This window comes from Magnolia sinica, chromosome 18 (genome assembly GCF_029962835.1).
Source record: "Magnolia sinica isolate HGM2019 chromosome 18, MsV1, whole genome shotgun sequence".
NCBI lineage: Eukaryota > Viridiplantae > Streptophyta > Magnoliopsida > Magnoliales > Magnoliaceae > Magnolia > Magnolia sinica.
In genome coordinates this window covers 64,176,440-64,248,528 of record NC_080590.1, presented here as the reverse complement: position 1 = coordinate 64,248,528, position 72,089 = coordinate 64,176,440, and the positions used below count along the sequence as shown (strand labels likewise).

General features: G+C 42.1%; 1 protein-coding gene across 2 annotated transcripts; it reads left to right on the top strand.

Moving 5' to 3' along the window:
• Positions 1–29,424: 29,424 nt before the first annotated feature.
• LOC131234038 (co-chaperone protein p23-2) lies at positions 29,425–65,750 on the top strand. Of its 2 annotated transcripts, none has more exons than XM_058231001.1 (6): positions 29,425–29,633; positions 34,512–34,695; positions 55,052–55,166; positions 64,137–64,174; positions 64,288–64,333; positions 65,462–65,750. In XM_058231001.1, the coding sequence occupies exons 1-6, from the start codon at positions 29,629–29,631 to the stop codon at positions 65,494–65,496; spliced, it is 423 nt and encodes a 140-aa protein (XP_058086984.1). In that variant the 5' UTR covers positions 29,425–29,628; the 3' UTR covers positions 65,497–65,750. The 2 variants fall into 2 exon arrangements, with proteins under 2 accessions (XP_058086984.1, XP_058086983.1); XM_058231000.1 differs by having other exon boundaries at positions 29,430–29,633; positions 55,004–55,166.
• Positions 65,751–72,089: the final 6,339 nt, after the last annotated feature.

Genomic DNA, 72,089 nt, shown 5'->3' with positions numbered 1-72,089 from the left:
CAGTGTGGTACTATCCGACTGCATCTACAATTTCATGTTAAGTGGGGTATTAAAAAGAAAATCTCTTCAATTACTTTAGATAATGTCTCTTCCAACGATACTTTGGTTTCTATCTTACGTACTCAATTCAAGGCTGCCAAAAATTTATTCTTCAAGGATAAAATATTCCAAGTCAGATGTTGTGCTCACACACTCAACTTGACTGTGTAAGAAGGGAAAAAAGTAATTGATTTAACAATTGCTAACATACGAGATAACGTTAAATATATAAGGGGGTCACCTTCAAGATTAAGTACGTGGAATGACATAATCCAACATTTGGATTTGAAATCTAAACAACAGTTGAAGTTGGATACGACTTTAGAATTTAAAGTTGCATTCCCTGAACTTACGGCATGTAATAAAATGTACACATACATGCTTAATGATGAAGACTGAAAGAAAACTGAAGATGTTCATCAGTTTCTCAAAGTTTTTTACGACTACACGAAGATTTTTTCAGAAAATAAGTATCCTACGGCAAATCAATTTCTTCCAGAAATTATTTTCGTTATGGATACGCTATAAAAGTGTGCTGCTGAGGGTCCGAATTTTTTACAAGCGATGGCTATAAGAATGTAGATGAAATTCAATAAGTATTGGGTTGAATGCCACTTGTTAATGGCCATTACAGTCGTTATAGATCCACGATACAAGATAACAATGGTTAGATTTATTTTCAAATCACTTTATTCCAGTTCCGAAAGAGTTTCAGCGGAGACCGCCATTATTAATGCTGTAGTTGAAGAGTTGTTCACTTCATATGTTGGTAATTCGACCGAAACATCAAGTACAATAGATACTTCTTGTTGACGCAGTTTTCCGGTAGACTCTCCTTGGTTAACCCTTTAGGACCTGCACAAATGAAAGCAATAGACAAAGGAGTCCCTGCCTTGTACAGGGGACCCTCCAATGCCTAAGTCAGGATCTTGAGTTTTTTGTAGGATAGGATCTTAAGGAAAAGAATCACCAGTCGAGTATTAGAATGTGTATGCGTACCTTACATAGGCTGGGGGTACCTCTATTTATAGGAGAATGAAGACTATACTGTAAGGAGTCTTTCCTGATATATTGGAGACTATTTTGCACAGATATTCAGATTCATCTAGGATCCTCTCGAGATTATCATTAGCTGAGGTTCTCGGGATCTGATTTGATCCCCCAAAGTTCTTAGGAGAGATCTTTGGGCCGTTGGACAGATTCCCAGGCTGTTGGTCTGGGAAAAGGTCTGGAGGTAAAGACCCAAGCGATATTGAACTTTTCGTCATATCAGTATTTACCTTGTTTAGAACTATGATCGAGCTATAGCCGAGCTATAGCCGACCTATAGCGGAGTTATGGTCGACCTATAGCCGGCCTATAGTTTACGTCGGCAATCGACCATTCGAGTGGACTTACAGTTGCATCTTCTTTGAGTGGCCTTATAGTTGCATCGACCTCCTTGAAGGTCGACCTATCCTCGACAATAGATGCCCCTTAAAGCTCAAATCCCAATAGGCCCGTGTTGGTTTGTAAAGTTGGTCCATTCCATAAGTCAACCTAATTTTCATCTATTTTTCTCCCAACAATAAGCCTCCCTTACTTTTCGAGCCGATCTTCGGAGACCCGGAAAGTAAGCTAAACGTATCATAGGTCAGGTTATGTTGTCATGAATGTCAGGTATAGTGGCTAGCACGGTAATTGAGTCATTTCAGTAATCAAACACGGCGTGGCATTTCATGGTTCGAGGTCACGTGGTCTGTCAGGCCACCATTTCGGTGACAGACCAGTGAGAATGTGACACATGACCAATACTCGATATTAGGGTCGAGCGACGCATGGGGTCACACCACGTGTCGGGCGGGGGTAGTCGTACGAACCCAGCATTGATGGGCATATTCAAGCATCGTCATGTGGCTTCCCTATATAAGGAAAGTCCTAACCCTTAGTCGTTTCCATCTGCATTTCCTCTTTTCCCTTCCAATCATCTTCCCTAGTGCATATAGGCAATTTCTGGTGACTGTCTTCACCAACGGCCAGGCAGTTGTTCCTTCCCCGGTGAGCTTCAAACTTCACTTGCTCCCTCCTTTCTTTTTCCTTTTAACAATGACTCTTAACATCGATAAAAGGCCGCCATGTTGGACTCTATGAGTTCATTGAAGGGGGCTTCCAGCAGCGACAGTGGGGCGAGTAGCCTCCGGGTAATGTCGAATCCACCATCGCCGTTGGTGATGATGGTCGACTCCAATTTTTAAGCATCATGGGTAGTGGAAAGGTCCCCACCAGAGAGGCCAGTTAGGGTAGAGCGTGGCCAATCCGATGAAGAAGATCCTGAAGAGTCCCCTGGTGAGGAGGGTCCGAGAGGTCCTGTGCCCTCGACCCTTACTGAGGAGGAGTCAGCTCAGATTAGACTAGGGTATCATGTCACTGAGTCTGTAATACTCTGACTTCCCTCGCCAGATGAGCTTCTTGATAGGCCTCCAGAGGGGGTAGTCGCCATGTTTCAGCTTGCCCTTCAATGCGGCCTGAGGCTCCCTCTGCAAGGTCTGGTAAGGTGGGTACTTGCTCGCCTGAACTTGGCTCCGGGGTAGATGATCCCCAATAGATAGAGTGCTTTGATCGGCTGCACGGTCTTATGGTTCGAGCTAGAGCAGTCGAGCTTACCGTCGAGGAGTTCCTCCATCTATACCAGTTAAAGCCGAACAACTTCCACCCTAGCTGGTATTAGCTCTCTTCTTAGCGGGGGACTGGAGTGAGCCTCATTACCAACCCTCCATCGTCCAATAAGAATTGGAGAGATAAGTGGTTTTAGGTCTCTGGATGTTGGGAGGTGGTCGACCTACTCTTGGATCAGCACATGGTCCCCACAGCATTTTTCGACCCAGGTCAGTATTCTTCGGATGCGGTTATTCTTTAGCTCATTCTTGGTTGGTTGGTTTTTGAGTTTTCTTGACTTGTTCACACGCGTCGTCTATTGCAGTTATCCCTAAGTATGCTCCCCTGCTGGACAGTGGATCTCTTGCTCGGATCAAAGGGGCAAAAGCACTAGGGGAGGAGAAAAGGTCTTGGGGAGTACTTCTTCAACATGAGCTACTTCTTAAGTTGGGCTTAGACCTCGCGCTCACCGGTAAGAACGTTGGTAAGAACTTTGTCCGAGCTTTAGGACTTAGAAATTTTATGGACTTCCATGATTGAGTTTCTTCATGTTTTGATGCAAAAATGCCTGAAGCTCGTCCTCTGCTAAGGCCCGCCTCCAAGCTCCAGGCGCCCTCCTTAGAAGAGATAGCGACGCCAAAAAAGAAGAGGCAAAAGACCTCCTCTAAGAGCAAGGGGAAGGTCGGTCCTTCTTTCCCTGTGGTGATGGAGGTTAAAGGAGAGGAAGTGGAGGTGGAGCCCACCCTTGATGCTGCTGCTGCAACGGTCGGGACGACCGTTCGAGAAGGGGCTTCTTCTGCTGAGGCACAGGGAGCTTCCGAGCTTCCCGTGGAAGCTCGTTCTGTAGGGGAGGAATAGATCGACTGTCCTTCGGCTGGTCCTCTAGGAGTTCAGGGAGAGGAAGGTCGAGGCCTTTACAGAGCTATTGAGGAGATCCTTCCTTAGGCGGATCGACAAGTGCCCAAGGCGGAATTCTTCAACTTCTTCGACTCTTCCACTGACTCGACACTCATATTTGCGACGATGAACCTCCTTGGGGTAAACACATCTCCATAAGTAGTTCATATTTCTCTTCGATTGTTCAGCTCCACTTAATTTTTCTTTGCCTTGGCAGCTCGCCCTGTGTATGCTAAAGGTGCGTAGTGAGATTACGCAGCCACATGGGCAAATAGGCAAGACTACTTAGAAGATGGCTTAGTCCCAAGCTCGTGCTTCGTCTGCAGAGGCCAAGCTAGAGGCTGCGAAGAAGCTTCTGCAAAGTTGGTCCGGCGGGAGGTCGATCTGGGGGCAAAGCTTGAGGAAGTTGGAGTAAGCTCAAGGAATACAGGACAAAGCTTAGGGAGACTTAGATGAAGCTCGAGAAACTTAAGGTAGGAACTTGAGCTGCCATCGCCCAAGCTCAAGAGGATGCTATTAAGGAATACCAATCCTCCCAGACGTCCGTAGATGACAAAAAGGCCCTCTATCGGTAGGGCTACGCGAAGTGCGTCGAGACCATGAAGGAGGCCTTTCCAGAGTTAGATCTCTCTGGCTTCGACGAATCCGAGTTAGGCTTCGATGCATCTGGTGATGAAGCAGCTCCCGAGTAGGCCCTTGAGGCTTGAAGACCAACTTCTCTTTCTTATACCTTTCCCTTTTTCTTTTTCTTTTTAAATGTAAAACGATATAAATGTGCCCTTCGGGACTTTATCAATGAAACTTGATCCTTTTTTAAACAGTGTCTTCTATCGTAGATTTTTCTAAGTTAAGTAGATCACACATAATAGATGAGTCAGATCCAATAGATGGATCAGATTTGGGTTAAATCATGTAGGTCGGATCCTAAAGGTTGGACATATGTCGGACGTAGATCGGACCTTAGTCGGATCTTGGTTGGACTTTGGTTGGATCCGGTAGACATAGTATACCTGAAAGGAGTCATGTTGTAATAGATCTTTATTAGCTTTGTCTTAAGGCTGATCAATATACAATAAACTTATGCATCGATCTATTAAGGGCAATAGATCTTGAGATATTCAGCATTCTGGGGATGTTGTAGGAGTTGACCATCCTGATCTTCCAGTCGATATGAGCCAGGTTGGCTTGTACTCGTTACTACGTATGGTCCTTCCCAGTTTGGGCCTAAAGTTCTCGATCCTGGTTCCTTGGTATTTTGAAAGGTTCTTCGAAGGACTAAGTCGCTAGCTCAGAATCTTCTAACTTTTACTCTAACATTGTAGAAACGAATCACTTGCTGCTGCTGGATAGCGGTTCGCACCCGAGCTTGTTCTCTCATGTAGAGGTACCGTTAGGGACGACCCAATTTGGATAGTCTTAGAGGCGATAGATTCGTCGAGTGGGACGGGAACAAGGTCTTCCATGGGGTGGCCTCTTTCTTCAGGGTCCTCACGAGGATCCAGAGAAGTGACGGTCATTGCTTGATGCAAAGCTCTTAGTGTCATCGCATAGCACTGGCGAGCATCGTGTTGATCACCCTTCACTGATCCAACGCCTTGCTCGGTCAAAACTTCATGGCTAAGTGGTAGGTCGAGACCACAGCTTGCAGGGCATTCAGAGACGGCCGGCCCAGGATAGCATTGTAAACAGATGGATAGTCTACTACCAAGAAATCGACCATTGTAGTGACTTGGTTTTGTCCATCTCCCGGCATAAGTGAGAGTTGTATTGCTCCCTCAGGTATGACCTTCCCGCCTAAGAAACCGAGCAATGGGGTTTTAACAGGTCGAAGTAGAGATCAACCAAATCCCATCTTGTCGAAAGCTTAAGCGAAGAGGACATCAGCCGACGATCCGGTGTCGACAAGGATTCAAAATACTTTCGATTGGCTATGGTCAAGGTGACCACAAGTGCGTCGTCGTGCGGATGGTGTATTCCTCGTGCATCTTCTTCGGTGAAGGTCGGGCTATGACCTTCCACCTTTTGCTCTTTCAGAGGTCTCCCAACGAGTAGAGCTTCCTCTTCGAGGAGACCAATGTTTCTTGTGTGTACCTTCTGATCATTATTTGAGTCTCCTCCACCTCCCTTGCCCCCGAAGATTGTTCGGATCTCCCCGGTTGGTTCGTTATTGACTGGCTGTTCATCTTTCACCGCAACCCGATCCCCTTTGTGATTAATGTACTTCCCAAGATGGCCACTGCGAATGAGTGCCTCGATCTCTTGTTTAAGGTCGAAGCAGTCACTAGTGTTATGCCCATGGTCCCGATGAAAGAGACAATATTTGTTTTTTTCTTCTGTTTTTTGAATCGGACTTCAATTTGTTCGGCCAGTGGAGGATACGCTTGTCCTAGATTTCTATCAGAACTTGCTCGGGAGTTTTGTTGAGAGGAGTGTAAGTTTTAAACTTACTATCGGGCCGCTTGTTCGGGCGATAATTGTCCCGCGATTGATCAGCCTTCCTCTTCCTGTTCGTATTGGCTAAGCTTGGCTCTACCCTTGTGTGTCGTTCTTTGGTTGGAGGAACCTTTTTCTGGACAACCTCTCGTAGGATACAAGATTCTTCAGCATTAGCGTACTTTTACAACTTGTTCAGTAGTTTGGCCATTGTTGTAGGAGGGTTTTTGTCCAATGAAAACAGGAACTGTCGATCTCTCAACCCGCTCATGATAGCATTTAGGGCGAGCTCCTCTAAGTGCTTCCGAACCTACAAAGCTTCCTGTAACATCCTGAACTTTTCAATACCCGAGTATTGAAAGTTTTCGAGTGTTACCATAGAATTTAACCTAGTATATATATGTATTGATACTAATCTAGCTAAACTAACCTTACCTCGACTTTCCAAACGCGAATCAGACCATTGAGAACAGATTTCATCCGTAAATCAAGTCATCTGACCATTGATGATGTGGTTTGATATATTTACCTTCCTTTGACTAAATTGGTGAATAAATCTTTATCCATAATGATTTAGATGTAAGTTCTGTTGTAAGAATTGTTTAGAAATAGGCATATAGCCATGTAAAACCATTGGATTTCACAAAACTCTTAGATCAACAATAATTACGAAAATGCCATCAACCTATACCCCTGAATTCCAAATCACATGGTTCTCATGATCCGTTTCATGTGAAATTTCACCTAATTATCATAAATTAACTATACACGTCGAATTTCAGCCCTTAGATCATTGTAAACTAGCTACTTAACCTCTACATCCATCCGTACACTTATCAGATCAAGATTCTGATTTGTTCATCTTGTTCACCCCGTATGAATATGCTTAATCCACCATTAAAATTACAATCTGAGGAACTTACATGTGTGGAAAAGTCACTTGAATCTAACGATATACATGTCCTACCCCTAATCACTCCAGAAACCTACTTTATGTCCATCTGTTTACGAAACTAATCGTACATCCACCTACATACATGGCCAAAGTGTTAACCATCAAGTTCTCTTATTTTTAGCGAGTCATCTGACCTTCTGTCATGTTTGGATCCGCCAAATGGATCACACGAACATTGTGGTAAACTGATCATCATGAAGATCTCAGAGTATAGGCCCAAACCACTTGGCGACTCGTCAATTAGATGTGTATAAACACTATTTTGAATTACAAAGCATATTAACCATTATAAGAGTATCTTACTCATCCTCGATAGATCACGGCTTAAATTTGGGCGAGGGAAAGAGCGTGAAAAATAAAGACCTTCCATCAAATCTCATAACATTTGGACAGTGGAGTCGTGAGTTACGTACAGTGGAAGTTTATAAAAATAAAAAAAATAAAAAAAGAGGGTAGAATTGTAAATAAGATAGTATATATGCATGGGGGCCAGAATGGCCACTGAGGTTTCAACGGTGATTGTTCTCACCAATCGGTCGGACTATACAGACCACCTAATTAACGAAATTACTTTATTTTCGACCTCGTGATCGAAAATGGTGTGACATGCTGGATGGACGGAACGGATCCTTGAAGTAAACATTTATGTGGGCCCCACTAAATAGCACAGTCAATTACGTATCTAGCTACGTGGTGGTTTCAAAGAGTTTTAAACCTTATGTAGCATCTTCTTGTGAAATGTGTTATGGGCCACTAAAAACTCAGATCAGCTCAATATTTGAACAAATGGGACTACATAATCCGGCCAAGAGGATGATGTTGAGGGTCGAATATTGCATATTAGACCCCAATTATTACCTGCTTTTACGAATATGATACTGTTTAATATCATATTTTAATCGTGTTTGTGCTACAAGGTGAATTTAGGAGCTTGGATGAAAAAGGGTACTAAAAGCATGGAATTAACGCTCCGAGGTCACCAAGGCAAGGGACGAACTCCAGGGGACCGAGATAAAAGAAATTATACGCCAGAGATTTGAGAAAATTAGGCCACTCACGTAAAACAGGCTTGAAATTCATCCAGAATGCAAGACCACAGGGCTCCCACCATCCGTTCGAAACTTTATATATGGCTTGAGGACCATAAATTAACCGTACACGTCGAATTTCAGCCATTGGATCCTTGTACAAGTGGCCCAACGGATAGATCAGCCACTAAATCACTAATCTGGGGCCCACTTAATCTCTGGATATGCCTCAATTTTGGACTCAACCCCTATAATTAGATGAGAAAACGATTGGATGATGTGGGTGTCTTTAGAACACTACCATGGATGCTGCAATATACATGCCCTACCCCTAATCACTTCAGAAAACCACCTTGTATTCGTCCGTTTACAAAACTGATAGTACAACCACCCAAATACATGACTAGAATGCCAACCATCAAGTCTTCCTATTTTTAGCATGTCACTGGCCCTCCATCGTATGTGGATCTCCCAAACAGGCCATCACAATATTAGGATGATCCAGTCATTTTGAAGATCTTATGTTATATGTCCAAACCACTAGGTAATGTTTCAACCAGACATGTGTAACCTCAGTCCTGAAGTACAAAGTTTGTTAGCCATTTAAAAGAATATCTTGGACATCCTTTGGGAATCGGGACCCAAACTAGACCGATGGAAAGAGCATGAAAAATGGTGGATATTCAGCAAATTTCACTTCTTTTGGACGGTGTAATATGGAGGAACGAATGACAGAAGTTTCTAAAAGGGAGAGTGGCAACTTTGTAAATAAATAAAATTCCATATGATGCAGACGTTTGCTTCAACAGTGGGTAGTGCCTCATCATAGGTGGATGGTGTGGCCCACATAGAGTTTGGATTTACTTCATACTTTGACCCATGGGCTTACACGTTACTAAGAAGATGATGAGTGGAGTAGATCTCTGAGAATGTAATCAGAAGCGGGCCCCACCTATTTTTAAAACAAAACATCTAAACAGTGTATTCCGCAATAGGAGATGCAAAATCGGAAGTAACAGTGAATATCATCCCCATGTTGAGCCTTGATATGGCCCACCGTGCATACCTATTCAAGAAATCCAAACCATCTATCTTGTAGAGGGTTCAAAACCAACCAGGACCATGAAGACCCCACACGTTCCTAACCACATGTACGTATATGAGCGAAGAGAGAAGGAGACATGTGCGGTTGAACTTCACAAGACAACTAGCTGCATAATGTGTTGGCTGCGTAAACAAACCTATGCAGAAGGATGCAGTGGGCCACCACGAGGGAGCTGCATGAAGATCCAAACCATTCATGTGGTTAGCCATCCAAAATCAACCCAAGCAATGAAGATCAGATGCCAAACATGTTTCGCATCGGAGGTTTTTCTTGCTGCCAAACTTGTTGATGCGTAACTCCTTTTGCACGCACCGCCTCTCCTCTACCGACCTTCTCATTGTTATAAAAAGGGAGAGAGAGGGCATGAAGAGGGAAATCTTTGAACGTGATCATCCAATCTCGGGGAGCCGTGGAGGCCTTAGATGTGGAGTGCAGCCAGCATCTCTATTTCTTCTTCCTTTTGTGTTTTTTTTTCTTGATGATTATTATTATGAGTTTAGTTTAATCATGCCATGATTAACTAAACCTCTTAGCCAGGGCTAAGATGTGAAGCTTGTAGCGTGATGGATGGTTTTATATGCTTTGATGCGATAGCTTTGAGCATGTTCTTAGCATTATAGGGTTTGTGAATTTGGGAACCCTGTTATTCACCATTGTCTCCTGGGCATGGTTGGATGACAGAATCCTTCCTAACATTCATACATCCCTTAGATTGGATATGAATTAGCTAAATTTTGCTGTTTGCTTTGTCTCATGGGCATGGTTTTGTGATGGAATCAATTCTAATTCTCATACCTATCTTCTCTTGAAAACTGGATCAAAGGAAGTTTAGATTTGGATTTCAATGGAATATCTTCCAACTGGATGAAGATGGGACTCTGAATCTAGTTGCGCTTATGAATCAAGCATAGATTTCCCTGATCTCTACAAGTGGATCCTTGGTACCCTAGTTTCCCACCTTTGAATTTCATAAGTTTTAGATTAAGATTTCACAATTCTTCTCTTACATTCACTTGATTTAGATTACATCTTCTTTTAGTTTTAGCTCTGGTTACTTTCAGATTGCGTACAAGGTTCAGTCCCTATGGATTCGAACTCGGTCTTACCGAGATTATTACGACATCACAACCCTATACTTGGGGTGTGAACAGATGAATGGAGTGGATTGCAAAAACAAACATCATGATTGGACCCACCTATTCTAAAAACAACCACTCCTTCTGCATGCTGTAACAACGGGCGTTAAAAACCTGGTGCAACTGTGGTTTTTACTCATCTCCCTGCTCCACGTGTGGGCCACTTGATCAACGGATTCACTCCATCTTTTGGCCCATGGCCTAACACGACCTCCTCATGCTAATGAAGGGAGTGGATTTTCTTAGGCACGGTGATTATGGACCCCACCGATTACACAATATCAATCCATCCACGACCAAAGCAAGCAACATAAATTTCGGAACAAACCGGAAGATGGACATCCCACCTATGGATCTTGGATTCGATCCAGGTCGTCCAAGTCAAAGCAAAGAAGGTTTTGACCACTTCCAAGAAGTCGGATCAAAAGGGTCGGATTAGATATCAACCTGATATTCGTGAGACGTTCTCCCTATTTCGCTTTGCAGGAGACGGAATGCGTAAGCCAAACTTACATAAACCTTCGCAAGAAGAGCCTGGAAACCTCACTGCACGGTTATAAAAGGCACCCTCACCCAGTAATCTGAGAAGCACTGCAAGAAGATAGAAAGGAGAGAGAGAAAGAGAGAGAGAGAGAGAGAGAGAGAGAGAGAGAGAAGAACAAGAGAAGAAAGATCAGGGGAAACAAGGGTGAGATCGGTCGGCCCTGCTGAAGTCTAGTAGAATTTGGGTTCAGCAATTCCAGCCATCACCGGTAGCAAAGAAGAAGGAAATTCACGTCAGGTTCAAATCCGATTTCCCTTTGAACTTTCAGATTTTTGTTTTCCTTTTCTTTGCAACGGTGGTGGAGATTTCCCATAAAGACCAACAAGGCTGATTCGAGTATAACATAAGTCATACCTCAATCAAGAATTCTACTCAATTTAATTAGGATTAAACTTAGCCTAACCTTGACAACGTTCAAAATATTTGAATTAGGATAAGGTTATGTTGGCATCACACTGGTAATAGATTAACAGGATAACAAAAGGTGAGGGTTTTATCCTTTAAGCTTACATTAATTTAAGTTGTTATATTTATCTTGCCTTTTACATGCCTTCATGTTACTATGAATCCTCCCTGCAATTATATGTTTTACCATCAATTATTTGCCCTTTGGGATTATAGTGCAATGACCTTCATGAATTTATGTGGGGCGATGATACAAGCCTTGCCCTTACCTTTATCAATTTATTGAGTTGGCCATTGCCACTCTCCTCTTTATTGAGTTGGTTATTACCACTCTCTTTATATTTGAGTTGGCCATTGCCACTCGTCTATATGTTGAGTTAGTCATTGTTATTGTTCTTTTATTAAGTTGACCATTGTCACTCTCCTCTTTATTATGTTAGTAGAGTTGGCCATTGCCACTCTTCTCTTTATTTTATTGGCCTTGTGCTATCTATTTTTAAAGGGCTTGGGCATGTGTCTTGATATTCCTAAACTCTCATGATTCGATGGATTTCCCTTTTTGGTGCAAGTACTATGTTAAGTATCCCTCTTCTACCGATCGAATAAATATCATGGACATAATGCATTTTCGGTAGCGGCCCTGGGGCAAAACGTAATTCCATATTTCATGAGTAATGGTGCACAAATTGGTGTATGCAAATCGTTATACGTGTTACATCAATTTTTTTATTTTGGAGGTTGGATGTCACAATTAGTCGCTCCAATCCAGTCTTTTCTTTTTCGGGGTTGGATGTCACAATTAGTCGCTCCAACCCAGGTTGCGTGATTCACGCAATCATGTGTTGTGTTCGTCTTATGGGATGTTGTGTTCGCATAAATCCATGTTAAACGTGGGACACGCCGGTGAATCTCCGTAGTATGGGATGTGGGGCAAGTCAGATAACTCTAATCATATTCCACATTGTGGCAATCGCTAATGTGGCAATCGCTAAGTGTAATGAACCACATATACTTTGCTAGGCATGCATCTCATGTAGATTGCTTGTGTATATTGATACCTCTTGTAGTTGTGGAGTACGTGACGTATCAGAACTTTTACATTGCTTTTATGAATTTCTTGAATTACTGTTAATCTTAAAGGATAACCATCACTATGAGTAGGGCATTGATCCCCTCCCAACCATACAGATGATGCAGATGATGTATAGATTAAAGACCTAGAGGACCATCTCCCTTTAGAAGACTATACTGAAAGAAAAATATGAAGATAGTTTTATTATTTAGTTTTATACTTTCACTACAAACTCTATAAATGTAATAAGCTCCCATTGAGAGGACATTTGATTATTCTTTTACTCTGATGAAATAATCAAAACGGTTGATTTTATTCTTGTGAATATTACCTTCATGAATGTATCTGAATGTGATCCAAATGAAAAAAAATAAGGTGTGATTTTTAAAAGCATCCAATTTATACATTATTAACACTCGGTTTTCTCAAGCACAAGTACAAACTCTAGCCGTGAAAATTTGGGATGTTACACTTCCAGATTGAAGCTTTTGATGTAGTCTTTCAAGATCTCGTCGTCTTTCTGAACGACGTGAAGGAGGTGGGCAGGTGCTTTGAGCCTCTTCTTTTCTCCGATAAAGTTCGTGACGAAGGCTTGACTGAGTTGGGAGAACGAACTAATAGAGTTCGGTTTCAACTGCTTGAACCACAGTTAGGCAACCTCAGCCAAAGTTAGGGAAAAGGCTCGGCACATGACCGTGTCAGAACTGGTGTGGAGGTCCATGTAGACTCTAAAGGACTCCATGTGTTCCGACGGGTCAGTATTCTCTGAGAATGGAGAGATCTAAGGCAACCAAAATCGATTTGGCAGTCGCGCATGCATGATGTCTGTAGTGAATGAAGGATTAGATTCCTCCATTATGCCTTGTGTTAGCGTGTTAATTCGGTATGCCCGCCGCATGTCTCCGATTTGATCTTGCAAGTTTTTAAGCTCGGCCTCCCAGGGTTCGTCGCTTTCAGCAGTAGTTTCGACGGGGGCTTTACCGTGCTTCTTCCGGTCTAGCTCATGATGTAGATCGGAAGCGGGCAAGGCCACGGTCTTGGAAACGTGAGATGGGGCTGGTTTAGATGAGCTATGTTATTGGCTCCTCTGGGAGGGTGGTCGGCTTCGCTGAGAGGCCACGCGTGTACAAGAAGGTTGAGGAGGGTTGTACCCTGTTTGTTCATCCTCCCTGTTAGTTCTTTGCACATGTTGTAGCTGCAGTTGTTCCAACATCTTCTTCATGTAGCCTATGTTCTCTCTCAGCATTCCGACCTCCTTTTCGAGGGAGTTCAATTGACCTCCTTTTACGCGAGACGGTTGACCATGCTTCTGGAACCAGAATTAGCTTGATGTTGTGAGGAAGAGTCTCGATAGCTTTCCAGTTGTTCGGGTTGCTCTGGGGGCGGCTGTGTGCGGTTAGGTGCAACTGGAGTTGCAACTAGGGAGGATTGAGTTCTTTTCTTCCCTTTCGCCATTGCAGTCTATCTGTTAAAGCAGGAACGGCTAAGACGTCCTTCCCACAAATGGCACCAAACTGTTAATGCAGTTTTTTGGTAGACCCTCCTAGGTTAACACTTCGGGACTGCACAAACAAAAACAATAGACAAAGGAGACCCTGGCTTGTACAAGGGACCCTCCGATGCCTAAGTCAGGATCTTGGGTCTTTTGTAGGATAAGATCTTAAGGAAAAGAATCACCAATCAAGTATTATAATGTGTATGCGTACCTTACATAGGTTGGGGGTACCTCTATTTATAAGAGAATGAAGACCATACCGTAAGGAGTCTTTCCTGATATACCGGAGACCGTTTCGTACAGATATTCGGATTCATCCGGGATCCTCTCGAGATTATCATTATCTGAGGTTCTCGGGATTTGATTTAATCTCCGAAGATCTTGGGAGAGATCTTCGGGCCGTTGGAGAGATTCCCGAGCTGGTTTATAGATGCCCCTTAAGTCTCAAATCCCATTGGGTCTGTGCTGGTTTATAGAGTTGGTCCATTCCATAAGTCGACATAATTTTCATATATTTTTCTCCCAACACTTCTCAAACTATGGGTAATACTTCTACTGTAGGCAAGCGACTTCATGACCTTATGTCTTTTTTAGATGAAGAAGAAACGGAGACGCATAAAACTGCATTCGAAGTGAAGAAGTATCTAAAGGAGTCGGTCATAAGGCTACAAGAAGATGATTTTGATGTTTTGCAGTCATGGAAGTCAAGAGCTCGTGAATACCCTAGACTTTCGGTGATGGCATGAGACATATTATCAATTCCAATTTCGACTGTGGCATCAGAATCAGTTTTTAGCACCCAGAGTAAGGTAGTTAGCAAGTATCGAAGCTCACTCGCCTCAAATACAGTTAAAACACTGATATGTATGCAAGATTGGTTGCATTCATTTTGGGCGGTAGCAGTTTCGATGTTGAAGAGTATGAGGAGGAGAATAGAAGTCAAGACGAGGTCCAAAATGCATCTAAAACTGCTTGAAGGAATGTAAGATTTAAAATTTTTGTTTAACATTTTATATTTTGTAATATAATTTCACTCTTTGGATTTGATGTTGAAGACCAACATGTGGTATGATAGTATCTAGATGTATATGTGACACTCTTTTTTTGTCTTAGTAATGTGGCATATAAGACATTTTAGACTTAATATTGTTGATATTTAATTTGTATTTTTAGCCAAAAATATAATAAATTGACATATGAACAAGCTCGACTCGACTCGAACCACTAGCTCGACTCGAAAGCTTTGGCAAACAAGCTAAACTTTGATGTTTAGCTCGAGGGTGAGCTAGAGCTCGAACTCGAGTATAGCACGGACGAGCCGAGCTTGGTCCACCTTGACTCGACTCAGCTCGATGTACAACCCAACCTGCGTAGTTCACCCTTGCACGGAACACTCTACACATGAGTTACGCAGGAAGGTCCAGAAAACCCTCTAGCTTATAAATCCTCCTCTCCTTGATGCTGGAGGACGTACACAACAAAATGAGAGAGAGAGAGAGAGAGAGAGAGAGAGAGAGAGAGTCCGAACGCTGGACCGAGTTAACTTGTTTGAGATCAGACGGGTTAAGGTTCTGGTCCATCCAGGTTCTCTATCTGATCCTGCAAAAGAAAAATAAGAAGAGGAAGGAGAAAAAGAAGAAAACAAGAGTTTAAGGTTGACTCAACGGTTGAGGGCACATGCGATCCATTGGATTTGGGTCATCGGGTTGAAACTCATAATATGAATAATGTAAGACGCCCACCTGTATAATTAGATAGTTTGTGCTTTCAAATTAAATAATTAAATTACATTAGTTTAGACATAACATTAACATAAACAAAGCCCAACCTAAATCCTAATCGTTCAAATATGTGATTTAGGATAAAATTTGCATATGGACATAAAAATTTGATAGTGGACGACCTGACGATTAAAGGTGAAGGTTTTTCCTTTAAATTTTGCAATTTAATTTATTTGATTATATCTTTCTTACATGCTTCAAGTTTTGATGATATTTATCTTCACTATGCAAATCATTGATACATAATTTTAATTACTGCACTTATATCACACAACGCAAGTATTATGTTGAAAATCTCACTTCTAGTGATCTATATAATATCGTGGACGTAATGCGTTTTGGGTAGCGGTGCTCTTGGTCGGCACATAATCCTGTGGGTAGTAAGTGGCACACAATCGATGTAAGTAAATCACCATGCATGTTACATCACTTTTTGGGATTGAATGCCGCAAATAGTCACTCTATGAATACATTGTGTCATATAAATCTTCCAATCGCATTGTTATGTCACCTTTAGACGTTCATATAAATCCACGTTAACGTTGGACACGCCGACGAATCTCCATAGTATGAGATGCGGGGTGAGCCGGATATCTTTAAACTACTTTCCACATTGTGATCATGATTGCTGAGTGTGATGGACCACATATACTTTGCTGGCATGCATCTCATATAGAATGTTTACGCATACCGATACCACTTGTTTTTGTGGAGTATGAGATGTAACGGGACACTTTTATTATTCTTATGAATCACTTGAATCATTGTAAACTTTAAAGGGCAACCACCACTATGAGTAGCGTGTTGACCGCCTCCAATCATACAGATGTTGCAGGTGAATCAACGGTTAATGTAACGAACGACGACCATTCTGTGGAAGATGGGTTCAAATTGAGTAGAAGAATAGTGCACGATTAGTTTTATCTATCTTCCACTGAAAACTTTGATAATGTAATAAGCTCCCATTGAGAGGACATTTGATAATTTATTAAATTCTTTTACTCTAATGGAATAATAAATACAATCAATTTGATTCTCATGAATAGTTGTTTACCTTCGTTAATGTAACTGGATATGATCTAATTGAAAAAAAAAAACTGGGTACGATTTTGAAGCATCCAATTTTTACACTGTAACATCCCGAATTTTCGCTGCCTATGTTTACATTCATGCCCGAGAATTTCAAATGTTAATAATGTAAAAATTGGATGCTTCAAAATCGCACCCTATTTTTTTCCAATTAGATCACATTCAATTACATTCATGAAGGTAAACCATTCACGAGAATAAAATTAACTGTATTTATTATTCCATTAGAGTAAAAGAATTCAACAAATCATCAAATACCCTCTCAATGGGAGCTTAGTACATTATCAAAGTTTACACTTATGCTCAAATATGAAGCATATCCAAGCCTTAGATAAGCTTATTTTAGAAATTCTCCTAGCGGATGCATAAAACGGACTTGATCTTACTTAACGGTTAATACTTAATTATTAGACCCCAATTTTAGGGGAGATATATAGTTGAGATAGGCAAACGATTGGGCATCAGTGGTATGAAGAGTCTAAATATGAAATTTCACCTGTTGCGCCAAAAAGAAGGAAGTGACTTCAACATTTAACGGTGTAGGATTATAGATCGGGGTCTAAATTTTATATGATCTCATAGTCATATGAGACCAAAGTGTGGCCCAAGTTTGAATTGCTATGGACGATGGAAAGTGGGTAAATCGAAAGGTCTAAATTTATAAAGAGTTGATAAGCCTCAAAAGGATAACTTCTCGACTAAGGAAAAGCCTACCAAAGTGGTGTCTTCATATTTCACGTTTAGTCCATATGAAGGACAATCTAAGTCATTCATATGAAGGAAAATATCCTACTACTACTACTACCCAGGAGCTTTCCTCATTCGATGGACACCAAAATCAATGATTAAGGGTTTGATTTGTCAATTGAGGCACTTTTATAATGATCTAATGTTTGAAATTTGACATGTATGGTTAATTTATGATAGATAGGTATGGTATACAATTTCACATCAATCGGATAATGAGAACCATGTGATCTAGAATTCAAGGGTCTAGGTTAATGGCATTTTCGTAATTATTGCCGATCTGAGAGTTTTGGTAAATCTAATGGTTCTACATGGTTATAGGAATGTTTTTAAGCAATCTTTATAAAAGAGCTTATATCTAAATCATTAGGAGAATTTTGCTTTTGTCGAACATATAGGTTAACTGCAATAACCCCTTCATGAGGAGCCAAGCAGTTTACTTAGGAGGATTATTTTTCCTTGCACTAAGAGATCCTCATTGGAGATCATGCGATCTGAGTGGCGTTACTAATTAGTAGTCCAACCTCTTCTTTAAGGGTCAAACGATTGGTGAGGAATATTTTTCCCCTGCACTAAGGGAAGTCCTCAGTAATTCGTATAGCTCGGATTGTAGAAAAAGAAATTTTCTTTCCGATCTGGGGAAGCTCTTCCATGGTAAAATTCATGGTAGATAAATTTTTTCCCTTGGACTAAGGGAAGTCATCGTAGTCGATTTTACAGCTCAGAAATTTGAAAGAAGTCCTCTTCCTCTGACTTGGGGAAGTTCATTGTAGAAATTGTCGAACAGTAAAAAGTACGGTTGTAGTGTCGCGAACACTTTTTCCCTTTTAGAAAGGGAGGTCACCCTGTCGAGTAGGTCGATCAATCGATACGCTCCTGGTCGAAGGATTTCTTGAGTCCTCAGGAGTAGTAGATCGTCAAATGGTTAGCATTCCATGGGCGAGGTAAGAGTCCCCCTATGTCTTCTAGTCGATACGTCCCTCAATATTAGATGTCGAGGTCAAAGTTGGCTAATGAGTCTTATTACCGAGCTTAGTTAATTGGTTTAGCTCAGTTGTTAGGTTTTCTTTCTCAGCTCGGCTTATTTCAGTACCTACTCCAGCTTGGCGTTCAAGGGAGTGCACCGATAGAAGCGACTTCTAGATGTCGGTTGGTATGTTGGCCTTGGTCTTAGTCGTCCTCTTTCTTTCTTTTGGCGTTAACGTTAGAGGGCTCTCCTTTTTTCCTTCGCTTCTTAACCTTAGTCAAGTTATTTCCTCTTTGAGCAGCTATTCATGAACTAAAGAGCTCATCGACATTAGAATATTTTCGAGCTTGGTTAAGTAGGTTGGCAAGGGTAGTCGAGGGATTCTTACCAATAAAGAGGATGAACTTTCCTTATTTGAGGCTAGCTAGCATGGCGGTCAAAGCTCTCTGGTCAGAATAATCATCGACCTAGACAGCTTCGGCATTGAAACAGATGAGGTAGTCTCTTAACAACTCGTCCTCCCTCTGCTTGATCATGAGAAAATGAGTTGATGACTTTCTTATGTCTCTCCCACCGATGAACTGTGTGAGGAAGGCTTTGCTAAGCTACGAGAAGGAACTGATGGACCTTGACTTCATCTGCCTCAACCACTGTCGAGTAGCTCCTGATAAGGTCAGGGAGAATGCTCAGTATATTACGAAGCCCGAGGTGCCATGAAACTCCATCCAGGTTTTGAAGGACTCGAGGTGCTCGGCTGGATCGGTGGTTCTAGAGTAGGGGGTCATCTGTGACATCCGGAATGTAATACCCGTATCCTAGCCCATACTGTTCCGTAGGCTTCCGCGGTCCTCCCGGTCGAATTTCAGTGACCTGCGACGCGTAGACAGCAGTTGTGCGTGATCCTGAGTCATGTCTCGTATATCAGAGTCGGCTCGACTCGAGACTTGTACCATTGCGACCGCACCGTCGTCGCGGTTCCAACGCCGCGTCTTATGCACCGATCCGATACCCTGGCAGGAAGATGTGGGGCCGGCGTTTATTTCGAAGAAACGCCGCTTGTTTGCAATCCCAAGAAAATCTCTACAACATGTCAAATCAATCACATCAATCACCTCATGACAAGTACAAAGCAACCCATGCTTCCTTTCTCCACAAGTCAAGTAAACACCAAAAGTCAACCAATCTCTCACCTCACCCATCACTCACCTCACATCCATCACTCTCTCTCCTTACATCTCATCTCTCCCTCTCTTTCCCTTTACATTTTTCCAAGCAAAAATCCAAGCAAGAGAGTTGACGTCCATGGTTTTCCAAGAGGGGAAGTGCATGTGTGTGGCCCACCTTCCCATTTCAAAACACATCATCCTAGCCATTCAAACTTCATCTTCCACCATCAAAGTGAAGCACATGGAGATTGGCGTTCCAACGGACCAAGAAGATCGAAGGTGGGTGCTTCTATAGGCTAGTTTTCATGTTTTTATGATGGGTTAAGTGAGGCCTACTGATCGATGGTATGGATCTCACTTTGGACCCTAAGATGCAGCCAATGGCCCACCTTGATTATCATGATCATTCCATGATGGGGCTATTCTCCATGGACCCCATCATGATGTTTACTTTCTAAGTTTGAAAAAGGTCATCTAGGCCTTCCATTTTGGTAGAGACGGAATCTCCACCATTGATCTTTGATTTGATGGGCCCACATTTATTGGGACCCACCTGATGTATGTTTCAAATCATGCAAGGGAGGGCCCATAGTGGCGGGGTCCCTCCATCACTCGATCTCTCTCTTTCTCTCTCTTTCTCTCCTTCCTTATTTTGTGGCCCACTTAATAAGTTGTGAGTTGTCCAAACCGTTCATCGAAGGGACCTCACCTTGATGTGGGTCTCATGCACACCATCCAACCATTGGTGGCCCACCCTGGTAGCATGTATGTGGGTGGGGCCCACCTTAAATATATGTGTTATATGCAACTGTCCAGCGTCCAGGGACACTGGACGTTGCCAACAAGTGAAGTGTGAGTTGACAGTGGGTGTCCTAACAGCAGCAAGACAAAAAAAATAAATTGGGAAGGGCATGTAGGCCCCACCCTGATGTATGTTTTTAATCTAAGCCGCCCACCCCTTTCCTCAGCCCATTTTAGGCGTTGAGCCAAAAAATAAAGTCCATCCGATCTTCTAGCGGGCCATAGTACATAAAACAGTGGTTTTTACCGTTGAAAAACCATCCTGCCGTTTCTATACACCGAAAAATATCAGATATTGGGCTTGTTTCGCTTGTCTCAAGCTATGGGAACCAGTGGGCGGGGTGGATTTGCCTGATGCCGGCCCCACATGTGAAAAACCTAAAAAAAGGATTTTTAAAAAATAATAATAATAATAAGCAATGCAGCAGCGCCTGCTGTTGCCGCTAACACCACTAGAGGACACACAGGCGTCCAGCACCGTGGGCAAACGGGCAGGGACCCATGGCCCTAGCCATGGGCCCCACCATGATGTTTGTTCATCATCCACCCTGTTCATTTGGTGGGACCCTCCCTGAAGTGGGCCCCCTCTAAAGATCAGGTCGATCTAAGTCTTAAATGGCCCACACCAGAGGAATCAGCAGGATTGAACGGCTGCCATTGAAACCCTTTTTCTGGGTCATAAGAGCTTTGGATCAAGATGAAATTTATTTTTCCCCTTTATTCAGGTCCGTGTGACCTTATCAACAGATCGGATGGTAGGTAAATATTATGGTGGACCCCACACGGGACCCACTGACATATGTGTCGTATTCACACAGTCCATTAATGGTGGGAACCCACCTTTGCTGTATGCGTATATCCGCACCGTCCATGCGCATGGGATGGTGGGCCCTGCTCTGGGTGGGGCCACCTTGTAGTATGTGTTGGTGGTCCACGTGTACGTGGACCCCACCTTAATGGATGTATTGTACTCGCACCGTCCAGCAACATGGACGGTAGAGTCCACCTAGGTATGTTTCGTCCATGCTGTCCACACATGGACAGTGTGGCCCTCATGATGCAAGTGTTGTATCCTCACCATCCACGTGAGCGGTGGGGCCTGCCATTGAGGCATGTATTGCATATCTATACTGTTCATTTATGTAGCCTACCATGATGCATGTGTTGCATCCAAACCATTCAACCATTTGGCAAGCTTGTCTTACAGGCTTGAGATTAAAAATGAGGTAGATCTATAGTTCAAGTGGACCCCACCTTGGTATATGTATGGTGCCCATTTTGATTTATTTATGGCCGTCCATTGAGGCCCACCTTGGTATGTGTATAAGGCCCATCTTGATTTATTTGTGGCCATCCATCGAGGCCCATATGATATGCATATGGCCCATGTGATTAGGCCCATTTTGACGTATTCTAAGGCCCATCTTAATGTAGTTATGGCCCATCCATTGGGGCCCACCTCTGATATGTATAAGACCCATCTGTGAGGCTTACCTTTGATATGTTTATGGCTCGTTGTTGAGGCCTACTTGATATATATGAGGCCCATATGATGTGGCCCATTTGATGTATTTGGAGTCCATGGGTTGAGGCCCATCGTGATGTATTAGGGCCCATGGGTTGAGGCCCATCGTGATGTATTAGGGCCCATGGGTTGAGGCCCGTTGTGATGTATTTGGGCCCATGGGTTAAGGCCCATTGTGATGTATTAGGGCCCATGGGCTGAGGCCCATTGTGATGAGTTAGGGCCCATGGGTTGAGACCCATTGTAATGTATTAGGGCCCATGGGTTGAGGCCTATTGTGATGTATTTGGGGCCCATGGGTTGAGGCCCATTGTGATGTATTTAGGGCCCATGGGTTGAGACCCATTGTGATGTATTCAAGGCTCGTTATTAAGGCCCACCGTGATGTGTATGAGGCCCGTTGTTGAGGCCCACTTTGACATATATAAGGACCATATGATGAGGCTCATTTAATATATTTGAGGCCCATGGGTCGAGGCCCATTAGGATGTATACAAGGTCTATTGCATTGTGTGATTCCACCATGGGTTATGTAATGACATTTATGGTGGGCCATGCCTTGGGAGCAATGTTGGTTTGACGTCCACATTGTAAGATTAATGTTGGTTAAATGTCCGCATTATAACTCTCCCTAGCGCCCATTGATAAGCTCATGTTTGTTATGTGTTGGCCATCTAGGCCCACTTGCATTATAAGGATAGTTCATTACCTTACCACATGCTTAGTATAATTCCATGACTCATGCCATACGCACCATATGTATGCTTGATATGAGTAGTGACTGATCATTGTATACGCCATTGGGCAGACTATTTACGGGACTCCTTATGAGACGGAGTGCCCATGTTATCGCCCCGTACGCGCAGGATTGCTGCATGACTGGATAGTGTGACTCATGCATCTCGCATATATGTGACTTGATCATTGTATGCCCTAGCGACATAAGGGTTATGGCCTCCACAGACATATCATGGATGTCAAATGGGACACCGAAAATATTTGGTTCTAGCATTATAGACACTTAGGATGTCCTTGGGTGAAAATCCCAGAACCTCCGAGGCCAGGAGTAGCCCCAACGTGTAGACCGAGTGGAACATGAGCGCTCGAGTACCGAATACCAGTAGACTGCGTCTCCCACTGAATCGTGGTCGGTTGGGAGGGGGGGTGGCCTTATCCGCCGAGTGAGGGGGCTATAAGCTAGGGTGAGTATGACCAGCTTGTAAATGAGTCCACTATCGACGAGTCGGGTAGGTATTGGCAGACTACTGGTCAGGCGGATAGTGAGGTCTATTCCGCTCGCTGGGCTGTGCAGCTAAGGAGGAGGCAATCGGAGTGGAGTGTAATAGACCCCGGTGATTTTTTCAGAGAGCAACCGTACTGATATGTGAACTTATTGAGCAGGAATTGCATATGCATTCATTCATTCATTCACTATCCACTCGGGCTGGTGGTTCGTAACTATTTGTTATGTGTACCATCGCATGGCCAGGATTTCGATTGGGCGCGCGACTAACCTGAGATCAGGAGTTTACCACATTGACTCGGACTATCTAAATTTAGGTATGGGACTGGTTTGGATAGAAGTCCTTGTGGTGGACCCCATAACCTGTGATACTACGTACTATCATCCCGACTTCACATTCCAGCATGGTCATTTCATTCGCACCGCATATTACATTGCTTCTGCAGCACTTAGTATTTTTTGGTTACCATGTTTTTGCACTTATATAGCCTAGATGAGGTTGATAATATTCATGGCTCGTCAGGATTTGCATCTTGCATTGCATCCTCAGCATCTGTTATTGTCTTTTTATGTTTCGCATCGCATGGCCCTAGGTGTGGCCGATAGCATTCATGCCTTACATCAAATAGCCTTGGTACAGCTGATAACATTTATGGACTTACCGCATATTTTAGCATTACTCTGATATTGTACACTTGGCACTCGCCTTACACATACTTTCACCACTCTCTAAGCTTTTTATAAGCTTATGCACGATAGATGCGTGCAGGTGGCGTTAGGTTGCAGCAACGTTGAGCATGGAGCGTGCAGCCGAGCTTCTAGAGTTTTTGTTACTTTCATTATATTGTATTTCCCTTTCATACGCTTTTTACTTAAAGTTTTTGATATGGTGAATATGTGGTGATGTTGTTTTATGACTTGGTTATGCTTGTGGTTATGCTCCATTACAAAAAAAAATCATATTGAAAATCCTCCTTGTAAGATCCCAGGATGTGAATCTGGCGTATGGGCACTAGGAGTCGAGAATGGGGTACTACGGAGGCTGTCGGCACCGGATTCATCGATTGAGAATTTTGTGAGCCTGTTTTTCGAGTTTGGGGCGTGACATGGAACCTAGGCGGAAGCGGAGATGTCATAATGCCGTCGGTGAATATTAGTTCAGTTTCTCCTAACATGGCCTCTACTAAGGTCAGCACTCGGCAACGGTAGGCTTGTCTGATATCGCTGGTCTACCCTCGAATTTTCCTAAGCATTGCCCCCTAAGGGCACTCATTCTCGGCCAATACTTTAGGGGCTTTTCAACAACTCTTCCTCTCTGGTGTGGGGCGTAGGTCAAAGTATGGGAGCGTGCCTACTCCCGAAGTATGGGAAAGAGCCTAGGTTGGCATCTTAGGAGGTTGCTTGTTTCTCTACGAGTTGACCAGTGCTTGAGGTGGTGCAGTGGTAGCACTCTTCTCTGCATTGCGACCGAGGGGTGGATTTTGTCTCTCTAGGAGTTGCATGAGTCGATCCATGTTTTTATTCAGGGCTTCAACTCGGTTATCCAAGGAGACTAATCGATCAACTCGGGTGCGGGATCGAGGAGCGGGCACTGCCGGAGTAGAGTTAGTTTGCTACTGGTAAGATTGGGTACCCTACTCGGTTGATGATTCAAGACGTGCTGGGATGGTTGTAGCAGATGATTTAGGAAGAGTTTGGACGACTGCAACAAATGATTAAGGAAGAGCTGGGATGGCTGCAACAATGGCAGTTAGAGTTTTCTTCTTTCCTTTCACCATTGTGGTTTTCTAGTAAAGCAGGAACGACTTTGATGTCATTTTCTACAGACAACACCAAATTGTTGATGCAAAAATCTGGTCCACCATTTTTAGATCTTCAAGTACCTGCACATGAAGAAGACAAAGGAGACCCTGACTAGATCAGGGGAGCCTCCAATGCCTAAATTTGGTAGGGAATTCGTGTCTAGTCGTAAATGGAGTTTTAGGCTTAAAGATTGTGCGTACCTTTCACTATTAGAGATGCTCCTATTTATAATTGAGGAGAGGTGGTGGCGTAGAGGAGATCTTCATATTGTAGAGGGAATCGAGTCCCGGATATGTCGGGATGATCTCTAGAGATCCTCGGAGAAGATCTGGGGAGATCCGTATTCCAAGCATGTCGACTCGGGCGGATCTCTCTTAATAAGTTCTGATTATTTAGAATCAACAAAGATGTGCAATAGGAGGCTGAGATCGAGGTGGTCTTGGCCGACCTGACCTAGGGATAGTATGCGGACCTGACATGGAGGTAGTATGCCGACTTGGATTCTCTGACGAGTCATGACCCTTCTCTCAGTGCCGTGTAGATTGACGACCTGTCATCATACTTCGTGTTAGGGCAGTGAGGCGGAGCTCCTTCTTAGTGGAATTCAGATGACATATGTTGGGGGGGGGGGGTCGAGCTCAAAAGTCTGAGGTGGTCTTAGCCGACCTGGATACTCGGATGAGCTTTGAGCATTCCCTTATCATTGGGCAAATGACGGACCTGCCAACCTACTTTCATATGTAGTAGGTGACAGACCTCTCTTCCTTGGCCATTGAGGAGCTCATTGGCTATGACCGGCACTAGCCAACCTCATGTTCCGTAAAGATGTTTGAGTTGACATCTTCTTTTTTGCCAGTCCATTTTTACCCATAACAACAAGCATATATAGTGGTTCAGCTTTCTTACTCCACTCCCAACAAACTCACTCTCCCTGAGTGCACCGGTATTCACCATCGGAGGTTTTAAATCAAGTTCACCTCTAACCTATACAAGCGTACACTCCCGCTAGATGTTTACACAAAGACTTACCCATGTACTTACTAATGTCGGTGACCTATGTAAGGACTTACCATGTACACACCTGTGTTGATGGTCTACACACGGACTTGACCATATGTACACCCATGTCAGTGGCCTATACAAGGACTTATATACGTACTCACCTGTGTCTAGAGGTGGGCACGGGATGACCCGATCCGGCTAACTCGACTGCGACTCGGTCTAATCTAACTCGACCTGAATCTAATGGGTGAGTCGGTTCGAACCGAGTGAGCTTCACCAAATCCAAACTCAAACCGAGTCGAGTTTGAGTTACCTAGTAACTCGACCCGAAACTCGATCCGATTAGACTCGACTCGATCCAAACCCTACTCGACCAGACTCTCTAACCCTACCCCGACCCTATCCTAACCTCTCTCTCTCTCCCTCCCTCATCCTCCTCCTCTTCCAAGCTCGACAACCACCCACCACTATCACCCTCCTCCTCTCTCTCCTCTCCACTCCCTCCATCCCTCCCTCATCCTCCTCTTCCTCTTCCAAGCCCGACAACCACCCACCCTCCTCCTCCTCCTCCTCCTCTTCTCTCTCCTCTCTATTCCCTCCCTCCCTCATCCTCCTCCTCCTCTTCCTCTTCCAAGCTCGACAACCATCGACCACCATCACCCTCCTCCTCCTCCTCCTCTCTCTCCTCTCCACTCCCTCCCTCCCTTATCTCTTAATCTGACTAGGTGCTAAATCGACCCAACTCGGTACTTCTGACTGGATCGGACTCGATTCGAATCAGCTAGGCCAAACTGAACTCGGATCGAGTCAGGCATGTTGGATTCAGTATCGAGTTAGATTGAGTTCAGGTCAGGCTTATTTCAAAACCGGATCGAGTCGAGTCAGCCCTAACTCGGTCCGACTCGACTCGATGCCCAACTCTACTCGTGTCGGTGACAATACAGTCCTACGTAAGAACATACGTGAGTTTAGGTTACAAATTCTATATTCAATCCTACACAAGGAAGGAGTGTGTGGACTCTTACAAATTGACGACTTACTTGTCAGATTGAGCCCCCTTTATAATGCCTTTCTCGGGTTGCTCGATCAATACTCTCCTATGCTTCAATCAACTCCCCTTATGATCTATTAATTGTTGATGCCGATGCTTGCCAATGCTTTAGCTCCAAGATCAAACACCTTACAAGTAATGCTCCATTGAGGTGACTAAGGTGATAGAAAGATAGCGAAATCTCCTACAACTAATGAAATATTATAATCTTATGGGATTCACGTAGATGGGTCTTGTAGAGGATTTAGACAAAGGGTATACAATAATGTTGGGTCTAATCTCTAAAAAATGGTGTTTTTCAAGATCATATTTAAGGTGGAGGTTAAAATTCTAATTAAAGTGTTAATATCAAGAAAGATGATTTGGAACTCATTGGTTTAGAGGCTTAGAAAGAAGGATATGATCATGCAATCACACATGCTTCTATTGCACCAAAAGGCCATCAAAATGCCCAAAGATCAGATTTTCTTTATGAACTAATTGAATTCTAATGGTTGAAATGTGCAGAAACAGCTAGTTTTCGATTTAATCGAAATTGGCTTCAGTCGCACTAAATTAACTAGTGGAAAAATCGCGAAAGGTGCGGGACAATTTTTGGCACTTTTGGTCAGACCAAATATGGTCTTCTGTTGCACTGAAGCTAGTAGAAGGATTCTTCGACTGGAGTCGAATTACACGAATTTTAGGGCTTTGCTTATTATATTGTTTTGAGCACTTTTCGTAGGAACGAATGGGGATTCAGTGGGATTGAAGATTGCCTAAAATTGTCTAATTTGTTTTTTAACAACTCGAGACCTTTAAAGCTAATCTAAGCATATTCAATTAAGGCTCTTAAGGATAATAGATGATCAATAAAAATGTTTATCTATTAGGATTAAGATCATTTAGAGGTTTAAGTTATTTTATGTTAAAGGTTAGGGTCACCAATGCACCTCATATACATGTTATTTGTTCTTTGATGCTCCGTGTCCTCTCTTGTCTTTGGTTTTCAGCTTTTAAGTGTTCAACTGACTACATGAAATATAGACTTACATGATTAACAAATAAGGTGCACAAATCAATGCGCTAACATCACCATGATATATTTGCCTTATACCCACTTTGTCCATCTACTTCTTTGGCTCATTTTAGAACTCAAAAAGAAATGTAATAGATACAAACTCAGGTGGACCACATCACATGAAATAGTGGTGAATGATCATTAAAACCTTCATGTAGACCACAACAATTTTCGATCAAGTTAAATATTTATACGGTCCCTTCATTTGAATCTATGTGACCTTATCATCAGGTTAGATGACAAATAAACATTCCAACAGTCCCTAAGAAGTTTTAATGATGGGCGTTCAATCAACACTGGATCTGGTGGTGTGGTCTACTTTGAGAATTGGATCAACCACATTTTCTAGGTTCATGCCCTAAATTGGCCAAGGAAATGGATGAACACTGTGGATGTAAGACAAACATATTAAGTCGGGGCTTGTTGTTAGGAATCCATCGACTTCAGTGGATTCGGGGATCCACCTAAGCTGCGTCCCAAATATTCAAAACCTCATTGAGTGGCTACTTTGTGCTAGATTGACTAGTGCAACTTGGGTGAGACCGTAGAAATAGGAATATGGGTGAGACACTGACCACAAGGCCCACCTTGATGTATGCATCATATACCCGTGTTGTTCATATGCTTTTTTAGCTTATTTTAAAATCTGGTAAAAAAAAATAAAAATGAAGTTGATACAAGTTTAAGGTAGACCACATTATATCTGTGCCATTCATCTGCTTTTCCAGCTTATTTTAGAACATGGTTCAAAAAATGAAGATGATACTAGTTCAAGGTAGACCACGCCACAATAAATAGTAGTCATTGAACTTTCATCATTAAAAGTTTCCTAGTGTCCACTCTAATGCTTATTGGCCATCCAGCCTATTGATAAGGTCATACAGCTCTGGATAAAAGGAGAAAAACAAATATTAGCTTGGTCTAAAACTTTTATGGCCCACAAAATTTTCAATGGTCATTAACCACTGTTTCCTTCCCTATAGTCCACTGGAAACAGTGGTTCTTTCGTGTAGTCCACCGGAAAATTTTAATGCTTCATTTTTGGGACCATGGCCCTGAAAACATATGAACGACGTAGATATACAATTCATACATCCAAGTGGCCCCTACTGTCAGGTTCTCACTTAGATAGCTGATTCCGAGTCTCACACAAGTTGTGCTCTTGATTGACATAGCTAACTGGAAAACCTTATTATATAATAAATTACTAAAATCACAAATAAATTTTGGGCGTTAGCATTTCGGTAATTTCGTGATTGCAATTTTTAATTTTTAAATGCAGAGATTTTGGAAGAATTAACGCGAGAATATCGTCTGTGTATTTTCCGCGAAAATATCGCGATATTTCAAGATCGAGGATATTTGTGAGAGTAGCGAAGTAGCAAAGTATCAAAGTTTATACTCTTCTTCCTTTCCCGGGCACGCTTGCGATTCTCTCTTCCTCTCCCTCTCCCGCTCCCTCTCCTCCGTCTCTCCCCCCTATTTACAAATAGGAGAAAGGCTCCCTCGCATTCCCCCCAAATTCTCTCCCTTCTGAATTCTCCCGTCTTCCTAGCATCTTACACTTCCAGGCTTCAAAACTTCTCTCTCTCTCTCTCTCTCTCTCTCTCTCTCTCTCTTCTCGAGGGCGTTTTCGCGATACGAGGAAAAATGAGGTACGGACAGCAGCTCTTTTCTTTCCCATTTTGTATGATTTCAGTGCCCAAAATGGGAAATGGTTGTATGCAAATCGCTCAACTGTGGGTTGCATATATCAGTTATGTCTGCATATATCAGTTATGTCTGTGCATTTCTTTTATTTGGATTTGAAGTCTTTATCTCCTGCATTTTGCTATTGGAAGCTAGTGCTTCTCTATTGGCTACCCCTGCAGTTCTTTACAGTGCGCGTGGCTCTGTAGTAGCTGAATCAGGACCATCTGACCTGTGGGTCCTACATTGGATGGCCTGTGGTACAAAACCCACTCTGCATGAATGACAGTGGCATCTGATGGATTTATATTTCCCTTTTCAATATGAACTGTTGACAGTTCTTCTTTTATTATTATTATTATTATTATTATTATTATTATTATTATGTTTTTTAATTTTCACCATACATTTGAAGGCCCGAATCAACAACTTGGATTGCTGTCCAGTGTGTTTCCGCTCTGTTTTTCATCAGTGGTGGGGTCCACCATATGGATGGTCTCGAATCACCAACAGTATAATCAGGTGTGTAGTGCAGTGGCAAAGAATCATCAGGGGTCAAAGTCGATGTCTCCATCTCACACATGGAACACATGTAGGCAATCTTGACCGTCCAATGTGTGGATGGAGCATAGCCTGAAATCATACTGACTGAATGATTAACCATCTGATTCATTTTGCCCTGGAATCTGGATTTGGCAAATCTGAAAATCTGCTGTTTGGTAATCAAGGCCACTTTTCTTTAATAAAATATCTATTTCAGATGCTATGATGATAGATAGTATTAAGATGAACCTTTCAAAATCAAAATTTTTTCCTGGTTCATTTTGGAGACTTGCATCGTCATTCTTAACTAAGAGAAATACTTACAAGTAGATTATGAAGCTTATCTAAATACTATAACAAACACACACACACACACACACACACACACACACAAAAACTCAAATTCCTCCTAAAGTTTCCCAAGTCAAGTACCTAGAAAACTTGTGTTTCAACCAATTAGGAACCTGATTCTCCCTGAAAAAAGTGTTTGTGCCAAACTCGTTGCTGGTGTTGGCAGCATAATTTCAATGAATGATGATCCGAGCATGAATTCAGCATTGTACATGTAGTAACCACATCAAATTTTCTTTCTAAGGGCAAGCATTTCTTAGTATCTGTGGAGTTATGTGTTGAAGTGGAAAAATCATGATCAATCACAGAAATGGACATTCGATGGTTACTATGAATAGGAGTCTTCTTTGTGGAGGTTATCACAATCATCTCGTCAATGTTTAGAAAGGAAATTAACTGGAGTTGGTGGCTGATGGTGTTGTTAAGTGTAAAAAAAGAAGATATTATGTGGAAGAATTCAGTTATTGGAGTTTGCCAAATTTTATGGGATTTGGCAAGAAATCTTAGTCCTTTGGCAATGATGGAGTAGGTAGTGATGATAACGGAAATATTGTTGTTTTCTTTGGTCCCCATCATAGCTAAGGATGCTGTTAAAGCCAAGAAAGCTTCTTTGGTTGGGCTAAAGATCCTCATTCCTCTTTTTTCTAGTTGGCTAATTGGAATGATCTCTCATGTGTGTTAAAGGGAATCATGAGAAAAGAGGCATTGTTCTCTCTAATGCGTGCCTTTTGTGTATGAGAGATGCAGTCTATCAACCATATTTTTATTCTTGTAGTTATGCTCAGAAGCTGTGGTCTCAGTTGTTCATATCCTTTTGTTCAGATTGGGTCATGCCCTCTTCAATAGATCTATTGCTTGAGATGTGGCATGCTGTGCAGCTCCCTAAGAACAGCCAGACAGTTTAGCGCTTATCTATGCTAGCTGTTTTATGGAACATATGGTAGAGAATGGGCAGTTTCTTTTTGCAGTTCTGATGATTTGATTGCTCATTCTCTTTTCGATGGTAATTAGTTCATGCTATATTGTTTTGGCTTGCTCTCAAGCCCATTTTAATAAAATTACATCTTTATCCTTTAAAAAAGAAGAAAAAAAGGAGGAAAAAAGTAGGGACTCATGAGAAGTGGGGGTTGGAGGGTATAATTGGGGATATTTGTGATAGCGAATTCAATGCTCATTTCTTTTGTTCAAATTCCCCATGATGCTAAAGATTTACTGGATGCGTTAGCTGTTGAGGGACCAGCTGGATCATCGCTTTCTGTTGCGCAATCGCTGCTCCTTTTATATCTCTCTTTTATTTGTTCTATTGAAGTCATTATGGTAGCCAGTCATACAACTTTTGCCAAGCAATCAATTCTTGTTTCGAATCATCATCATCTAAGCTTTATCCCAACTAATTAGGGTTAGCTTCAAGAATCCTTTTCTGCCATTCCACTCTATTAAGGGCCATAACTTCAGTTAGACCATAGGTCATGAAGTCTTTTCTTACTACCTCCAACCACGTCCTTTTGAATCTTTGTTTACCTTTTTAGAGCCTTCAACTTACACCAACTCAGTTATAAACATCACAGTTGTTGGTCTCCGTTGCACATGACCAAACCATCTAAGTGTACTTTCCCTCATCTTATTACATATTGGTGCTACCAATGCATTCATTTCTAATTCTATCCTTCCTCGTCTCTGCACTCATCTATCTCAACATCCTCACTTCGGCTACACTCATTCTCTTGGACTAGCTTCTTTACCTGCGTGCCTAGTGTTCACAACCTCAAGTGTAGGGTCGCGATGTAGTAATAATCTCGTACGTTTCTAAAAGTAACTAGAAGTAGAATTAGCAGAAGATCTAAAACTAAATCTGAATATTTGGAAAGAGTAATTGTAATTGAAACTTATAAATTTAAAGATGGGAACTAGGGTCCCAAGGATCCACTTGTAGCTCTTGGGATGCTACCTAGCTTGATTCAAGAGATCCAACTAGAATCAGAGTCTTATCTTATCCAGTTGGAGAAAGAGATGATTGAATCTCTGAACTTTTCATTGATTTAGTCTTAAAGGAGGAGAATTGTGAGGATTTGGAAGGGATTTCGTCACCCAACCATGCCCCGGAGACGATGACAAACAACAGGATTCACCAATCCCACAATCTCAATTAAGAAAAGAAGATATCTAAAGCTATCACAGATCTATTATAATTTGAGTCATAACAAACCATTGAACACTAAAAATATTCCTTAAAATCAACTAGAAATCAATGAAGTTCAATATAAACATGAATCAAAACAAGATAAACATCCCAATCACACTACAAGCTTCACCTCTTAGTCATAGCTAAGAGGTTTAGCCAACCATAGACATGATTGAACTAAGAACTCTTAAAGAAAACATAAAAACAAATTAGGGAAGAAGAAGAAAGACTCTTGGCGGTGGCTCTCCACTTTTTTGCTCCACTCCTTAAACCCAGATGATCCCTAGGAATGCCCTACGGACTCCTATTTATAGTTGTGAAGCTCAACCTTATGCACCGACTTGGAATTTCCACAATCCGATCTTGAAACCACCTCAATTTACGCAACTGCAGCTTTTCCGCGTTACGCTTCGGTTGGACCGAATTAGCTCCGAATCTCGTCTTTGGCTGCTGGACTGTTTTGTGAGATTTCGGTCGGACTGAACATAGGTTTGGTCTAACCGAACCTATCTGTTTTCTGCTACAGATTCTGTGATCTTACGAGTCATATCTTCAGCTTTTGTACTTGGTTTCCTTGGAGCTTTGGCATGTGAATTCTTCATTCTTAGTCTCCTAAAATTCATCCGTTGCGTTGGTAATTCTTGAGCATCAAATCCATGCTTTTAGCATTCTTTCCAATTCAAGCTCTCAGATTCACCTTACAACACAAACTTGTATATAATATACCTTTAAGCAGAATCGTGTTCATAAAACCAATATATAAATAGGGGAGAATATGCAATATTTGACACTCAACACCTAGAATGGTGTGTGCACCCTTGCCTATTTTGAACTGCAATTGGGCGTTGGTATGGCGTGTCACTTCTGGGTAATGCCCTAGACAAATCCTTGCCCATTTCTCATTGTACCTGGGTTTCGATGTAGCTCATTGCTTGCAGGGAACTCTCTAGTATAAAAATCTTGTTTCAAATGTTATTGGCAAAACGTGATTCATAAAGCCAACCCATTGATGTTTTTATTATTATACCGCTATCTTTTGATATTTCATTCTTTTTTCAGATTTTAATGTGTCAATGGTGCTTCTCGCACCGGTTATTTTTAATTTATACATTTAATTCATCTTCATTGCTCCCTTTTTGGTGGCATTTTTATGGAACATTGTATTGCATATACAAGGATGTTGCGGAGAAGCTTCTTATAGATGTTATGGCATAAGAAGGTTCTTCATCAATGGGTACATGTTTACAAATCATGCTTCAGGACTTTCTTATTTGTTTGTAGTAATGGATTTTTTGTTCTATTGTTGTCTTGCACACATTACCATTGATTCTTTGTGGGATTTTAATTAGAAGACACCTATTGGGATTGTCCTGTTTCCCAATGTTCAAAATTTGTAAGGTTTAAAAGACACCTATTTGGGATTGTGTTGTTTTTCAATGTTCAAAATTTGTAAGGTTTATTCATTTGAACATATTGTCTAAGATATGAATATTTTGCACTCTGAGTGACAAGTGCCCCCGTCATGAAACGAATTTGGATACGACTTATGAGTACCCTTGAAAAAGATGTTGATTTCCACAATGCTCGTTTATGGAGATGTTATCCCCAAATTGTGACTTAGGTGCAGTTGTTGGCTTTTTCTCTTTCTGATTTATTTTCTTGTCTTTCCTCTTTTGTGTTAGCAAAATTCTTGTTGTCAATTAAATATAGAGCAACTTGTTACTTAAGTTTGATCAGTGATGAAACAGTTTCTATTTTCTGCATGCAGTCGCCATCCGGAAGTTCTTTGGGCACAACGTTCTGATAAGGTTTACCTAACCATTGCTTTGCCGGATGCCAAGAATGTCTCCGTGAAAACTGAGCCTCAGGGGCATTTTAGCTTCTCTGCCACCGGTCCTCAAGGAGAATCCTTTGACTTCAATCTGGAACTTTATGGAACTATAATTCCCGAGGTACGTTTTCTCGTAGCTTTCACTGAAAGCTTTTACAAGACCTTTCATTAGACACATTAAAAAATATTGTGCATATGTTAGGACCTTTGGTAATTAATTTCTTTAGGTTTATATTATATGAAAATTTGAAATTGTTTCTCATTCTTTAATGTCGAGATAATTTTGGCAATAATGATGTTGGAATAGACCCAAGTAGAATGTGAAGGAATCAAAATCCACTCCTATCTTTTAGAAATGGTAACTTGGTTGATCCATATGAATGTACTAGAATTAATAAAATGGCGGAAGGTCTGTGAGCAGCTGAGACAAGGATGCCTGTGTAAACTGAAGTGCGACAATTGAAAACTTAATGTTTTCCATGAATCAGCTTATTAGATAGTTGTTATATTTACCAAAATGTTTGCTTTCCTTGTCACAAGAGACAGAATTTGCATTTATGACATAAAATGTCAATTGCCACCATTGTCATCATCACCATCATCATCGTAGCTATTCTCCCATAAAAATTGGGATTACCTTTCAAATAATAGATTGGCAAGTGTTTTATGATCGGCTACCCTCTAGATGTTAACCTTCCTTGAACCGACATCTTGAAACCAACCAACATATAATGGCAATTATCTCTTGAAAATTTAAGACTGCCATAAGGGTATCTTCTCTCATCCACCGTAAAGTCATGTCTTTCATTTTTTTTTTTTTATCGATAAGATGCAAAATCACCTTCAAATTAGCTGCATTTGTTGTTACCTGGAGGACACCATCAGAAAGTGAAATCCCATCGCCACCATATCCTGTAAAGAAACCTCAACACAGTTAGGGCTTTTTAATACTCCCATAATCATCTAAGAAATTATAAGATGGCCCAAAGAAAAAGCAATTGTTTTTGCGGGTTCAAGGTATCCGTAGTGCAGAGAAAAGGTCAACAAACTAAGATACGGGTGCTACTAACTTCCAGGCCTTCCATAGCTGAATCGTATAATTGGTATAGAAAATGTCTAAATCATTAAATGATAGCTATAAGAGAAAAGGTCCAAGTCACCACGTATAGAACAATGCTTGAAATCAACGTACGCCCCACTTATAAATCAATGGTAAAATGGACCTTCTAGTTAGAAGACAAAGGGTGCCTTTGTTAGATGAGATTCATAGATTACTGTAGAACTCCGCTGTTGTATATTTCTTTAATTTTCTCTGAGCGAAAACACTTGAAATTTGGAAGTGCTCTTTATGTATTCACCCCACCACCACTATCACCATCTAAGCCTTATTCCCACATGAATCTTTTTTTGTCATTTTGCTCTATCAAGGGCCATAACTTTAGTTAGATCATAGGTCATCTTATCTTTTCTTACTACCTTCTTTCACTATGGTTCTGAATGTCGGTATCGGGGGCTTATTAGCCCGGTAACAAAACGATATGATATGGTCGTTGTGTATTGGTATTGGTTTGTATTGGACCATATTGGCCCGTATCGTTCAAACAAAACTTTTGAGCCATAGAATTAAGGAAACTATTAGGAAAAAAAGAGAGTAATCCTTTTTTTTTTTTTTTGTTTTGTATTTTGGACATGTAATGATGCTGTATTGGACCATTCTTTGATGAGAATGTGTTTGTCGGTTTGACTTGTTGAAAATAAATTAAATGGGCCTTAATTGAACACAATTCAAGCATGATTTAGGGTCATACATTGAAATACAATAAAAAAGAAGATAAAGATGGGCCAGATCAATTAAATGGGCCTTAATCGACATTATTCTTTAATGTCGAGATAATTTCAAGAGTTAAGATTTCGACGGTGTTAATTAATCAGAAATGTCATTTTAAGATGGTATAAAGATGGGCCAGATCTTGACCGCAATAAGCTATAACGTCCCATTCACATGCAAGCTTGATTTGATATCAAATGTTCCCACAATTTTTTGCTGTTGGGATGGCCCACTACTGATCATAAAAAATAGAATCATGCAGGAAAAGATAAAAAAATAATAATAGAAAAAAAAAAGAATGTTAAAGATCTTACCTTTCAACGTTGCTTTGCACCTAGCAACTCTCTCTCTCTCTCTCTCTCTCTCTCTCTCTCTTCTCTCTTTCCCTCCTTAATCTCACTCATGTCCAGCACTCCACACAAGGGAGCGTGAGCTCCTCATAATTCTTTAGGGAGGAAATCATGTGAAGAGAGGGCGTGATTGGTGAGGATAGTTGTAGTTTGTTATTTTTAGTGTAAGAAGCTTATTTCCTCCCCCATTAACGTTCATGATTTGATTTTGGATATACATGGTAAGTGTTGGCCTTCTGGGACAATTTCAAAAAAAAAAAAAAAACATAGCTTGCATGTTTGAGGATTCAATCCCACAACCTACTCTTTCCAAGTAAGCTTATTTACCACTCGCCCATACATGCTTGACAAAGAGTGGAAAATTTGTATATTTAAGTAAGAGTATGTTGTATTTTTTTAAAAAATTATATTAAAATTTGATTTTTCAAATTTTCGGTGGTTTCCCTCCACATTTAAATTTTGGTGTTTTTAAGGTGTGAGTTTTGTCCCACATCGGATTTGACAAAAGTAAATATCTTATATATAAGATAGGCTTTTGGGCATGCCATTGACCACACGCGCGCACGCGTCGAGCGAGCCGAGCTGAGCCGAGCCGAGTCCGAGTCTGTGTGCGTGTGCACGATGCGCGACGGGACGGGATGGGCTGGACGTGAGTGTGGGTGCGGGTGCGGTGTGAGTGTACTCGCATGGGTGTGTGTATGGATACTCGCGGGACTTTATTTGCGAGAGTGTACTCGCACTTGCGCCTTTTCGTTTTAAACCAGAGAGGTGTGTCCGTTCCGGTTGGTCGCATCTGTTGGGTTTAAACCTAATGGACCTAACCATTTGTAAAGGGTGCTTATGCACCACTTCGGAGTTTATATAAAGACTTCCAATTTATGTTTGTAAATATGAAAAATCATTCTCTTTTATAAAACTCTCTCTAATATTCTGGTTTAAGAATTTTACTGAGTTCATCGCCGAGTCAACTCAGCACTTTCGGATTAAATTGCAAGTGGTTCGAGCCCGTGTACAGTGAGTGCACTGCTGGGACCAGGTCATAGTCGTTGTATCCTGGAGGTCGATTGCTCTGGAAACCTGTTGCACTTGGGACGCTGTCCAAGGGGAGCAAATTCGATTTCAAGCCAAGTGACTCAGTCACGCTTCGACTCAATTCAATAAATCCTCTTTCTCAAAAATTTGATTTTTTGGTTCTCGATTTTAATAGTGTATTTAATTCAACCAAATATTCCAATAGACTATTATGATGAAATGCGTATTGAAAACTTTGGTCACTCATTCTGCTCTTAAGGTCCCAAGTTATTTGTTCCCATGACAATGCATGTATAGATATGCTATGTAGATGATTAATCATATGCCATGCATTCTCCCACAAATGAAAGAGTTAGCCTAATATAGACAATTGGATCGTCTCTATTTATAGCAGGTTTTTAACTCTAGTAAGCTCAAATCTTGATGTAGCAAGTTAAAATGAATGTTCCATGCATGGTCATCAAATATGTCTAGCACGTGATCCAAAAATAGCTTGTAATCTAAAATGGCAAGTATCTAGAATAGCAAGTACTCTAAAGAAAGAAGGTAAAAAAAAAAAACCAATCTTCACTCACTTCATCTACTTGAAGATCAAGAAGCAAAGAAGCAACTAGCAATCCTCATTCAAGAAGCAAAGATTCAAGTCTTCAAGACTCATTTTAATCTCCTATTCTCTCTCTCTCTCTCTCTCTCTCTCTCTCTCTCTCTCTCTTTCTCTCTCTCTCTCTATAATCTGTATCTCTCATTCCCTCCTCTTGTTTTACTTTCTTTCTCTCAATCTTATTCTAAGCTCTAACATTCGTTTATTTTTATTTTTTTCCATTTCAGTAGTCAAGACTCAAAGACTTGAGACTCAAGTTAAGATATTGCTATTGGTTTGTTTAATCTAGAAAGAGTCAAGAGAATCAAGACATTTCAATAGTGAAGACTTAAGACTCAACACTAGATTTGCTATTGGTTTGTTTTATTGTATTCATTTGTATAATTGTATTGTGTATGGTACACTTCTATTATTGTTATTTATTTTTTTAATCAAGACATTCAACACTACAGTTCAAGACTTCAAGATTTCAAGATTCAAGAATTGAATTCCTAACTCTCAAGAGAGGTTTAACACTAGAGTTCAAGACAAGGTGTCCCAAATTGGTACGTATCGGCTGTAACCATCGATACGTAAAGGTAACGGCTGTGACCATTACGTGATTCGGGCCTGAATTAGTGAGGTCCCAAAGAAAGAAGCGTGACGACCGTTATATGGGTCGTAATGGCCATTACAGGGTATAACAGCTGTTACCCCATTATCTATAAAAAAAAACACCTATCTTCTTAAAAGAAAAAAGAAAAGAAAAAGAGACATACCTCTTCTTGGTGACCATCTTTCTTCTTTCTTCTTCCTTCTACTCTTCTTCTTCTCCTTTGCCAGCAATGTCCCTCTCTCTCTCTCTCTCTCTCTCTCTCTCTCTCTCTCTCTCTCGCTCGCTTAGGGTTTCGAAATCGAAGGGAGAGAGATAGCCACGTGCCTCTCTCTCTCTCTCTTTATCAGGGTTTCGAACCCGAAGGGAGAGACCTATAGAGAATGCCAGTGTATTGTGTTTGTGGTGTATGTGGTTAGTGGCCCTTTTAGTCCCTTTTAGTGTAAGTGCATGTGCACACTTCCCTCCTCCTGCGGTGTACTATATGCTTTATTATAATAAAACATTATGTGTTAGGGCAAGCAAGCCTAACACAACATCTCTCCCAAACTCTCCTCCTCTCTCAATATTCTCCACTTTTCTTCACATTATTATCATCAAATCATTCTCTACTTGGTATCAGAGCATAGATCCAGGCATTCCGCATCCAACAAATTGAGAGGCGACACGTCACCTTGCTGACGTCAGCAGCTGTACGGCTGACGTTAGCATTGTACGGACATGTGGACTCTGTTTGAGCTAAAAGTTTAGGGGTGTGATGAATCTTGATTTTAGAAGATTTGTCATGATTTTTTAAGAATTTTTTGGACCTTTCATGGTATTTTGGGCGAAATAGAGAAATTCGAAAATCGGGCCCATCTTCCGTTTTTCTTTGATCTACTTCAAATCGGTAAGCTTTTCTTTGGTTTTTTTTACTCAAGATGGACCGAAATCTTCCTCCCAAGCTACCCATGGAGGATTTTTTTTACTTAAGTTCAATGTTTGAGAGGTTTTTAACCTCAAACGGACATGCAGCTAGGCCGTTTTTCACTTGGTTGGGCCTTTTTTGACTGAGTTTCATGGTATTTTGGATGATTGATATTTGTTTGAGGTTTATCTCTTATTATCTTGAAGGATTGAGTGAGATAGAGTTGTTTGAATCAATCCTTCTTGGCGTAGGGCCTCTCTTGGCATAGGTTTATCTCTCTTGGACTCTCCTATGGTTGATAAAGGGCCCTCATCTCTTGGCATAAGGTCTCTTGAATCCAACCCATTGCAGATTACCTCTACTAAGTTGAATGGTGACAACTATCTTCAGTGGGCACAATCTGTAAAAGTACTTTTAGGAGCCCGTGAGAAGTTGTCGTATATTTTGGATGATCCCCCAAGCTCTACAGATGTTACCTACAAGTCTTGGACAAAGAAGAATTATCAAGTTATTGCATGGTTGTTGAATAGTATGGATTCCTCGATTAGCCACTCAGTGATGTTTTTACCCTCGGCTAAAGGCATTTGGGATACGTTTCATGATATGTTCTCGGAATCTCAGTATTTTTCACGGGTATTCCAGCTTATTCAAGAAATTGGTTGGTTCTAACAAAACTCCAGATCATTAAAAGATTATTATTCGACGCTTCGGGGTATGTGGGATGAGTTGGATATATATCAGCCGCTTCCTTCCAAATGTAAAGAGGATCATAAACATGCTCATAAGCAGCGGGATGATACTCGTATCATGCAATTCCTAGCTAGGTTGAATTCTGATTATCTTCATGTTCGAGATCAGGTTGTTATGCATGATACTCTTTCCCCATTGACGACAATTTATGCCATGTGTTAGCGTGCTACCGTTTCTACTCTTCCTTCTCATTCATTTGTGCCACCCAAGCGTTTGGCACATCTTGCTGGCGATCAGTCATCTCTTGGTCTTCGGGTACCATCCTTGAGTTCAAGGTGCATTTTTGGTTTTGGTGGTCGTGGTAGAGGCCGCGAGGGAGATCGCAGTCGTGGTGGCTGTAGTTTTTGTGGTCGTGGTGGACGTGGACGAGGACGTGATGGTTTCCGCATTTGTTTACATTGCGGTGGAACTAATCATACCATTGATTATTGCTGGCAGATACACGGTCGTCATACGTATGCCGCTGCTTCTGTTGCATCCACAGTTGCTCCTGAGACAGTCTTCCACCCTGATAGCTGAGCAGTTTACTTCATGGGAGTCTCTTATCATTTTTCGAGCTGCATATGATGCCCTTATGCAGCTTCACATTCATGATATTCCTGAGCCATCTCACGTAGCTTCGGCCCAGTCAGGTACTGCCCTTCTTGTGTCATCCTCTGGGTCAGACTCCGGAGCTTCCTCCCATACGACTAGGTAGTTTCAATTCTTTTATTCTTATTCTCCTCCTCACACTCAGTATGTCATAGTCACAGATGAAACCCAAACTTCCATCTCTGGGATTGGTTCCATCCCTCTTTCTTCTTCCTTGTCTTTGTCCTCAGTCTTGCATTTGCCTCGTTTTTCATTAAACTTATTGTCTGTTAGCTCTCTTACTAAATCATTAAATTGTTCCATTACCTTCTTCCCTTCTAATTGTTTGTTTCAGGACTTACAGACGAAGAGAGTGATTGGTGGGGGGCATTAGTGAGGAGGCGTTTATCTTCTCGATGATACACCCGTTGCCGCTTCTAGTACCATTTCTCTAGATCGAGAGTCCATGACTCGGTGGCATTGCCGCTTAGGCCACCCATCCATAGCTAGATTGAAAATTTTGTTTCCATCATCTGTCACTAAACCATTATGCTGTGATATTTGTGAATTGTCTAAACATCATCGTGCTACGTTTCCTCTTAGCTCTTCTGGGAGGAAATCTCAACATTTTCTTCTGGTTCACTCGGATGTTTGGGGACCAGCTCCGGTTACCTCCACTTTTAGATTTAGATATTTTGTTACCTTTATTTATGATTATTCACGCATGACTTGGATTTATCTTTTGAAATCTAAAAGTGAAGTGTTTGATGCTTTTAAAGTGTTTTATCATGAAGCGTGCACTCAATTTCAATGTTTCATTAAAACCCTCCATTCTGATAATTGTGTTAGGGGGGGGGGGGGGGGGAATACATGTCTACTGCCTTTCTGTCCTTCTTGCAGGAACGCGATATTTTGTCTAGAACGTTGTGTGCTCGCACGCCTCAACAAAATGGTATTGCAGAATGAAAGAATCATCATCTTCTTAAAGTTTCTCGCACCCTTCTGCTTGGTATACATCTACCTAAACATTTTTGGGGTGATGCTCTTCTAACTGCTACTTTTCTTATTAATCGTATACCTTCACGTATCCTGTCTTACAAATCTTCATTTACTATATTGTATCCTCATGATAATCCATTTCCTCTATCACCTGAAGTTTTTGGTTGTACATGCTTTATTCAAATTTTGGATGGAAGTAATAATAAACTTAACCCCGGGGCAATTAAATGTGTCTTTTTAGGGTATGCTTGGAGTCAGAAAGGGTATAAATGTTTTGATCCATTAACTCGCTAGAAATATGTTTCTGCCGATGTAACCTTCTTTGATGATATTTCTTTTTTCTCAACTCCTGGCCGATCCCTCTGTGATCCTCTTGCAAGTCGGGGGGAGTATGACTCTTATCCTCTTTCCACTAATGATCATGGGAAAACTCCTCTCCCCTCCATTCAGTATCCTGTTGGTGATTTGGGTGAGCCTAAGCCTCTGCGGGTGTATCAACGTCAAGATAAATCTTCACACGCTCAACCATCCACCCTTCCGCTCACTTTGGATGTTGGCTCAGGTGACTCTCCTACTTCGAGTTTAGATCTTCCCATTGCCTTGCGCAAAAGGGTCACGATCTTGTACTCAATACCCCATTAGTAATTTTGTTTCATATGATCATCTTTCATCGTCTTTTCAGTCGTTTGCAGCTTCCCTTTCATCACAGACTATTCCTCGATCTCTCTCACATGCTCTTCAAAGTCCTGATTGGACGAAGGTGATGATAGAAGAAATGTCTGCTCTTGAGAAGAATCATACTTAGGACCTTGTGCCACTTCCTTTAGGCCATAAACTTGTTGGTTGTCGATGGGTTTATACGATCAAGTTTCTTCCAGACGGCTCCATTGATCGCTACAAAGCTCGTCTTGATGCTAAGGGTTACATACAGACTCATGGTGTGGATTACTTCGAGCCATTCTCTCTGGTGGCTAAGCTTAATTCGATTTGCGTTGTGATCTCCTTAGCCGTTAATTTATCATGGCCCTTATTTCAGCTTGATGTTAAGAATGCATCTCTCCTTGGGGACCTTGCAGAGGAAGTTTACATGCATCAACCTCCTGGCTTTATTGCTTCTCACAACCCTACACTTGTATGCTGGTTGAAGAAGGCTCTTTATGGACTTAAACAATCCCCACGTGCATGGTTCGAAAAATTTAGTCAGGCTCTCTTGGAGTTCGGCTTTGTTCGTAGTCATGCTGATTATTCTCTCTTTATATGTCTTCGATCGATGGGCATCATGGTTCTCATTGTCTATTGGATGATATTGTTCTGTCCGGTAGTGATTCTGCTGGAATGAGGGAGGTCAAAGATTTTTTTAAAACCAAGTTTGAGATCAAGGATCTTGGTCCTCTTCGCTACTTCTTCGGAATTGAAGTTGGTTGCTCATCATCCAGATTGGTCTTGTCACAACGAAAATATGCTCTTGATCTTCTCATGGAGACCGGCATGTTAGGGTGCAAGCCTGCTGCTACTCCCATAGATACTTCATAGAAGCTTCGACTAGATGATGGTGCTCTCCTTACTGATCCTGGGATGTATCGACGACTTGTAGGCCGGCTTATTTACCTAACTATTACTCGCCCAGATCTCTTATTTGGTGGACGTTGTTAGCCAATTCATGCAAGCTCCCCGACTACCCATCTCATGGCTATCTACCGCATACTTCGGTATCTAAAATCAGCCCTGAGTCTTGGCCTCCGTTTTCAGTCGAATGGTCATCTTCATCTTTTTGGCTATTTCGATGCTGATCATGCAGGTAGTACTTTTGATCGCCGCTCTACATCCGGCTTCTGTACCTTCCTAGGTGGCAATCTTATAACATGGAAGAGCAAAAAGCAGCCAGTTGTTGCCCGGTCCTCGGCTGAAGCAGAATATCGTGCTATGGCTCATGCGACGTGTGAACTCATGTGGCTTCGCAACCTTCTTGAAGAACTTAGCTATCCTCATTCGGATCTTGTTTCTTTTCACCGTGATAACCAAGCGGTCATCCATATTGCTTGTAACTCGGTTTTCCACAAGCGAACCAAGCATATTGAGGTCGACTGTCACTTTATTCTGGAGAAAGTAGCTTTTAAGGAAATCGTCACTCCTTTTGTTCGATCTGGGGATCAACTTGCTGATGTTCTTACAAAGTCCTTGAGTCGAGATGCTCTTTATCGTGTTCGTGCCAAGTTGGGCATGATCAACATCTATGCTCCAACTTGAGGGGAAGTATAGAGAATGCTAGTGTATTGTGTATCTGGTTAGTGGCTCGTGGTTAGTGGCCCTTTTAGTCCCTTTTAGTGTAAGTGCATGTGCACACTTCTCTCTTCTCTTGCGGTGTACTATATGCTTTATTATAATAAAACATTATGTGTTAGGGCAAACAAGCCTAACACAACATCTCTCCCAAACTCTCCTCCTCCTCTCTCAATATTCTCCTCTTTTCTTCACATTATTATCATCAAATCATTCTCTACTAGACTGCCATGTGCGTCTCTCCCTCCCCTGGTCTTTGCCCATTTACGAAGCCCTCTCTCTTTTCATTTTCGAAGCCCGAGGACTCAGGTTAAGTGGTTTAGCACACCATGGTGGTATGTTGACGTGGCAAAGTTTTGTGGCCCCACCGTGATGTATATATTATATCCATACCATCCATCCATTTTTCCAGATCATTTTAGGGCACGAGCCCAAAAATGAGGTAGATCTAATGCTCCAGTGGACCACACCAAAAAAGCAGTGGGGATTGAACGCCTACAATTAAAAACTTCTTGGGGCTGCAAAAGTTTTGGATCAAGCTAATATTTGTGTTTTCCCATCATCTAGGTCTTAGTGACCTTATGAATAGGTTGGATGGCAAATAAACATCATGGTGGGCCCGAGGAAAGTTTCAATGGTGGGTGTCATTATCCCCACTGCTTTCTGCGGTGCAGTCCACTCGAGCTTTCGATCTGTGTCACTTTGTGGATCATGACGTAAAATGAAAATGATTGGGCAAAATGAATGGACGGTGTGGATATAACACATACATCATGGTGGGGCCCACAAAACTTTGCCACGCCACTGCACAATCCGAGTCCCCTTGTCTCATTCTTTTCGTCATCTACAAGCCCCCAATGCCATACAAGCCAACATGGCTTATTTTCAACCAAGCCCTTTTTAGAAAAAAGGAAAGGTCCAGTGGGTTGGACGATAAGTTACAGTCCTCTTCGGTGCTTCCCTGACCATGGGCCCACCTTGATGCATGTGTTGTATATCCACGTTGTCCATCTACTTTGCCAGTGCAATGTATGTTCCAAAAAATGAGATATATCAAAATCTCAGGTGGGCCATATTATAGGAAAATAATGGTAATTGAATGCCACCCTAAAAAACTTCCTATGACCCACTGTAATGTTTATTTGCCGTCTAACCTATTGAAAAGGTCACATGGACCTGATTGAAGGGAAAACACAAATAACAGCTTGATCCAAAACATTGTTTGTCCCAAGAAGTTTTTAATGGTGGGAATTCAATTCCTACTTTGTGGTCCACCTAAGATTTGGATCTGCCTCATTTTTGGGACCATACCCTAAAATGAGTTGGTAAAAAGGATGGACAACATGGATATACAACAAATACAACAAGGTGTTCCCCACATTCAAGGGTCCATCCACTTGTGGTCCACCTAAGATTGGGATCTATCTTATTTTTGGGACCTTGCCTTAGTTGGCAAAATAGATCAACGGCATAGATATACAACACATACATCGATGTGGGCCCCACGTTTAGGGCCTCACCCAACAATGGTCCACATGAGATTTGGATTTGCCTCATTTTTAGACCATGTCCTAAAATGAGTTGGCAAAATGGATGGACAACATGGATATACAATACATACATTGGGGTGGGCCCCATGTATAAGACCATAAAAAAAAAAATTGTACATGAGGCATATATTAACTCAAAATTAAACAATTAAATTATGGGACCGTTGTTGTTATGGGATTGTTTGAACGATTTTAACTGTTAATTTGTAGACATTTTTTTAAAAAAAGGACCATTTGATATTTTTCATTCTTTATTGTCCAAGAAGTGTCCACCAATCCATTAGTGGGATAAGGAGCCAGTAAATTGTATGAATTTGAGGCTGATTTGTGGCATCGAATGGTCTACCAAATTAGCTCCAAATCGGCAACACCATTCACCCGACTCTAATTTCAATTTTCTCTTAAGATCTATTGGGGAAATGATATCAAATTGTTATTTTCTTTAGAGTTAATGATATCAAATTGTTAGGTATATAAATTACATAATACGGCCCAAAAGTCTATAGACTTTGTATGTTGAAATAAAATGTACGCGAGTTGCAAAGTGTGTAATACACCAATACTATAAATAATAGTCAAACTTGTAAATGTGAGATGTTTTGGTATTAAATTCATTCTAATAAATTTATCATTGATATTATATAATTAGAAAATTAAATATAGAATGTTTGCAGTTAATCCCAGTTTAACAGATTAATAAATTCATCAAACAGCCTGATAGCACATTCTCACCAAAGAGTTGACCGTTACACTACCATAAACATGTTAAAAAAAAAATAAAAATGAATGCATATTTGGAATGTTTACATTTTTATGGATATTTTTCCACAATTTTTTGAGCTAAAAGAAATTTTCAATTGATAGGAGGGCGAATCGACTGTTCCACCCCCTGTATTGGCCGTTATGTCGATACTCCATATCGGTAATGGTGGTGACTGCTACCGATACGGAACACCTTGGATTACCCTTGCTTGGCTAATCTCGTGACTTCTAGTAAGCTCAAAGTTGAGGATTGCTTTACACTATCAGGTTCGATGGTTAGCTGGATGCCCCCCTGCAGAAGATTCCTCATGGATAATGAAATGGAGGAGCTCCAAACTCTTCTTGTGCGGCCTTAGATTGTGGCTCCTCCGGGAGGTTATGATTCAATGGTGTGGTCCATGCATCCTTCAGGGGTGTTCACAATCAGCTTTTTCCACAAGTTCCTCCAGTCACACGAGTCCCCCCCTTCCCGAGGCCTTTGCTTTCCACTTCTTGTATTTTTGGGCTCCACCAAAGGTAGCAACATTTCCATGGTTGGTTGGTATGAACAAAGTGTTGACTATCGATAACCTTTAAAAGCGGGTTATACCTATACGGCTATACCCAATATGTGTTGTCTATGTGAGAGAGATGCTGAATCCGTGTACCATCTTTTCCTTAGCTGTCCTTTTACGGTCAAAGTGTGGGCTCTATTTTTGTCAATCTTTGGTGTGTCTTGGTTTATGCCAAAGTCAGCTTCTGACCTTCTTTGGGCCTGGTCTGGGTGTGGGGCTTGTAAAAAGAGGAGGCCGAACTGCAATTTGATTCGTTCGGCTATTTGGTGGACTATTTGAGGGGAGCGGAATAGGCGGTGCTTTTAGGATTCCATGAGGTATATGGTCTCTATTATGCTGAACATCAAATCTTTTATTTCGAATTGGGCGATGGCTTTGAATGTAGATCTAGACCTTGTTAAGATGACCTTAGGGATGTAAATTGTTTTTTCCCCATTCCCCTTTGTATTCTTTTCCCGCTTGCGTTGCTGCAGTCCTTAAATAAAGTTTTCCATTAGCCTTAAAAAAAAATTCAAACCTTCCAATTTCTTTCAAAGTGATTGTGCCGAAGATTTTGTAGACACATGATGAAAGACACTATCATCCAACTATTGTCGAATAAACTTAACGGCTTTCTGGTCTAGTTTCTTCCACCCATCATCGGTTATATCTTTCGGTTTTGCCCTTACACCTTCAACGGGTTCATACAAGTCCTTGCAATACAATAAATCTTTCATCTTGGCTTTCCAAATCATCCAATTGTTTCCGTTCATACTAACCATTCAACTTGTGCTTGCATCCATGATTCACATACGAAATAGTTAGAACCAACCCGGAGCTCTGATACCACTTGTTGGGAAACCACACACCTTTCCCTTCTATGTGCAAATCAATGGGATCAACAATATAAAATATTTAGTGGATGATAATCACTTCCAAGTTCCAACACAAGCAAGGAAATCATCAAACATGTAAAGTGCAAAAGAGATTTTTTACATGGAAAACGCTCCGATGTGAAGGGAAAAACCATAGGACCTAGTCTGGCACAAATCCACAGCAATAGAAATAATGGAAGTACAATCATCAAGAGATTTCTCTTGGATACCCAAACTACATCACGCAAAGGTGGATTACAAACAACAATATAAAGGAATTTCTTACCAACTAGGGATTGTAGAAAACCCCCAACACAACCCTTGGGGATGACTATTGAAGAAACTGGTGTTGTGGATGGATCCTGACGAACCTGGACGCGAAGATTTCGGAGGTAGAAGGCTCTTGTTTTTCCTCTTCTACAAAACCCCCAAATCTTGCTATAAGTCTCTCTAAGCAAAAGAGCCCATTTTCTCTCCTTTTAGTTTGCTTGGGCAAAAGACCAAAATGCCCCCCCCCCCCCCACACACACACACACACTCAAACACACGTGGTCTAAAAACCCCACTTAAGCTCACACATGTGGTTCCCACCTCCACATGAGGAGGGACCCCCACCAATTCTTTCATTTTAAATTCCACCTAGTTTTTAAAAATCTGTTAATTTACTCACTTTTTCCATCTCTCAATGTAAACATCCATAACCTTTAACCTATGTTCCCCAATCAGAATCTCTCGTTGTATAACCTTGCAATCCTTACATGTTGATTGTTCTGTTTTCTTAAGTAGAAAGAAATCTCTTTGGCTTGTTTAGATTCACTTTTGAATATTAAATGTTCATTTGCCTTTTAAAGAATGTGTGATAGAGCTAGATTGCGTGCCATAGCGAAATAAAGGATAGCATACTTATCTCATTTTTTCTTCCAAAAACACATCATGTATGGTTTCATATCCGGTACTTTCTTTTACTAATGACCATTTAAGTCTCCTCTTACCAATATCCTTTATGTTAGGAATTCCTTGCATTAGTCCATCTTTATCCTTCCAAAATTGTCTATTGATTCTATCCTCTAACCCTATGTGTGGAGCATATGCGGTAATAACATTTTTTTTAAAGATTGTAATAGTACTAAAAGCCCAAGGGCAAGAAAAACAAAAACAACAGAGACAAAACAAAAAGGAAAAAGAACAATTGAACTAAGAAACAGAAAAGACCTTAGCAAAACAAGAGAGAGAGAGAGAGAGAGAGAGAGAGAGAGAGAGAGAGAGAGAGAGAGACCTAAAAAAAGATACAACTCGAAACAGGGGCGCAACCTTAAAAAGCAAAACAACTCGAAATAGAACGCGAGGATCGGATTAGGAATGGAAGAGGGTATCACCTATGCCATATTCGAGATGAGGAGGACATGCGACTAGATTTCCGAAGAGAATGGACAATGGATGAAGAGGTGGGAAATGGTTTCGACATATTGCTTGCAAAGTGATGAGGATGTAGACTACCTAACGATGGATCGGGTTTTGGGATGGATTAGAGCGTGTAAAGGGGTCCAAATATCTTCCATAATGGGTCAAATCCACAGACCCATCAATGGATCATGCATTGTGGCAGCCGTAGTATACTTTTGGGCCACAAAAAGGGTCTTTTGGTTGCATTTCCCTTAAGTTGCGAATTTTGATTTATTTTGCTTTGCTTATGTCTCACTTAAGTAGATAGGGGTATTTTAGTCATTTTCCTTTAAAATGACATTGTAGGGCTGAGATTATAACATCTAGACCTTAGTTTATGCTTGATGTAAGTTCTAGATTAGTGCTAGGGCCTTTCTTTTGTTTCCCTTCATATAAAAACTCAATAAGCAGAAAATATCTACCAGCTTTTAGGACATTTTTATCTTTGCTTCAATCCTTGGGCTAGGGTTTGTGCAATTGTAAGTTTTCATACATGGGGTGTATGATCTCAGCCATTAAAACTGGTGAGAGCTTTGATTATTCACTGGTTATTGCATTGTTTTTCATTTCTTTTCAAGTGGAGGAATCTCTATTTTTGGATTGGGTGTGTTTGGGCACAACTTGGTCCTAGGGTTTGATTTAACTGTATGCGGTTAACGATTCTCATTTGTTAGCTATACCACAAAGCAAGCAAATATTGGGTAAAACCATCCCATGTTTTTCTCAAGTTGTTGATAGTGAGAGTTCTTCCTCTCGCTATAAGACAACAAAAGGCTGCAATCTTGGGGAGAGAAGGCCTGATAAACACAAATAGCAGGCGAGCCGTGCACTTCCCAAAAGAATCTTTGGTCCAGATAATGGAGTTTGGGATATCTGAAACAGGACGAATATTTTGAAGCAGTTCCAATAGTCTCAAGAACTCTTCCAATTTTGCTTCCGAGAGAGGTCTTTTGCATGAGGTGCACCGCACCCCCAAAACTATGTTAGAAAAAGCAATATGCGATAGAAATGGAGATAGAAGAAATTCAGCTGAAAGCAGGGAAAGACTGAAGGAGATGAGATTTAGATAGCCAGGGGTCAAGGAAGAATCTCATTTTCGATCCATTGACAGAGGAGAAATAGTTTGACAACTGAAGCCTTAGATGGCATATAGATTTCCAAATATGGGAGGAAGGATTGAGGAACCAAGCCCCCTCATCGATGCCATATTTGATAACTAAAAGATGTCTCCACCAAAGCCCTGCCTCGGTACAGAAATATGCCCTAACCGCTTGTCGAGAAGGGCGGAATTACAAATGAAAGGTCACAAATACCTGCACCCCCTTCGGCGATGGGCTTATGGATTTTGGACCAGTTAAGCATATTAAATTTGTGGTTGGACGAACTTCCTTGCCAAAGGAAATCCCTCTGAATTTTATCAAGCTTAGAAGTGATAGATTTGGGATAGGGATGGAGAGAGAAAATGAGGGAGATTAGAAAGAGCTGCTTTGATAAGGGTTATACGGCCGCCAAGTGATAAGTACCTTTCCTTCTAAGAAGATAATTTTCATTCAAACCTTTGAATGACAACCTCCCATAGATGGTTTGAAGGCTTACCAATGCATAGGGGAAGACAAAGTTAAGAGGAGGGGAAAGATTTGGCTTTACAGCTAAATAATTCAGTGAAATGAGAGAGAGCATTGGTGTCTAGATTAATCCCAGGCATTTCACTTTTAAATAGATTTATCTTTAAACTAGAGATAGCTTCAAAACAATGCACCATTTTTCTAAGATTCACAACAGCCCTATATAAAGCTTCACAAAACAGAAGAGTATCATCAGAAGATAACATTAATCATCTCCTCTCCTAACACAAGTTTTATTAGTAAAATCCTTTGACTTACTCTCCTAACATTTGGAAATTTTTTTTTCCCTTTAAATCTTTATCTACCGCTGCCTCCATTATTGTCCTTGCATATATACCAAAATTTATATCCATACTTGCTCTAAAAGCTGGCCCCACATCTCATGGGTTAGGACCTCGGCCGAACCCCCCTCGTGGGCCCCAAATCACATGGGTACCGCCTTACACGAGCCACCCGTCTCACACGGGTGGGGCCCGCCTCATACGGGCTGCCCAACCTGAGTGTGCCCTGCATCCCACAGGCAACCCACTCGAGCCCGGTGTGAAAATGCCCCTGCATTAATCTCCCTTGGTGAGGAGTCTCGAACATGAGATCTCCCACTCTAATACCACTTTGATGCAGGACAATTAACCACTTGCTCTAAAAGCTTGAATTGTTAGAGCTCGGTGAATCAATCCCTTTATCTCATAGCCCAGGCCCCACATCTCATGGGTTAGGACCTCGGCCGAACCCTCCTCGTGGGCCCCAAATCACATGGGTACTGCCTCACATGAGCCACCCGCCTCACACGAGTGGGGCCCGCCTCACACGAGCCACCCACCCTGAGTGTGCCCCTGCATCCCATAGGCAACCCCACTCGAGCCCGGTGTGAAAATGCCCCTGCATTAATGATGCTTGAACCCTTGCTTATACTTCTCATATCAACCAGGTGTTGTTGCAGCACATGGCTTCCGGGGGATGCTTTAGCCAACCCTTGCCCATTTCTCACTACATTGGGGTTCTGATACAGCACGTCGCCTATAGGGAACATCGTATTAAAAACAGTCATATAACGACTTTAATGTAACAGCAACAGTGGGAGCCATTATGTGATACAAGGCTGTAATGGGCATTCTGAATAGAAGGCCTATAGCAGGCTGTACTGGCTAGGCCAGTAGCCTTCATTGCCCAGTAGCCTATTCAATTTGAAGGGGTTCAAGGTCTTGTAATCCAGAAATGCCTTTCTAGTAGAATTTATTTGCTGTTATGACAGTCCAACGAAATGGGGAGGAGAACTTTGTGGAAATTGGTGCCTTTTGTGATTTGTTGGGAGGTGTGGAAGGAACAATAGGATTTTCAAGGAGATCTTGAGCTTGCCCAAAGCACTGATTGAATAAATTAAAGGGTCGATCATTGAATGGGCTTCACTGTCCTCGAAATTCAGTGGAATGTCAGTGGCAGAGATTTGGAACGAGTGGTCCAGCCTTGTGGGTTATTTTGCTGGTTTTTCGTCAGTTAAATAGTTAATTTAACCTTGGAGTCCTGCGGTATGCCCCGTTTTTTGCTGGTCTGTCCAGCTTGGTGTTGTATCGTGATTCTTCAGTTTTCCTGTTTCGAATAAAATCATTGTTGCTTGGGATCGGCAATGAGAGAACAAAACTCCCACGGGCACAATGTAATAAACTATTACATGGGTTGATTACAATCAAGCACTATCTAATAGTCTATTACATGGGTTGATTACAATCAATGAGTTTGTTCTATAAGTATTCAAGGACATAAAAAATAGTTCCTAGCACTTTACAATGTAAAATGTAATCGTACCCTTGGAATATGGAAACATGTCAATGTTGCATGGGAAATATCACATGTATTAGGAATGTTTTGTGATATGAGGGGAACATTGGGAAAATGATGGAATGTTTCAAAGAAACTTCTGGAGATGTTAAAAAGGGTCATGATTATGAACTTAAAACATTACCAACGAAAAGTATTCATAATATGTTTTCATTGTATAGGAGTCCAAACTTGCACTGTCTGATAACAGGGATCACTTATATAAAAAGAGTTTGTATCAGTCAAATCTCAAACAATACAAGTAATAAAATAGAAACAATACAATCACAAACCAAAAAGAAGCAAAAGCATCTCAGACTCATTACCACATGTTACAACGCAGCTGGAAGTTGTCATCCCCATTGGAGGTGGCCATAATGTTGTTGCTCCACATGACGGCAGTATTATGACCTGATGATACCAAGACATGTACTCTCTTTCTCATATTGCTGGTACTCATTCTCTCCAAACTGGAGTCTGGACTACTATTCCCATTGGTGGATACTGCATAGAGACAGTAACTGCAATCATTAGCTGTGGCTGCAGCTTGGCACCTCCATACTCACATTTGATTACCTTTGGTACATCTTGCCCATACCTGTAGGGGTACTTCTGACCATATCCATAACCAGATGGCTGCGATTGTGTGCCAGTGCCACTGGAGTTGCCAATCACAAACAAATTCCCTCTAAAAATTTGAGAAAAGTTCTCTTTTATTTTATGCTTTATTATTTTTTATTTTTACTCAAAACACATCAGGCAGCTTGAGTATTAATCACACGTATCAAATGTATTGTTGATCTGAGGGATTTATATTCCACAGACTATGATATTTTGCCATATCTCACGATATCACATGATATTGGTGGTACATCGTGCGATCCAGGGGAATTTTTGTATTCCCCTTCTATCTTGTATTAGGTATGTGCAAGACCGATACATGGAACACTGCATAGACATGAATGTCCTACATGTGTTGGTGAATTTCTGTAAGACAAGTCCTACATGTGTTGGTGAATTTCTGTAAGACAAGAACTATCATACTCTGGCAGTGTGATGGATGATATGCAGGCACATAGAAAATACTTGGAAATTGCATACATGTCATGCAAGTAATTCAAATTATGGGTTTCAGTTTGTATGTATAATGAACCAAAAGTGGAGTGGATGGTTAAAAGTGAAAAAAAACCAATTATCATATTTCAACAAAAAATGTCCATAAATTATTAGTTAGGATTTTTCAACCAATCTGATTTTGGGACTGGCTTAGTGACAGTGGGTTTACAATTTAGGTTGTTTAATTTGAGCTAATGTATGACAACTGTACAATCTGAGTGCCTGTATATCAAGTGTAAATACTCTGCTAGATTATCAAATGACTAACCTTTCTATACTTGTGTAAGATCATCACCTGTATATGAAAAGGATTTGTGTTTTTTATTTCTCAGGTCTTATTCCACACTTCTGCCGAAGACTGTTAATTCCTTCGAGTTCTCGAAGTCACACCTTTTTTACTTTCATTTTTTTGGTTAAGTTAATTCTCTCCAAGCCAGTGAAACACCTTATATTTGGAAGTCTGCTTTACAGATTCATGGACAAAAAGAAGCCCTTGCTTCTTTTTTTTTTTTGGTGCGTCAAAAGTAAACTTTGAATATCACCTTTGATGCTGATGAATTTCTGTAATCATATAAGACCATCAACTAGTTGACCCCAGTAAGGCTTAGATGATGATAATATGTGACCCATCAACTGTATTTAAGAAAAAAAAAAAGGATTCCCATTTTCAGTTTTCAGGTTTGATGTCACATGTTCATTGAAGACCATGAATGCTTTTGAGTTCACTCAGTCTCACCTTTCTTCATCATGTATTATCAAGTTTCTTATGCCTGGTACTTTTTTCTTTTCCCTTTTACGCAGGGGAGTAAAATAAATATTGGATTAAGAAACATACTTTGCTCTATCCAGAAAGAGCGGAAGGGCTGGTGGAAGAGACTGGTGAAGTCTGATGAGAAACCTGCTCCGTACATAAAGGTCGACTGGAACAAGTGGTGTGATGAGGATGAAGAAGAGTCTATCAAGTGTAAGTTTATCTAAGTTCTTAACATAAATTAGAGTGTTATATTATAGCCCATGCTGGGATTCTTACTGAGTGGTGGAAATGTGCACATTATGGAATCTTTAATGTCGACACAAGAACAAAGGTTACAAAAGAGTGGATACAATATGATCATTCCACATGCTATTGCATCTGGAAGCAAGCTCAACATGTGCCTGACAATGAAATAGAGTTCTTCATGGAATGTGCAAAACTGGATTAGCGTTCGAACTTGTTTGGACTTGTTGCAAATGTTTAGCATGAGATAGTCCAATGGGTCCACAAAATCCACAATAGCTAAGAGAGTTAGAGTGCGTAGGAAATATAGAAAACTTAAAGCTTCAAATTCTTGTGAGGACAGAAAAAAGGTCGTGGAACTATTGAGATGCCGGTGTCAAGATGCTAACATTCCTAAATGAGAGCCGGCTTTTGGGGTAGAAGAACTCATAGAGTTTCTGAGTGTGGAGCTGATTTGCAAGCTGAAAATTTGAATGTGTAGTAAAATAGAGAAACTCAAAAACTTAAAGAGTCTTTTGAGGATATCTAGCACAGGTCATTGTACATGGAACTATTGACATACCACTATTGAGAAGCCAGCATTCCTAAATAAGAGCCAGCTTTTGGGGTAGAGGAACTCAATAGAGTTTCTGAGCACGAAGCCGTTCATAAGTTGTCAGTGACATGGACATTTTGTGCATTACACCCAGATCTGGTTGGGGTGATTGACTGGACTCGGATGTCTACTCTTTGAGTCGTAACGTTAATGTATGAGCCCCAAATAAAAGGACAAGCAGAAAGGAGGAGAAAGTAGTGATGAGAGATCATCCCATGAACATGGGTTGAATTACCATTGGCAAATGTAAGAAATGGAGTAAAATAGATGTAGTTAACTGAGACAATATACTAATCATATGGTCTGATGCTCAAGAGTCAATAACCCAAGGGACAAATTTGGTGAAAGCAAGACACGTTGTACCTGATTAAGCAAGAGTGGCAGTGTAGGAGGATGCCAGAGCTGAACAGTCCTTTAATAGCTTGACACACTCGTTCTAGACAATGTAACTGTATTACAGTTGTACCTTGCTCGGAATGGGAAGAGATATGCCCAGTAGCATGACCCTCAGAACTGTTATCAGAGATGCGAGCCTAATTAGCTCAAGCCGGTTCTCCAGTGATGTCCTAAGATGTATCAACCCTATGATCGGAGAGCCCACAATGAGTACACTGTTGATTTCAACAATCTTTGCCATGACCTCCAAAGTCTCCGTCACGACATCCCCAAGAGTCTACCACAGCCTCAGGAATCTTCCACCAAATTGACCTCCCCTCGAATCTTTGCCACCAAACTGATTTCGCGTTTTCATTCACCATGTCCTCCATTCTCTCTATTAGAAGAAGAAAGAAACGAGTGCAGATCGATCAAAAGTAATTGAACTCATGGTGTCCATACTAAATGTGCATTGATCGTGACAAATGCCTTAGTAACCAAAGGAACATGAGTCCACACTAAATTGCACACGAAATTGAAAGAACCTCATTACCTCCAAGAAACTGAGCTCCCACTACCTTGAGCTTTGGATGCAGAACGGAGAGAAATTTAGCGACATGGAATTCCTCTCGTTGTTGCTTCATAAATTCATAATCATTCTACAAGGGTTGATATATGCTCAATTCTTCCCACATACACCACAATACGATTTTATTCTCCTATACTCCTATCGTTCTTTTGAAAAGCGAATGTACTTCTGATACAACGCACATGGATGGGTCATGTTTTTCTTGCTCGAGACTTGTGTACGTTAAAGGTGTCTCAAACTTCTTTCATTGTTTTGAAGAACATAATAGTGGCACAAATTGACAATTCGATGTTGTTCCCTAACAAAGATTCATTTATGGGCATCCTTTGCCACCGCATTTTCATAATTGGCAGATTTTTCGTCTTCTTGTGAGAAAAACTTCTATAGATGTGGCCCACTGTAGATAGTTTGCAATGTTCAACTTGATTATTGTGATTTGGAAGTTCATAGACTTGGATGGAATCAAGATGTTACTTTTAATATCACTCTTCCCATCCATTTAAAAGAGCTTGAGGGAACTTGTAAATGTGGGGCAATATGAGAATCTAATACCAATTGATTGCTTCAAAGAGATGCAAAGAGGGAGGGAACTCCAATTCTTGGCAGGGTACTAAATGATGACAATGTTCAGAGAGAGAGAGAGAGAGAGAGAGAGAGAGAGAGAGAGAGAGAGAGAGAGAGAGAGATTTCTGGCATGTGCAGGTGTCGGGGAAGTGTGATGACAAGAAAAAAGGGGAAATTGGGAAAAGGAATGGAGAAGAATGGGTCTGCAAGGAAAAGGGGAGGGCAGTTCGAAAAGGGTTTTGGTTCCGGTGGGTGTTGGGTACTGGAATGGTAGTAAATTGGGGGGGAGGGGATTTCATCCTATGAGAAAGGATGGATTGGAAAGGCTAACATTAGAGAAGCAGGGGATGAGGTCCATGAATCAGTAACAGACAAAGGTGGTGGGACGGAGGTGCAAAAAAAGAAGCTCAAGGTGGAGAAGACAGGGGCTGTGATGCTTCTTCTGGAACTTTCGACTGTGTGTGGTAGGGTCCCCCGATGGTTGGCTTCCAGTGTACTTCTCTCGTGTTTTTGAGAAAAAGAATTGGTGCCCTTCCGAGATATGGTGGCTAGGGAAAAAACTTAGCAAAATCAAGATGAGGAGCTAGTTGATGATAGTCCCAATGAGAGGAAGCAGGGAGAGTCATAATTAGCTGAAGAGAGATGGATCTGCCCCGTGAAGAACACGTTGTTAAAATCTAGCGGATTTTAGCCGAAAAAACTTGGGATTCTCTTCAATGGTCGTTGGTTGTGGAAACATCTAAAGAGGCTACCATCTATTCGGGTAGTGACCAGTTAGAAGAATACTATGGAATGTCTAAGGATGATTTCATGTTAAAACCGACTGGGTTAAACGATGTTTGGATCTCAGTTAATTCGAGAGTTTGCTTGAATAGAGCAATCTCGGCGGGTACTCATTTCAGAGAGGGGCCGGTGAAATAGGTGAGGAAGTGGATGAAAAACTCATTTTTTTGGGCAGGAAGGGTTTGGTTCCTCATTTGGGGGATCCCGTTGGAACTATGGATTAGGGACGTGTTTATCGAAATAGGGGGATGTTTAGGCGAGGTGACAACAATCAATCCCACGATAGAGGATGGCAAGGAGCTTAGGGTGGCCTGGGCGTGTGTGAAGAGAAAGTATCATGTCGGATCCTAAATTAATGACAGTTATTGTTGGGGATGAAATTCTATTCTTAAGAGTGGAAAGAGAGAAATAGTGGTTGTCCCGGATTGTGAGGGTAGATCTAGGATCGAAGTAGTGGTAGGCCAATGGGAAGGAGCAGTTGCATAGAGAGGAAGGAAGATGGAGTACATCTTTAGTGCTCCGACATGACTTTGGCCCTAGGGATCGATAAGTGCTTGCTTCCTATTCATTGTTTGGAGGTTGGTAGGGAGCTAGTGAATGAGAATGAGACATGCCAAGAAGAGTATCTTGCGGGAGCACGTAGTGGGGTTACTCCCATTTCTCTACCTAGTTTGGAGCCCAAACATATTTCGAGAAGGACATGTACCCTCATGGTTGGGAGGCTTGTGAAGCTCGAGAGTCGGATCGAGACGCATGGCAATCAGATAATTTGTTTGAGGATTCTTCAGATGTCCGATCCACCAGCTTAGCCCCTTATTTGATTTCAGCTCTCAAAGTCAGTGAAGCCAACAGAGATGGTGATGCATAGCGGGAGGGATTCGAGAAGAGGGTGAGCTGACACGTGGTGATGTAGGGGTCCATCTTCCTCTTGTCCTTGTGCGATCCCCTTCATGTGTGACCTTTTCTTTGTCCCTAGCACGTGCTCTTAAGTTACACATGTCGGACATCAGTTAGTTGGGTGCTTTTGAAGGCTGTTAAGAGCTTCTTATGTTTAAACCTTCTAAGGCCTCTTAGTAGAATGGTGAAATGTCCAAGGCGAAAGAAAGGTTTAGAAGGCACATGCAGTTGTTCTGACCTGTCTCCACAGGGCCTTCGAAATTGATTGAGGAAGACAATCAGATCACCCAATAGTTTTTGCATAGAGGCACAGGGAATGGAGTCTTTCCAGGGGGAGAACTAGGGAATACTTGAAGGTCTTGTGCTTGAGCTTTTTGCAGAGAGGCAAGGGGGATGGAGTCTTTCTAGGAGGAGAACCAGGGGATGCTTGAAGGTCCTGTGCTTGAGCTAGGTAGCATGATTACTGTGAAGCAGGATCTGGAGGAAGCGTTAATTGTCACCCCTCTCAAGGCAACTCTGGAAGTAGAAGGCCCAATCTGTCAGGCTGAACCATGTATGTTAGCTGAACTAGAACCATGATCTAAAGGGAAGTGGAGTTATCGGAGAAGCAGCTGTGATGGTCTAAAGATGGGCTTGAAAGAGTGGGTAACATTTTGGGAATGTCCTACGGGCTATGGCGCTAAAGATGAGGATGCATATGCTTTTTTCCAATTTGTCCAAGGTAGGGGAGCTCAGAGGTAGCATGATATCCATCCGTTAAGAACCAGGAAATCCTCAAGAGGATGGAGAGAACTTCTTCACTTGGAGTGCACAATTAATTATGATTCAGCAAGAAGAACTAGTGGGGTAAAGAGGGTCAAAGGGGGTAAGTCTATTAATCAATGACTATTATGTCTTGGAATGTTAGGGGGTTGGGTTGTAAGATTAAAAGAGCTCAAGTGAAGAAGATGTGTGAGAAGGCAAGGGTTGATGTTATTGCATTGCAAGAAACCAAGCTCCAAGACAGGAATAAAGGATATGTGGACTCTATATGGGTAGTGAAGAATAATGACTGGCTCTTGGTAGATGCTTGGTGCTGTTGTGGGTAGCATTTTGGTTCCGTGGAACTTTGAGGTTTGGAAAGCTGAAGATAGTTGCATTGGGGCCTTTTCTTTGTCAATGGTGTTGCTAGAAGTGGTCTTTAGATGGCTATGGGTTTTTTCCATCATTTTATGGGCCTTTTTTTTTTGTTCGTGGACAATTTTGAGAACTATATAGTATTAGGAAGAAATGGACAATTTTTGAGAACTATATAGTATTAGGGCCTTTTTTTTTTTCCCGGGTTAACATGGACAATTTTGAGAACTATATAGTATTAGGAAGAAATGGGATTATTTGTGGTGTGTTGGCGGGGATTTCAATGTAGTAAGATTTTCTTATGAAAAAGCAAATGGCGGGTGCATTACGAGTAGTATGAAAGGGATCACAGATTGGGTGGAGAAGCATGAGTTGGTAGATTTACTGTTAGAAGGTGGTAAATTTACTTGGTCAAATGGTTAGGAGAATCCTATCTTGTCTAGATTGGGTAGATTCCTTAGTCTCGGCCCAATGCCTCGAGAAATTTTCCCTTGTAGGCCATAGGGGTTTGTCGAAGCCTATTTCAAACAATCGCCCTATTGTTTTGGAGGTGGTCGAAGAGGATTGGGGCCCAAAGCCTTTCATATTTGAGAGAGCATGGATGGAAATAGATGATTTTAACTAATTAATTGAGGATTGGTGGGAGTCTATTTTGGTTGAAGGCTTTGCCGGCTATCGCCTATCTTAGAAGCTTCATTTGTTGAACGGAAATATTAAGGGCAGGAAAAAAGAGGTTTGGGGTGCTAGGGAGGCAAAATTTAAGATTTCTCTAAAGGCAATGCATGTGTTGGATATTAAGGAGGCTGATCAGCCGTTTGTCGGAGTCCGTGAAGAGAGATCTAGATTTGCTGCTGTTATGCCAATCATATTAAAGAAGAGGAAATTAAATGGAGGTAGCGATCAAGAGCGTTATGGCTTAAAGAAGGGAAGTGCAGGGGCTCATACTAATAAAATAAGTGGCTTGGTTGTCAAGGGGAGCAGAACTTCAAAGAAGAGGAAGATTTGTGACTCCATTATTTTGTTCTACTAAAATCTGTTATCTTGCGAGTAGTGGCCGAGACTAAGATTAGATAATTTGGAATTTCTGTATTTGCCAAGGGAGGTGGTGACATCTCTTGAAAGCCCTATTTCAAAGGAGGTCAAAGTTGCTCTTGACTTTGTGTATGGAGAAGGCCCCTGGCCCAAAAGGCCAGTTTGGATGGGAGTAAATGTAGGTAAGTGGGAGGAATTGAGAGTAAATAGATGTAAATGGTATTTGAAGTGTGTTTGGATGGAAGTAAATACATGAAAATGAAATGAAATGAGAGTAAATGGGCATGTAAATGAAATCCTCTTTTTGAGAGAGGATTTCAAAGTAAATGGTGTGAAATGTCTTTTTGAGCTCCCTTGGAGAGTCACACGAATAAACAAAGGTGCCGCTATGCACATGTTCGCCATACATGTGGCACATTGATTATACTCCGAAACAATTCAATTATTGGCTACATAACTAAAATCACACCAATAGAATGATCCAAACCGTCCAAAGGTTGACCATCTAAATGGACAGTTAAAAAATGTTGGCAATTTGCTTGTTTGTAATCCTTACATTTGTGGCCCACCTGAGGCCTAAAATTTCCTAAAATTTGGTAAAAGTATATATTTTAATGGGCTTATTATAGTTATTCTGTTAGATATCACATATGTACACTAATTTGGGATATTAAAATTGATTTTTGATATCATACATGTTCCTGTGAATATATTGAAAAATTATGATGCATTCCAATTCCTTCCATTTACTCCTATCCAATTCCTTCCATTTGCATCTCTAGCATATGACACTCGACTTCGTAGGCCTTGCATTGCATAGCCTTGGTATGACTAACAACATTCATGGACTTGACAGCTTAGCCCTCCATCATTTCCGCATACTCTGATATCTGTATTCTTGTCCTATGCATTGTGCATGAACACACGCACTCTACTGAGCTTCGTAGGAGGCTTATTTGCATTTGTTTACGTTGTAGGTGATGCTAAAGGCGTATCGGCAGCATTAAGCTCGGAGCATGAGCCTGATCTTTTGAGTTTTTTTTCTTTTTCTTTTTCTTCCTTATATCTTGTATTTCCCATTCCAACACTTTAGTCTAAGATTATATTAGTGGATATGTGATGATGATGATGTTTTCGAGACTTTGGTACACTTATGGTTATGCTCCTTTACAAAAAAAAAAACACCTTGAAAATCTTCCTTGTAGGATCCCAGGATCGGAACCTAGTGCATGCAAGCTAGGAGCCGAGAATGGGGTACTACGGAGGCCGTCGGTTCCGAATTTGGCAGTCAGGAATTTAGTGAGCCCAGTTCCCGAGTTTGGGGCATGACATTCTCTGTATTGGGCTTCCAATTTGTCAAAAGCAGTTGCTTTGGTGGAGCATTTATTTGAGAAATGGATTTCCTTCTCTTTGGGAATTGGCAATGGCATCCGTTCTTGGTGGACATCTAGGCAGGGGACACGACGCTTCAATACAAATTTCTCTACTGTGGCTCGTCTCTCCACGAATCGTTTTATCTCTGTCCAAGATTTCTTCTCAATATGCGATGGTTCAATCATTTGTTCCCCTCCTTGCTGAAGGGATATAACCAATGAGGAAATCTTAGAATTTGTGGATTTGTTGGCTAGGCTGAAGAACGTAGCTCTTTCGCTTCAAGAAGATGCAATGGTTTGGCAAGTCCATAGTTTGGGTGGCTCTCTTTTCCGTTCCTTCTTTCTGCAAGCTGATATGTGGTGAGCCTTGTACTCATCTTTTTCCGCATCATTTTTGGTTGTGTGGTGCTCCTCCAATAGTGCCAGCATTTGCTTGGCTGTTGGGTAGAAAGTCTTTAACTGTCAATAATTTGCAAAGAGTCCTTATACTCCCTAGTATTTGTTTGATGTGTACAGAAGACGTAGAGTCGATTGATCACCGTTTCATTCATTGTATTTTTGCTTGAAAGGTGTGGGACATTTTTCATTATGTGCTCCATTCAGCTTGGTGGATGCCGAGTTTGATTGCAGACATGTTTTGGTCTTGGCATGGAGGTGGGGTGGGCAAAGAAGGGAAAGCTATTTAGCATTTCTTTTTCTATTAGTGCTTCAGTCCATATGGGGGGGGAGTGAAACAGGAGATGTTTTTGGAATAGGAGATGTTTGCTTGAGAAGGTCATTGGGAAAATTAAATGTAATGTTTTAGGTTGAGCTTCTTTTATTAAGGCAATCAATCTTGTCAATCTCTCCTCTGTTATTGAGTTGTGGAGTCGGGTTGTATTTTTTGCGCTCTTCTAATAAAAATTTCAGTCATCTCTCATAGGGAGGAAGGGAGGGAATGTTGAGTGGAAATCCAGTCTTTTGTGTAGAGGTTTGACGTTCTTCTTGAAAAGTAATGAGGAATGTTAGAGACTTTCATGTAAGCAAGATAGTTATTTCAGCTTCTAATGTCAATGTTGCTTGTTATCGGGGAAACAAATGTAATTGCTGACACTCCCACCTAGGAGTATTTGTTGAGATGCTCTATTGATGAATAGCTGCTGCTCTTTCTATTGATTATAATAGAATTTCCTCATGTTTATAGAGTCGGACTTTGCATCATGTGCTTGGAACCTAGCCAAACTTATGTTTATACACTTCCAGGTCTATCAATCAGTTTTATGAGCATTGCTTACAATATTCTCCTCCATATGCATGGATTAGGGTTAGGGAATTGATATCTACACCTGAACCGTTGATAATACATCCTTTTTTTTTTCTTTTTTTTTTTTTCACTTTTAGTAATACAACAGTAGAAATTTTTGTACTATTGTGTTACTGCAAGATGGAAGGAAAGGGTGCATCTATTCAGAGAAGGTTGACTTAAATAGCAGCTTCCATTTGGTTGCTTGTTATTGTATCTTTTTTTCCCCCCTATTGTTTTGTCGATAATGAATCAATGCTAGGTAAATATCAATTTCATTTTTAATTCTCTTTTTTCTTATACCCTCTTTTTGGTTGCTTCTGTATTGCAGCAGATACGCTCGTCTCTGATGACAGTGACAATGCCTTGGTAATTTCTTCTTTCCACCCAATAGTGCTGTTTGTTGTTTCCTTCTTTTCACTAAATTGAAGTAGAAACTGTATATTCTGTTTTATTCATTTTTTCTTTCTTTTTTTTGGCAGGAGAAAGGTGAAGGTGATGAGAGTAGTGACGATGAAGGAATGCTCTGTAAGTGGCTGAATAAAATAGCTATAAATGACTAATTTTCTTAGGAAATGTGTTCTTCTCTCTCTTTCTCTAAAATTTTAAGTAATGTTTTATAGACAGAACAATAAAAAATCTATAAACAGTGAATCTTTTCACACTTGTGTTTTATGATTTTGGAAAAAAAAAAAAAAAACAGCACTTCCTCCCTTTTCTTCTGATAAGACCAAATGTTTAAATCCCATTTTGGATCCTTTTTCAAGTTCACCATCATCGATGGCCTTGTGTTGGCTATTTGGGCTCTCTGCTTTACAGAAACTGTCTCTTCAATAATTCCTAAAGCTCTACTAGTTTGAATAGCCTCTCTAGTTTGAAAACTAATTTTAGTAGTTCATATTTTCAGTCCTTTTTACCCAAGATTTCCAACATGAGAAAATTCTAAAATCATATTCCTGTTTTCACTTCTTTAATTCTTTTTAACTTCATATACACTGGGAGGCAGCATGTCATGTTATGAAACACAGATGCAAAGTGGGTAGGGTGCATGCGACATTGATATGCTGTTTCACTCGAAAGATGGAAGCTACATGAAGTGTCATTCCCAACATACACACATATTGTGATTAGAGTCATGGATCTGGTGAGCCACATGGCAGGTTGGCACGTGTGTAGCTCATCCAACCCATGCATCAGGTGGATCCCACTGACAGATGACCTCACCCAGAAATCAGGTGGATCAACTCACCAAAATCAGGTTGGCACGTGTGTAGCTCATCCAACCCATGCATCAGGTGGATCCCACTGACAGATGACCTGGCCCAGAAATCAGGTGGATCAACTCACCAAGATCAGCCATGTATGTGCACAAACTATGGGCAGATCAAAAAAGGTTTCAACGATCCATGTTGAACAGACATGTGGCTTGCCTGATGAGCAGAATCCTGGTCCAGTCCTGCAAGTGGGGCCCACCAATTGCATGAATCAAATGCCCCTCGGGTACTGGGTTAGAACTGTGGCTTCCTGTTGAGTCAGTTTCCATTCCAAAAAATCATATCCATTTTGGTTGCGTGCATGTTCAAAACCAAACTGCATGCCTGATTGTGGTTTTTTCGGTTCTGTTGTGCTGAACAAATGCAATTTATTTGGTTACAGATCTTCCAGATTTGGAGAAGGCCAGAGGAAACTAACAGAACTGCTTACTGACATCAAAGGAAATAGAAATACCATTTTCAATGGGTGATTTTCATACAGGTAGGCGCATTCAACAGTCAGGCTGATGCTACCCTTACACCGTAGCTTTGTATATACTATTTCTGAATCTCTGATTCAACCATTGAAAGTGTTAGGCATCACTTTCTTGTAAGATGGTCTGCTCATGTCCCTATCCTACCTCCTAACACATCAAGAAAGAATGCATACTGCTTAAGTTTGTTGGGGGACCGGCATTGCTGCGGCCCATACTGTTCATATTGTGGGTTACCATAAATCTCACCCATTGGAAGACCGTTGGCTGAATCATCCATTTGCACCACTGTCCTCGCAGTTTGGATCAGTTGGAGGACCCACCATCGGTCTGGATCACATGATGGTGGGATGGAAAAAAATCGCAATTTGGTGGGCCATGTTTAAATACCACAATTCTGTGCTGCCTGTTCTGGTAAATGTGGCTATTCTCAGCAATCAAAGCAATTAATCAGCTGAGGCCCACTGTGATTGCCATGCCCCACGAATCAGCCACTCAACTTATGATTAAAAAAGAAGAAGAGATGATTGTAGCATTTACTGATATCCTTACCCCAATACAGCTTTATCCCTTTCCTAACTAGTGATCTTTACTAGTGATGAATATTGGAGAATTTTGAAAATCTTGCAGAAATCCATGAACAGGTATAGTCATGAGAATATTGCAAGATTTTCAAGATTTCATCACTTTTTAATCTCATCATTTTATTGCAAGATTATTGTGATTTTTATGAAATAACCTATCTTTTTCTAAAAGGGATTGTATTTGTTGATGGTAAAATCTGGACCACCCTCCACTCGGCATGGTGAACCTCTAAGGAACCTCGGTCCTGCACAAAGGGTTAGCAAAGGAGACCTTGGCTAAGCCGGGGGACCCTCCGATGCCTAAGTCAGGTCAATGAAATCTAGGTCTAAGTTGATTGTATAGAGAGGGTGTGAGATGTTGCGTACCTGTATCAATGGGGTCCTCTGGTATTTATACCTATAGGTTGGATGATCTGCGTCCGTTAATCTCAACATGATTTGCTCAATTAGTGGGATATTGCGATCATGGAGATTTCAACCGTAATCCAGAGATTATATAACGTATCGTGTCGTAGAGGAGCGTATCCACAGGTAGGATATCCGGTTATGTCCGCGTAAGGCAGTTTCTTAGTTAGGCTCCCGGAATGTGCACATACAGCCTCGGCCTCGTATCTAAATCAGGATCCAAAGTATTCCTGACCTCAAGCTTCGGACCTTCACTAGTGAATAGATATGACCCCTTTGTCGAGTTGCTAAACGAGATGGCTAGAGGCTGAGGTAGGCTTCGGCTTGGATCAAGAGTGGACCTGACCCCCTCAATCATACACTTTCGAGGTCTCTTCTCCAGACTCCGAGGTGGGTAGCGGACTTGATTCGTTGAGTCGAATTTTCTCATAACAGAAGCCCCCTACCCTCTTAGTCCGAGCTCGGACTTGGAGAATAAATACCTGGGAAGATGAGACGACACTCGCATCTCTGCTGTCAATTGAGAAGATCGGGGCATAATTAATGCGATTTACCCCCCTGATCTCGCATGCGACACAACAGCTACATCTCTTCAGTTTCCGTCCTCTCAGTAGAGGACACGTGGCGGTGGTTATGCTTTGTAGATGGCGAAGCGCGGGGAACGGCGTCACGTGTATTGGGGAATCGGAAGGACGCCTGTGGCATTGAATGACATTAAATGCTAGGAAGATTCTGACCTTGGAGCGTGGGCTCGGATGTATCGTTTTCCTCCAGATGTCTCACGGCGCTGATGCTGAGTCGCATCGGCCCTCGGTACAACAACTAATAATGATGGCGTCGAACAATGAGGTAGTTATATAAACCCCTCTTCCCCTTGTTCCTATACTCTTCGCATTTCACCTTTCTGCCCTTCTCTTTTCCGAATCTCTGTCGGAAATCGCCTTTGCCAGAAATCGCTTTCGCCGGAAATCGCCTTCATCGGAAATCATCTTTTCGCTGGAAAGAGGATTCCTAACAGTTGGGAAGGGTTTAGTCCAGCAGAAGGTCTCGGACCCATAACGACCCCCACTAGGAGGCATCGGCTGCGTTGTTGTGAGTCTTATTCCAACAATTATCGCACTTTCCTTTTGTTATGTCAAACAACTCTGACGAGATGAGTTTGGTCCGGGGAGCTGGTTCGCAGGATGAATGAGAAACCTCCATTTCGGGATCTGGAGAGTCCAAAGGCCCCTTCAAGGCCGTTCCTCTTCATAACCCAGCTCCGGCTCGAGGATCTGTAAGCTAGAGGGCCAAGAGTCGTGGCAAAGGAGCAAAGAGAGCTCTTCGCGACCCAGCAGGACGATCGACAACAGGCCCTAGGGGAGGCAGAGCTAAGCCACTAATCCCCGGCGGATCGATTATAATTGAGTCTCAAATGGCTCAGATCCGTGAAGATTATCAAATCCCCGATTCGGTTCACATCCGAGCTCTATCCCCCACGGACCAAGCAGGGTCTCCGGCTGAGGGGGAGATTGCCATCTTCATCTGTGCTCTCTAGTGCGAGCTTCAATTCTCCCTCCACCCTTTCCTACGCGAGCTGACAGCACAGCTGGGAATTGCGCTGGGACAGCTAGTCCCGAACTCTTGGAGGACTCTGGCCTCTACTTTCATCCTCTAGCATTAGGCAGGGAACCAGAGACTGACACCAGGGGAATTCTTGTTCTTGTACATGGCCAAATACGATAACACGGACAAAGCCTGACGGTACTTCTCGGCTAGGCCCCTATGTATCCCAGGCCTGATAACGCAACTTCCTTCTAATAAAGACTGGAAGGGGAAGTGGTTCTGGGCCTCGGGTGAATGGGAAGCCCCTGCCTCTGAACTGGATCGGCTGCAGATGCGAGTCCTTACCAAGTTCGCCAATCCAGGTTGTCGGACTTTTTCTTTTGATTGTATTGCGCATTTAGTTCTCCCTTGTGCCCAATCTTATTATTTGTTTCTTCTTGTAGTTCAACCGAAGGGGGCTCCAGACCTCTCTGCCTTCCATAAGCATCAGGTCGACCGGGTCTAAGTGATCCCTGCGGATCAACGTACCTGGTTCGGGCTTATTAACCCAGAGAATCTAGTGTCGTCTGGCTTCTGTGGAGTTCAGCCCACCCTCTTCGTCCTAGGTAAGCAGGGTTAGAGATACTTGAGATTAGTTGGCACCGGACCGATTTTTGTTCCCTTCTTTTTTGTAGGGATGGAGGTCGATGGTTCAAAGAGGAGAAGGCCGTTGTGTCCTCCGATGGATGTCGTCCTCTCCTTCGAACAGAGGGCACATGCGTCGTTGAAGAAGAGGAAGGCTCCTGAGGTCGAAGTCGAGGCAACTCCAGTTGTAGGCCCGGTTGGGATCGCGCCTGTTATAGTTCCCCTGGAGACTGCTCCTGTCGTTACTCCGACCCCTATTTCTGGGGCCCCGGAGATTGGAGCTCCTGCCCGAGTTGGGGTCTTGGAAGTTGGGGCTCCTGCCCGAGTTGGGGCTTCGGAGGTTGGGGCTCTTGCTCAAGCCGGGGCCTCGGAGGTTGGGGCTCCTGCTTGAGTTAGAGTCTCGGAGGTTGGGGCTCCTGCCCGAGCCGGTGCTTCGAAGGTTAGGGCTCCTATCCAAGTCGAGGCCATCACCATTTCGTCGCCTTCTGCTGAGGAGCGAGCCCCCGAGGCGGGTCCTTCTAGGCCCAGGAGGAAGGTAGTAGGGGAGACCCTCGGTGAAGTGGCTTCTTTGTGACCTACGGTCCCCCTTGCTAAAGCCGGAACCATGCTGGGTCGCGCCGAGGTTCTGATCGGACGTGCGAACGCGCCTGAGGAGGCTGTTCAGGTTTCTGCAGCAAGCGGGGTCAGAGGAACTTCCACACCCTCTCCAATAGGGGGAGCTTTTGCACCCTCTTCCGGGGTCCTACCTCGTGGTTTTCACATGGCTCAGCTGATTCCTTGGGCAGCTAAGCATGCACTCGAGACGTTGATTGCTGACACCTTCTCCCGCCGTCACGTCAACTTCGTAAACGACTATGCGACTGTAATGTACCAGTCGTTGCTGATGATGATAGAAGTGAAGGAGAGACTGAAAGAGATGGAATGGCTCGAAGCGGAACGAGCTGAGTTTGCAGTCGAGAAGGCAGAACAAGAAATAGAGTGGGCCAAATTCAAGAAGGAGAATGCCGAGCGAAACGCATAAGCTCGAGGCTTCAGTCACGGAGCAGGAGGAACTGAGGACTGTTGCGGAAGGCCGAGCGAGAAAACTTCGTCTCCAAGGCGAAGTTAACCAACTTCAGGCCTGCTTAGACATGGCCGAGCCTGAACTTAAGAATTTGCGCCAGGCAAACAAGGACCTGGAGTTTAGGGTCTTGGAAGCCGAGTTGGGGATTGAAGCAGCGAAGGAAGACCTTGATTCGGAGCGTCAGATGGCGGCAAACCGCCTTGTCTAGCAATGACAGGTCCTCGAGTTTGCTGCATCTGCTGAGAAGGCATCCTTATGGGCCGAGATGGAGGCCCAAGCGGTCTTACTGGCAGCGGCGATGGTGGCGGAGTATAGGGATTCTGCTGAAAGGGCTCAGGCGTTGGACAAATTATATTGTTTTGGTTATAACATGGGTTTTGATGCTTGTCTAGCCGAGGCTAAGAAGCTTTATCTAACTCTAAGCTTTAACGTCCTTTTGGCAGACTCCGCCGGTCACGCCGAGTCTACTGCTGCGTGCGTGGGTGCCCGAGGGCACCTCTCCCAAGGATGCTCCCGCCACTGAGGCCATTGTCGACGCTCAACTCCCCAGCTCTGTTGCTGGTCCATCTTCTCAGAGGGACTACTAATTTTATGTTCTCTCTTTCCCCCCTTTTTTTATAGATGATATTTTTTGACCCTCTAGGGATGGCATGTGGATGATAATTTTGTATATGCTCAATTGTAGTTGATTTTTAGATGGTGGTTGTCAATTGTTGACTACCGAACTGATTCATTGATAGGTTGGTTCGTTTTGGAGCATTGCCGAGCCGACCCCTTGATGGGTCAGCTCGTTTCAATGCCGCTTTATAGAACTTTGAACTTTGTGGTATTGCACTTGTTAGGACCTGACCTCTATGGGATCAACTCCTCCCACGATTGGTGAGTGACGCTTGGTATGCTTGTTGGTCGGGTGATGAACCGATGCCTCTGTCAGGGAGTCGGGTCATCTGTTTGGCTTTTCCCTCGAACATGAGGAGATGCCCTGTAGAATTTTCATGGGATAACACACTAACCCCTTCTTTAAGGGATCAGTCCGTTGATTCGGCCCCTGCTTATGAGAGACAACTTATTTATAGTAGTTAGTCCGCTCAAGTAGATTTATTTGGAATGTGAATTTCATTGAGAGCCTTAAAGGCTGGTCGCTCGGAGGCATACACTTATTGGGGGCCTTAAAGGCCATTTCATTAAGGATAATAAACTTTCAGGTGCTCGGCGTTCCAAGGGTGGGGGAGCTGACGGCCTTCGAGATATTCTAAGTGGTACGAACCGGGTTTGGTCGATCGGACCACACGATATGGCCCTTCCCAATTAGGTCCGAGTGCTCCAGCCCCTGGTTCCACGGTGTTTTGGAAGACTCGGCGAAGGACTAAGTCCACTGGGCGGAACCGCCTGGTCTTGACTTTGGAGTTGTAGAATCGCGCCCCCTATTGATGTCGAGCAGCGACCCGGAGTTTGGAGATTTCTCTGGCTTCTTCAAGTAGATCCAAGTTAGCTGCTATCTGCTCGGTGTTTTGGTTTTCTTGATAATTTCTAACCCGAGCTGTAGGGAGGCCGATTTTGACTAGTACCATTGCCTCCGAGTCGTAAGAAAGCGAAAGTGGAGTCTCCCTAGTAAATGACTGAGCTGTGGTCTTATAGGCCCAGAGAACGAATGGGAGCTCCTCGGCCCACTTGCCTTTTGCTTTCTCCAATTTTGTCTTGAAATGATGCTTGATGACTTTGTTAATAGCTTCTACTTGTCCATTGGATTGTGGGTGCCGAGGTGAAGAATATGCGTTTGTGATGCCGAGCTCATGACACATTCATCGAAACTTGTTGTTAGCAAATTGCCTGCCATTATCAGATACGATAGTGCGTGGGATCCCGAATCGACAGATGATATTTTTCCAGACAAAATCGATCACCTTCTGCTCCGTGATATTTGCAACGGGTTTGGCCTTGGCCCACTTGGTGAAGTAGTCGACTGCAACAATAGCGAACTTGACTTGCCCTTTTCCTGTGAGCAGGAGGCCGATGATATCGATCCCCCACTGAGCGAACGATCACGGACCGCTCATGGGAGTCATTTCCTTTACAGGTTGCCTCAGCACAGTTGCATATCGTTAGCATTTGTCACACCTTTGAATATAGTACTTCGAGTCCTCCTTGATGGTTGGCCAAAAATATCATTGTCGGAGTATCTTCAGGGCTAGGGCTCAGCTGCCAGAGTGGTTTCCGCAGATTCCTTCGTGAATCTCTCGAATCACATAATCTGCCTCGTCGGGTCAGAGGCACCTAAGGTAGGGCTGCGAATGTCCTTTCTTATACAATATCCCA

Excerpts from the sequence above, each read along its gene's own strand:
- LOC131234038 (XM_058231000.1), top strand. Across the intron at positions 64,175-64,287 it reads ATGACAGTGACAATGCCTTG|GAGAAAGGTGAAGGTGATGA; the intron begins GTAATTTCTTCT and ends TTTTTTTGGCAG. Across the intron at positions 64,334-65,461 it reads TGACGATGAAGGAATGCTCT|ATCTTCCAGATTTGGAGAAG; the intron begins GTAAGTGGCTGA and ends ATTTGGTTACAG.